Source organism: Amphibalanus amphitrite, unplaced genomic scaffold (genome assembly GCF_019059575.1).
Source record: "Amphibalanus amphitrite isolate SeventyFive unplaced genomic scaffold, NRLGWU_Aamphi_draft 000431F_arrow, whole genome shotgun sequence".
NCBI lineage: Eukaryota > Metazoa > Arthropoda > Thecostraca > Balanomorpha > Balanidae > Amphibalanus > Amphibalanus amphitrite.
In genome coordinates, this window is record NW_024881925.1 from 45,751 (window position 1) to 117,839 (window position 72,089).

At 49.3% G+C, this 72,089-nt stretch overlaps 1 protein-coding gene and 1 long non-coding RNA gene across 2 annotated transcripts; one reads left to right on the plus strand and one right to left on the minus strand.

Moving 5' to 3' along the window:
* Positions 1–8,549: 8,549 nt before the first annotated feature.
* Positions 8,550–17,530, minus strand: LOC122391318. Its single transcript, XR_006258329.1, has 5 exons — positions 17,410–17,530; positions 16,492–16,683; positions 11,582–11,787; positions 9,768–9,892; positions 8,550–8,974 (listed from the first exon to the last, which is right to left on the minus strand). It is a non-coding gene; the product is annotated as an uncharacterized LOC122391318 (long non-coding RNA).
* Positions 17,531–21,953: 4,423 nt separating this feature from the next.
* Positions 21,954–36,074, plus strand: LOC122391308 (histone-lysine N-methyltransferase PRDM9-like). The gene is made up of 11 exons (XM_043385106.1): positions 21,954–22,314; positions 27,785–28,023; positions 29,952–30,112; positions 32,277–32,353; positions 32,570–32,656; positions 32,820–32,896; positions 33,228–33,321; positions 33,613–33,719; positions 34,112–34,254; positions 34,638–34,774; positions 35,063–36,074. The coding sequence occupies exons 1-11, from the start codon at positions 22,182–22,184 to the stop codon at positions 35,758–35,760; spliced, it is 1,953 nt and encodes a 650-aa protein (XP_043241041.1). The 5' UTR covers positions 21,954–22,181; the 3' UTR covers positions 35,761–36,074.
* The last annotated feature ends 36,015 nt before the right edge of the window (positions 36,075–72,089 follow it).

The window sequence follows — 72,089 nt, forward strand, 5'->3', positions numbered from 1 at the left end:
ATCCAAGGCGGCCGGGCTTGGGTCAGGGTGTCATTGAGTTTATAAATGCCTGCATCTCGTGCAGTTCAGCGTGATCACTTTGCAACAATAACGTTCTCGGTAATGCGATTTAATTTAAATAGCTTTTCACAGGCCCATTCATCGCATGTCTCATGTGAAGCCTTTCTATCATGAGCTGTAGCATCGTTGAGTTATGTGCAACCAGCGTTAATCAATATCACAAGTGGCCAGAACATTTCCCCAAGACCAAGAGCGAGTTTGAAAACATGGCTGGATTTCCAGGGGTGGTGGGCTGCATTGATGACAGCCATATACCTATTCCACTGTCATCTGAGCTAGGGGATAGGTATATAAACCGGAAAGGCTTCTCTTCAGTGAATCTGATGGTGGTGTGTGATCCCCTTCACATTGGTGAACGTGGGCTGGCCTGGTTCGGTACGCGATGCACGAGTTCATCGCAGCACTCTCAAGCCCATCGTTGTGGACAATGAAGAGGCGCTATTTGAGGGCGGACATCTGCTCGGAGACGCTACTTTCCCACTGGGCAGCTACCCACAGGTGCCATTTAGGGACAAACCTGACTGTGCAGCAGACTATCCACAAGAATCAGAGGAATAATTCCGAAAGCGGCCAGCGCGGCAGTGGCCAACAGCTTCTCGGAAAGAATTAATATAGCAGTCTCCAGCTCAAGTCCTGACGCTTGGTGGCACCTTTTCTCCTTCGCATATAGTGCTCTGGACGCCAAAAACAAACGTAACTGCTCCTTAACAACACTCATTAAGCGACAGGTCACCGACGGAGCGTTGGTAACGCGAACCGTTGAAATGCAAGAGAGAGGTGAGAGATGAGAGATGAGAGATGATTTATTTGAGCATCCATATTCACACTTGTCGAAACATTACGATTGGCGTAGAAGCGCTATGGCGCTTAAAACGAGACGCCGCTCGAAACACGTAGAAAGCAGACAATAACACTTCTAATCGAACACTACTAATCACTACTGATCTTAATCAAAATGTCAATATTAACATAGCGAAGTCGACCCTGCCTTGGCCGAAGCGCCTGTCCCCGCCCCTACTCGCGCCATTGCTGTGTATTCCGAAATGGAAGTGCTGCTCCTAGTTCTAGCAGGCAAATCTCCGCGTTTTGAGTATATAGCTCTGGACGGCCATGGCGGTGTCATGGCGGGTAGCCTTCATAACTCGCGAAGGCCCATTTAGCAGTGTTTCTATTTTCTTTTTCCGAGGAATGTTTTGAAAGTTCTCACTGAGAATTTCAGTTAACCTTTCGAACAATTCTTCTCGTTCTGTACGAAAGAGTGGACAGATTAGGAGGAAATGCTCGCTGTTTTCTGTAGCAGCACCACAACTGCACTTGGCTGAATCACTTTTCCCTAATTTGAATCTGTGGTCTTTAAGATCTGATGAATTAAGCCTGAGTCGGGTGTGAAGCCGGTTTCCAATTTTGGAACCTGTGCTTAGGTAGGAGCTAGGTGACATGTTTATACCGGCATATGCATACAGCCTCTTTTTGAAGAATTTTTGGCTGTGTTCGGCTCGTAAGTCGTTGGGTAGTTCGTTCCAGATTCTTGTTGTTGTTGGGATGATAGATCTCGCGTAGGAAGCTGAGCGGACTGCTGGGATGGTGCGTTGAGTGGACTGTGTGCATCGCAGATTTCTCTCTATCTCTAGGTTTCTCGTTTTGGGTATGATGTCTTTTATAAAGTCCGGAACACGATCATCTAATGCTATCTTGTGATAGAGTTGCACTTTGTGGGCGCGACGTCTGTCTACTAGTGAGGTCCAGCCCAGCTCTTTTCGGAGGCCCGCTGTAGACGTCCTTCGAGGTGTGTCAGTGATAAGGCGTGCCGCCCTGTTCTGTGCTTTCTCTAGTCGGGACTTGTCAAATGCTGTCAGATGGCAATCAAATATTGAGTCGCAGTAGTCGAGATGGGGCTGGACATACATTTGATAGATTTGAAGTAAGATTTGTCGTGGAAGTACAGATGCTATTGGGAAGAGAGGACTCATCGTGCGGTAAAATTTTGATAGGATGTTGTTGACGTGAGACTTGAATCTCAGATCAGTTGAGATTGTTACTCCAAGATGTTTGTGGGAATCGCGAATGGGAATTGGTGAACCGCCAAATTCCAGGCATGGAATGTGTGTTTTTTTGTTACTAAGCGTTTGTTGGACTGTTTTTGTAGCATTAAATGTTATTATCCAGTCGTCTCCATAGCGTTTGATGCGATTTAAGTCGGTTTGCAGTGATTTTTCAACTTCATGAAAATTATTAACATTGTGACTGGCATGTAAGGAGCTGTCATCCGCAAAAAATAGCATTTCATTGTTGGTAACGCTACTGAGCCCATTTAGATACATTATGGCCAGCAGTGGGCCTAGGATGGATCCCTGTGGCACTCCTGCGGATAACTCACGCTGGGTGGACGTAGTTTGGCCTAGCTGGACTACTTGTCTCCTGTCACTTAGATAAGAGTTTAGCCAATCAAGTTGTGCACCTCTTATACCAAATTCTTTATCACATTTTGCTAGCAGCCCCTCATGCCAAATCTTTTCGAAATATCTTGATATATCCAGGTAAATGATTGTGTAATCCTCACCCGAGTCTATGGCTCTATATAACCTGTGAGTTAGATAAGCAAGTTGGAGCTCTGTGTTGTGACCAGGGCGATAACCACTTTGTTTTTGTGTTAAGAGCGAATGACTGTGAATGTGCTCATATATCTGAGTGAACATTAGTTTTTCGAATATTTTCGATAGACACGGCAGTAAGCTTATTGGTCGATATGATGCAGCCTCAGATGGGGAGCCCTTCCCTTTAAAAATTGGTTTAACTGTGGCTTTCTTCCACTGAGTTGGGTACCTGCCTTTTTGGACTGATTTGTTTAAAATTCTGGATAGAGGCTCAGCAATGTAAGCCGCTGACATTTTGATTAGTTTCGCCGGTACGCCGTCGGAGCCGGTGGCTTTAGACGAATCCAGCCCATTGATGGTCTTCAAAACATCTCGAGGTGTAATGGGAGAAAACTGGAAGGTGTGCTGAGTGCTGTTATATGAAGATTTGTATTCGCGTACGAGCTGTAAGTGTTTATCTGTAATGTTTATTTCTGTCTGGGAGCAAAAGTACGAATTGAGGGCCTCGGCCTTGCGGTGGTCGTCACTTACAAGATCATTTTCGACAATCAGAGGAGCCATAATGGAGTTTTGCTTGAACCCCGTAACGCTTTTCAGGATTTTGTGGTATTTGTAAGGGGTTTTCTTGCTAGTGACAAGTAGATGTACTTTGTGTTGAATGGTTTCATTTTTGAGTTTTCTATTAAGGCTGGTTACAAGGTTGCGCTGAGATCGCCAGATCGACCAATCTCTTTCTGAGTTGTGACGTTGAGCAAGCTTGAATAACCGGTCTCGTTTACGCATTTCGCGCCTCAGCTCTGCTGTTAGCCACGGTTTGTGATTGCGGATCTTTACGGTTTTCTTAGGTATGTGAGCTACTGCAGTATGCAAGATGGCTTCTGTTAACATTTCAATTGCATCATCGGTGTCGGCATTTGTTATGGCGCTCCAGTCTATGTTTCTCAGTGTATTAATGAAACCGTCAACGTTGGTATTTGAGCAGTCCCAGCGGGTTGTTGTTACATGTCGGTCTGCGTCGATTTTCTGAAGGGACAAAGAAATAAGTAGAGGGAAATGGTCGATGTTTGAGAAAGCCGGTAAAACTCCTGAAGATTTAATTAGTTCGGTTCGGTCTACAAAAATCAAATCTCTTAAGTTGTGGGTGTTCCCTTGTACGCGGGTTGCTGTGTTAATAATTTGAGTTAAGTTTGACGCTTCAGTGATATTTTTCAGTTTGTTTTCGAAAGTGGTGATGGGGGAGTGGTTGGGTGAATTACTAGGCAGCCAGCAGTTTCCAGCATTAAAATCGCCAACGAGGACCAGAAGATCGGGACTATGCTGTTTAGCTTCAAGGACACAGTCAGACAAGTAATCTAGGAATTGAGATTGTCGGTCGCTAGTGGTGTTCGGTGGAAGATAAACTGAGCAGAGCAGCAGCGTCGTTTTATGGAATTTGATTTTCACCCATAGGGTTTCAAAGAGCTCACACTCAAGATGTGATATTTGCGAAAAAGGTAGTGTGTCTCTGACATATACTGCAACTCCTCCGCCCATCCTTGTCCTGTTTTTTAGTAATGGTGCATGAAAACCTTTCAGAGAGTAAAGACTGGAATGTATAGTGGTGTCAAGTTTTGTTTCAGATAGTGCTAGTATGCTAATATCGTTAATGTCAACGTAGCTTTGAAGCTCCTGTAGCCTTTCGTTGGCAGTGATGGAGTTGATATTAATTGCGGAGATGTTAACACCATCGCTTCGGAGCGTACTAGTCGCTGGTGGCATTGTGGGCACGGGGAAGGCGCTTCGACTGGCGGCGGGTGGCGAGAGAACAGTTTACATAAAACAATGTGCAATGTGGGCTATGGCTTAACTTTTGGCAAGATGACACTGATTTTGAGAGATGAGCAAGTACATCCGCATACTTTTGTCTCTATGCGTCGAGAAAGCGGAGATGATAGACATTGATAGCTCCGAAACGTTAAAGCAAATAAAAAAATGACATACGACGACTGGGCACAGCTATCGTTAACTCGTGTATCGTTGTCAGGTGGGAAATCATATCACACTGAGCACAAGACAATATATGATGGGCAATATGCAATATACACAAGGTCATGAAAAGTGATTTGGTTATGTTTAACACTGGACGCATGTACGGCCGGCGCTGTACGAACCGGCACCGGAAACCCAGCCTCAGCCGGGAGGGCGGGGGGTGACGGGTGCTGGCCCGTCTGGGAGATGGGGTGTCACTACTCACAGCGTAGGCCCGGCTCGCCTAACGGTCACCGCTCGGGAATCGTTCCCTGTCGACACGCCCACTGTCAGAGACGGCGGGGCGAGCAGCTGATTGATGAGGTGTTGCCTGAGTCCGAGTATTTGCGCAGCTGCGCAGACCGTCCTTATAATGCCTTCGATGGTCGGCTGGTTAGCTCAGCGGCGGGGGCCGTCCCCTCAGTCGCCCCGAACGGCGGGGGACCTCCCGCGGCGGCGCTCGGTCACCCACGCGTTGATGGCGTCAGCGGCCTGCCAGGCGGGCCCCGACCCGCGGCGCGCCGAGCGGGCTGGCTCGGTCTCCCGTGGTCGGAGTTCCCGGAAAGCGTCGGCTCCCACGATATCTTCAAGGTCAGCTGGCTCTCTGATTGAGACTGCAATGTCTCCCTCTGTCTTCTTCACGCGCACACAGCCGTTGGTCGTGTAGGCGGCCCACAGAGACTTTCGTTTCCGGAGCTGCCTAGCCAGGAAGAATAGCTGCTGGTTCTTGGCTGTAAGGCACTCTGACACAAAGATGCGGCTAATTACTGACCGGGTCAGCACCGGATGGCCACCCACCTTTTCAGCCGTCAGCTCCTTTCGCTTGTCGAATAGTTTTTGTCGAGCGTTTGTTGTGGCGAATTTGGCGATGATGGGCCGTACCTTGCCTGGCTGTGGACGTCCAAGGCGGTGGGACCGGTCCAGGTTGTCGGCCGACAGATTGAGACCGGCAGCCCGGCCGACGTCCAGCACCAGGTTGTCTGTCGCCTCACCGCTCGTCTCCGGCACCCCGGTGATCAGCAGGCTGGTGCGACGGTTGTACGCATCCAGATCTTCGATGCGCCGCTCAGCTTCCTCGAGCCTGTTTTTGGTGGAAGACAGCTCAGTCTCGAGCGACGCTATTCGGGCTTCAGCCGCTTCGTTGACCCGGTTGATTGCTTGAGCAACGGCTTCCGTTACCAGGTCCTGGAGTCGTTGGACGAATTCAAATTCACTTAAGATTTTCTTGGCTTCTTCCTTAATATCGATTTCAGCCATGTCAGCCATATTATCTCACCACCCGCCGCCTGGCTCCCTTAGGTAGAACTAATCACTGGAAGGGTCGCGGCGCACTGGGTCCAGGCACGGAGGGGCAGGGGACACGTCCGTTCCGGCCGGCGGTCAGGGGACGACTGATAGGGCTGAGGTAGGTAGGGCTCTTGGCTACAACTCTCCCGAGAATACGGCGCAAGCAGAAATCAAGCGCATCCTTCCGAGGATGATAAAATCGCCCGTCGGGTGTACGCGAAGTGCGCAGACGGAGACGTGGGAGCTGCACTCAGTATACCCACATCTAGCGAGTCCTTAGTGCAGCCCTCCGGAGAGGTCATCAGTTTGCTACGCCTCAAACGCCCCCCAGCACCAGAAGACGAAGACATGCCACCGCCGCCATCTGCTACAGATGCACCGCCGATGACCGTAACGGAGAGCCAGGTCAGACAGTCAGTTCTCTCCATGCCGACGGGATCAGCTGCGGGTCTGGATGGCATCAGGCCCCTTCACTTGCGGCAGCTAATCTCAGCAGAGGCGGGCGAGGACGGTCAGCGCATGCTGACTTCACTTACCGCACTCACCAACCTGGTGTTGGCTGGTCAGTTACCATCATGTGCGCGGGACGCCCTCTACAGTGCATCTCTGTGCGCCTTCCGGAAGAAAGACGGAGGCCTGCGCCCGCTCACCGTCGGCAGGGTCTACCGCGGCGCCTACCAGCACGTATCGCCGCCCGCTTTGCAACTGACCTGCCGGGTCCGGAACTGAGACCCGTTCAACTCGGTGTCGGCACGCCACTCGGCTGTGAGGCCGCGGTACACGCAACAAGAAACCATACAAAAAGCTCACCAGATAAAATAGAAGCAACACGAGTGCTCGACAAGGTAGACGTCAAAAACGCGTTTAATACTGTGAGACGTGACGCCGTGTTTCAGTGCCTGAAGGACTGCTGCCCGGAGGTATATGCGATGGCCCATCAGGCGTATAGCACGCCCACTCCACTTATCTACGCTGGTCACAAAACCATGTCCTCAACGGGTGTCCAGCAAGGTAACCCGCTGGGCCCGCTCGCATTCGCGCTGACAGTCAACACGCGCGCACGCAACCTCCAATCACCATTGAACATATGGTATCTTGACGATGCAACGACTGCAGGCCCAGTTGCTGACGTCATCTCTGTTGGGTTGTGGCTATGCGCCACATACTTCTGATCCGCGCAAGGTTACAATTGTTTAGTTTAGTGATGAGCCGTATTGTTGTTTGAACAGCTATGGCGTGGATCAGCCATGATTTATATACGTTTGATCAGAGACTGAGTTGGTGGAACGCCATTAGTTGTTATTTCATAGTTAGAGCCAAGTGCACGTGTAGCACGAGGACCTGAGTTCGGTGCAGCGCCTTTGGTCCGGCGGTCCCTCACCACTAAGGTCCTCCTGTCCGTAATGGCCGCCGCCATGCGTTCTCGTGTTGTCGTGGAGCAATAAACGTTAGCCTGGAGCCCGCTGTGAGTAGGTAAGCTGGAGCTCGGTGACGCACGGACACAACAATATCTGACCTTCAAACGGTCACCAAGATGCTCCCAGATGTCGGCCTCATTTTAAATCCTGCCAAATGTGAGGTGACAGTTTTAGACGACGCGGACGAAAATTAGCAAAAAATGTTGATCCAGCAAGTAAAGCGGGCTCTTCCCTTCTGGTGTTTCATGATGTCACAAATAAATGAGGTATTTGTCCAACGATACACGCCAACAAATGGGATTATTTAGCTCACCACTGGCTTAGCGCTTCATGATAGCTCACTCCTGCTTCATATAGCTCAAACTAGCTCATCTCTAATAGTCTCCAATTAGCTCAACCTGAGCTCCCAGCTCCGAATTAGCTCACCACTGGCTCATAACTAAATAAATCTCACCACTGGCTCATAGCTCCACGAAGCTTTCAGCCGTAAATTAGCTCACCATTGGCTCATAGCTCCACAATAGTTCACATGATGGCTTTCAAACCGAATCAGTCTGATTCATGATTTCCACTTCCCTGCTCCAAACTCAGTCTAACCGCATCAGTCACCCAGGCACAACATTATTGTGTGTTGACACTGTATGAAAATAGATCTTTATGGTCACCAATCTGTGTTGGTGTGCGCATGAAAACTCTCACTGAACTGACCCCGACTTCGGTGTGTTTTACCCGATCCCCGGACCTAAGTGGTAGATTAGCTGGGCCCTGTTCATGAAGTCTGCGGCCGCTGCGGCCGGCCGCAGGCTCTAAGCTCCGCCCATTTTTGAAACGTCATCACTCACTCGGCCGCAGCAGCGTTCCATGAACAGCGTCTGCTGCCGAAATAGTTTCCGACAATTGTTTACAACTGAAGCACACCGGTAGATAATTTGTTTACAAAATCGTCTCCATGACAACACGGCTTGCGCCTATTTGACTTCAGTGCGCTAAGTTCAGTGCAATTAGTTTTCTTGAGGCTCGGCGGTAGCTGGATTGCGGCCGCAGAGATCGCAGCGGCCGCAGCAAGATGACGTCATACATTCGTCATACTACGTGAGCCCCGCCCCTTTTTGTGACGTAACAACCCGGCTGGCCGCAGCGACCGCAGCGGCCGCAGCGACCGCCGGGGTTCATGAACAGGGCCCTGATCTCGTCAGCCGCGCCGGTGGCATTTTCCGGCGCACTTCCCGCGCCGCCACTGCCTCCAGCGTTGGCGGCGCGGTGATGGGAGAACCATCAGGCTCGCCACTACCACCGCCGAGCGCCGGTCGTCTCTTCACATCCCCCTCGTCCTTTGCTAGTGTGTCACTGAGCGGCCTTTTCAGGGCTGAGCCCAACAACCCACCGTGGCGGGCTCCGACTCCGCATCTTCCGACAAAGGTTTGACACCGTCGGTCTGGCTGAAGTCTCCACTGCAGCAGCCGATGTTGAAGACGCCGCTCCTGATGATGCCGCAGAGAGAGTAACCCGTCCGGGAGGAGTTGGAGGACAGGAGTCGGTGTGTGGAGGCGTGACGGTCGTCTCTGGCGTGTCCGAGGAGTGGTTTAGATGGTCGTCAGCGGTCACAGACTGCAGACAGAGAGAGGGGCGGTGTGTTATTGTCCAGACGTGCCCTGATGTGTCCAGAGATGATGCGCTTCCGAGAGATTATGAGCTCTGATGATGAAGCTACATGATATATTCGTTTTTTTTAAGTTTGAGCCCCACTGTAAACATCTTTTTGAACACGGCACGAGAATTGCTAGCTGAATTACTGAGAAAACTGATTAGCGCACATTGATTTCACAGACGATCAACCTGATCAAAATAAGTTCTACCTGACTCCATTTCTCAGACTCGTAGCTCGTATTTGGCCTTATTTATGACCCCACAGGGATAGAAGACTTGTCAGGAATTATTACTGAACTAATTAAGAAATCGCACGGTGTATAACATAACGATCCACCATCGGTGTTCTAACCATATTTTGAATATATCATTTATATCTTCCATACAATGTGCAGTGTGCACTATCCAGTTTTCTCAGTAATTCAGCTAGCAATTCTCGTGCTGTGTTCAAAAATATGTTAACAGTGAGGGTCAAACTTAGAAAAAACGAACCATAATAAAACGAAAATATTGATAGAAATCCTATAAGCATATGGAATGCGAAAAGATTTATTTCCGTTTTCCAACATAAAAAGTCCCGAACACGAACACGTTTAACGCAACTCAGGAGTTGAAAGTCAGCATTCGATCTGAATGACAGCATTTAACAACCCTGATTCTTTTAACTTGAATAAAAACTGTCGCAATACGAAACAAATCGTACAACACAACATCCTGTGGTTAGAATCGAACCCACTCACTCGCAGTAACTCACCTCATCGTCACTGCCGCGCTCCGAGCCCAGCGAATCTCTGTCACTGCCAGAGTCATCGGGGTCGACCAGCACCTCCGCTCCGGGGAAAATGTACCGGGACGGCGGCTGGTGCAGAAAGGCGCCCTCTGTTGAAGAGAAAAGGCGTCCTCATTGTCAATCATACAATGAGCCAAAGGCTATTACTTCCTTATTTTTTAATCATAATGGGGCTCCACACAATTTTCAAAGAAACCCTCAATATCATTCAACATAAAAGGCGTCCATCAGGAAAACACGTAGCGAGGAAATCACGTACCACCATGTTACACACCCACACACATACAACTTAAAAGATGTTGATAGTGGGAGCCAATAACACCTGCAATCTATTTATTTATTTATTTATTAAACATCATCAGATCGATCCACTATAAGGCAGGGCTTTTCTCCGATCATCGTCATAACAGTACGAAACACATGAAGATGACAAGTAAACTAAGATCACAGTAGCGCGATACAATGACAATGACAGTAGGTAAATATCCTACCCGACGGTACCACTCAGTCGCAGCACGTTCCCGATCTTGGACTTGAACACTGACTTACTAAGGCCAGCAAAGCCATTGTTCAACGCTGTTCGGTTGTACAGGGACGCAGCACGGTACGTAAATCGACGCTTGCCATGGTTGTTTCTTACACGTGACAGAGCTAATAGGTGTGATTGTCTAGTATCCCGACATACGTGTTCGTGGTTGTAAGAGAGATAAGAGCGTAAAAGATGAGGCTTTCCAGATGTAAGAATGCTATGGATCAGTGACAGGTCGGCATGTGCTATAAAATCAGCAGCAGGCAGCCACGCAAGTTCCTCGAGCACATCAGAAATGTGCTCGAATTTCCGTCTCCCGGAAATAACTCGGGCTGAAAAGTTGAAGACCTTCTGCAGCCTGGCTATGGCCGTGCGATTGGCGCTACCGAAGACGGGCGCACAGTAACGTATGTGTGAGAAAACGAGAGAATCGACAAGGCGAGGTAAAACAGAGTGTGGAATGATATGTCTGATGTGCATGAGACCGATAAGAATGCCGAAACAGCGGTTGATGATGGTGTTGATATGTGATTCCCAAGAAAGTTCAGAGTCCATGACAACTCCTAAGTTCTTCACTGTGCTTGACAGAGGAAGTGTTTGACCCATAAACTCGATCTGAGGTGGTTCTCCAATCTGAGTCAGCTGGCGATGGTCGCCACACATGAGCAGCTCCGTCTTCAATGCGGTGAATTTATTTCTGACGGGACGCACCAAGAGCACAGGGGAGCGAGCCGTTAACCACAGCCTTCCACACGCCCGTGCCTCGACCGCCCGCTGCTGACCCCGCCCCGGGACACGCGGCAGGGGCGGCGCCAGGCACGCCCCACCGGGAGGCGCCATAGGCGACGCCAGGCACCCGACTACGGGCGGTTGAAGACGCCCTTAACAGCCATTAATCTGAATAAATCACTCTCGCAAATCACACGTCAATTAAAACGGTTCACTCAAAACACAAACACCAGTAGCATTACGAACAAAAGCTATCAAATATCCACATTGCTGGGAATTCAAACAGTCTTAAGTCTCTTGATTTCAATCGCAATGGTAAAATCTTAGCACAGCGACACATAAAAAACTAATCAAATCCAGGACCATGGTGTGGCCAGTTTCAGTTGATTGAAAATAGACTGCTTTTTCTACCAACACTAACCAGCCGGCCACCTATCTATCTAGACCGGTGGCGAGCTAGCCCTACTCCAAAATCACTCTTAAAAATTCCACTCCTCTCGAGATCCGAACCCGCACTCACCGGGTAGTCTGGCAGCGACACTCTCCTTCAGTTTCCTCTGCCAGCAGTGCCGGAGGGCGTCTGTGTCATTCTCGTTGGTCGGATCGGCCGGCGGTGAGGACGGCGCAGATGGCGCGGGGCGAGAGGGTAGTTCAGTGAGTTCTCGCAGCGGCGAAGAAGACTCTCCTCCGTCAACGGTAAGGAGCCCGGAGCATTAGCCGCCGAGCCTGAGAGGGAAGGGAAATGAGCGTCAGTGTTTTTACGGCTATAGGTACTACTTGATAGAGTATCATTATGGGTGAGCACTGAGCTGCAGGTACAAGACCACTACCTGCAAGAACGTAGGCAGCCACCCAGAGAAGCGTGAAATGACCCTTGCAGACCCGGCACTCTCGGCCCGCCTGACCGCCCACGGAATGAACGTTCGGCTCTCGTTCTACTAAACAAGTGTAATATTTGTTATTTTGACGTCCCAAATCGCTATTTAAGTTATTCAGGATGCCTGTGAAGAAAATGCATTCCTCTGCTAGATTTAAAGCAAGTCTTTTACTCTTTAAAGCAAAACTACAATTACATTTCTTTGTTTGCTGGGGGTTAGGGGCGCAACGACTGCAAGGTAAACTACAATTACACTTCAAAGTTACCTTACCTTACCTTACCTACCTTACCTACACTACTTATCGGGATTTAGAAAGGCACAACGCCTGAAGGTCCCGATCTCGTCGAGTAGGTTCTGGATACACTAGGTTAAATCTTGGGTTGGCACTGAGTAATGGATGGTCTGCCAGTGCTGGTCGAGTCGGGATTTGAACTGGGTTAGGGTCTCAGCGAGGACCACATGACGAGGAAGGGCGTTCCAGTCATTGATGGCTCGTACGCAGAGTGCGTTCCTCCGCACACGAGACGCTGCTTGAGGTTTCGCCAGCTTCCAGCCGTGCCCTCGAGTTGTAGTCATTGAGCTCCTCGCCAAAAAGTCATCAGGGTCCAGGTCGACTCCCGCGTGTAGCAGCTGGTAGATCGTTAGCATGTCTCCGCGCCGTCTTCTGTAGTAGAGCGAAGGTAACTTGAGTTTCTGGAGACGCTGAGGATATGGCAGGTTCCTGATACCTGACACCAGCTTGGTTGCTCGTCTCTGGATGCGTTCTAACAGCCTCTGATCGTGTCTGTTGAACGGTCCCCATGAAACGTTGCCATACTCGAGGAGTGGACGTACAAGAGACTTGTAGAGCAGCGTCAGTGTCTGTTCATCAAGGTGAGCGAACGACCTCCGAATCACGGCCAGGACCTGGGTGGCCTTGGAAGCTGCAGATGCTGCCTGTTTTCTAAACTTGAGGGATGAGTCGATAAAGACACCCAGATCTTTCTCTTCACTGGCAGATTCGAGACGGTTACCTCTGATTGTGTAGTGGTGCTCCTGGTTATTTGGGCCGATGTGCAAACTCTTGCATTTTGCTTCGTTGAATGGCAGTTGCCATCTATCGGACCATTCAACTACTGAGTTGATATCCTGTTGGAGGTCCTGAATCTGGGATGGCTTAGATACACTGCGATAAACCTTTGTATCATCAGCGAATATCTTGATTGATGAGGTCACCACATCTGGAATGTCGTTGATGTACACCAGGAATAACAGTGGGCCAAGGACAGAGCCCTGCGGCACCCCACTAGTGACCGGTGACCACTGTGAGTGGCAGCCCCCCACCAAAACCTGTTGTTTGCGTCCAGAAAGAAAGGCTGCAATCCACCTCAGCAGGTTTCCTTCAACACCGTAGGCCCGGAGCTTTCTAAGCAGGCGCTGGTGAGGCACTGCGTCAAACGCCTTCCTGAAATCCAGGTAAATGGTGTCAAGGGGCTCACCATCCTCAATAAGTCGGCTCCACTCGTCAATCGTCTCCAGTAGCTGGGTGGAACAGGATCGCCTGGGGCGGAAGCCATGCTGGTGTCTGGATAGTTGATCAGTCTCATTTAGAAAGTTGATCATCTGGTCGCGCACAATGGATTCCAGCACCTTGCAGATTATTGATGTCAGGCTGATGGGCCTGTAGTTTTCGGGTAGACTCTTGCATCCTTTCTTGTAGATTGGAATGACTGTCCCGAGCCTCCAGTCCTCAGGGAGACAGCCTGAATCCAGTGACTGCTGGAACAGTGTGGCTAGTGGGGCAGCAATAGCACCAGCAGTCTCAACCAGCACCCGGCTGGGGACACCATCTGGGCCAGGAGAACTGGTTATTTTCAGCTGCTTCAGCTTCTGGTAGACAACGTCAGCTGATATTACAATGTCCTCCAGCTTGGAGCCCTCATACTGCCATGTAGGCTCGGGGATGTGACTGGTGTTCTCCGTGGTGAAAACGCTACTGAAAAATTGGTTCAGTACCGCAGCCTTTTCACTGTCGTCACTCCTCAAGGTCCCATGTGAGTCCTGCAGGTCGTCTACACCCGACCGAGTCTTCAACCTGGACTTCGATTAATTCCAGAAAGCTTTCGGATTGGTCTTTACGTCTGCCGCAAGCTGGCGTTCAAAGTTCTGTCGAAGGTCCCTCGTGAATGCTCGCAGCTCATTCCGGCAACGTTTAAACCGAGCAAGATCAATCGGGTTTTTGGACGCCACGTACTGCCTCCAGAGGAACTCCTTTCTTTTCTTCAATTGCAGGGCTCTCCTGTTGATGTAAATGTTCCTCTTCCTCTTCACTGGACATGACATGGGGATGGTGTCCTGGATACATCTGAGAAGGTTAGCTTTGAAGAACGCATAACCACTCAGGAAATCCATCACCAGTAGCTGGTTCCACTCCACACTGAGGAGCATACTTTTCAATAGCTGGAAGTCAGCACGTGCAAAATCTAACTTTTTACGCCCTTGGTCTTGGTACATGGAGTAGCACATGAGGTCAAATTCCAGAATCACATGATCACTAGCTCCCAGACCAGCTGAGTACCTGAGGTTCCTCACCATGCCCTCTTCATTTGACATCACAAGGTCAAGAACACCTGGGGTTTCACCATGCCGGTACCTGGTTGGCTGTCTGATGTGTTGAAACAGGTAACACTCATTCACCGCATCAACAAATGAGTGTGAATAGTGACCCACTGGAGCCGATGAATACCTTGCATCCCAGTCAATGTTCGGCATATTAAAGTCTCCTGTGATAAGTAGGTGAGATGGGTTCATATGGCATACATGGCGGAGGAGGTCACACAGGTCATCAGTGCTAGCTGCAGGTTCCTTTGATGGACTGCGATAAATGCCACCCACCAGCATGCTGTCAGAGTTCTTAAGCTGTAGTCTCAGCCACAGTTGTTCTTTGAAAACGGTTGCTGGAAATTTCACCTCGGTAGCGTGTAGCTGGTCACAGACATACATACAAATTCCGCGAAGGCCACTTGCGCCCAAATTTGGCAGAGTGCAATCAAAGCTGGTATATAAGAAGTAGCCTGGGATTGCCAACAATGCAGGGGGAATTGGAATGGTCTGCGCTTTTGGGATAACTTCTGTCAGAATGATAAGATGAGGCTCCTTTCCAGCTATTCTCATACATAAGTCATCCCGCTTATTCAGGAACTGGTCGGCGTTAGTATATACACATTTCAAACTATGCTTGCTGGGGACAGCGAGTCATTGATCAGTAGGTCTAACTTGTGAAGCAGTGACCTTGTGTTGTTCGACACCACCAGCTGGTCTTGATTGTCCACCTTGCTCTCTGTCTGTCCTGGGCTGACCATCAGACCTAGCCCCAGCATTCAGCGCGGCACACACAATTTTCCCCCTTCGGATGACAAGATTTTTCTCACCTTTCTGCCTTCGGACTGCAAGCTCCTCACGCAGCTTTCTCCCCTGCTCTCTTTCCTTTGGCGTCAGGTCGGGATTGATGTAGATATTGGCATAGGCCTCGCAGCTCCGAAGTTGAGGTGCCAGTCGCACAACTTCTTGCCGGATACCAACATTTTCCAGGGTCACTATTAGCAGTCGGTCCTTGTCAGGCATCTTTTTACCAGCTCTGAAGGATCTGACACATGTAACTCTCAGGTTGAATGCCTCCCTGATCATCATCTCAAAGGACTCTACATCATGCTTTGTTTGCTCCTCAAACGTGTCACTTGATGATTCCTTCAGGTTGTGGACGACTACGTTCAACTTTCTTTTCTCCTTTTCCTGATAGTCATCAAACATTACTGACAGTTCCTGCGTCGCCTTGGCTGTAACTTTAGAGCTACTCTCCGTAGTGGTAGGAAGGGATGCTATCTGGGCACTGACCTTGCTAAGAACCTCATCACAGGATCCCTTGACCATATCAGCGTACGTAGCCTTCTGCTGATGGATTTCCTTGGTGGAGTTCTTAACGAGCCTTCCGTTTTCCACAGATGCTCTTTCCTGTTCTTTCAGGCATTGCTCTACAGTCCGTATATGCGCAGTGACGGTCCGCATGGACTCAGAGACGGAGTTGGCGAGCTTGTCAACTTTTGCCTCGAGGGCCTGCAGCTTGACCGGGTTTCCTGCATCTTTGTGCTTTGGAACAGCCTTGCACTCGGGGCACAGCCAGCTCAGGACAGGGTGCCACTATTCGATGGCTCGAAGAGCATCCCAGGAGATAGCCTGGCAGCCCGAATGATACCATGCCAAACAGCCGTCGCATCTAACTCCCATCTCTCCATCCAACACTGGATCTCCACGTTCCTTTGCCTGGACCACCCTTGCAAAAATAGGTTTCGCTTCCACTGCTACCAGTGTCACTGGATGACCGAGACAAGAGACAAGTTGGCTTTTAAAAGTTCAAAGCCTTTTAGGTATTTTGTCAGTATTATAACTAAATGCCACTGCTATCATATTCGAATGACAATAATCATTACATTAAAAGTTTTTAAGTCAATTGTCAGTGTCATCAGCCCCATATGACTCTCCAGGACTCTAGTAGGTGCATTGCCCCATCACCCACCTTGAGCAGTTCCCTGAAGTACAGACTGCAGGCAGACAGCATCATCCTGTGGGTCCAGACACGCTGTCCCTCACAGCAGAGCGTGACGTCCAGCAGCTCCCCTCCACAGCAGAGCTGGTCAAACACAGACGTGACGCTGCCCTGGAACCAGTCCCATTTGAGGCAGAACTTCTGAGAGTCCATCCTGGAGGGCTGAAGATCAGGGGCAAGACAGCAATTGGTTAGTTCATGAGAGGTGACTTGTTCCATTCTGGTTTGTTCAGTTTGGTTCCGATTTGGTTCCTTCTGTGATCCTGGTATCCACTCTCAACCAATTCAAGACCAGACTGGATGATCACTGGAACCAAATCAGACACTCTATCCTAATTCCTAGATTAGCTCCCACCAGAGTCCTCAGTTCAGGAGCTCGATGCCATAGGGACCCTACAGGCCTGAGGCCAATGGCCATGGTGGCCATCAAAATTCCTGTACTGGTAAGGTACCTGAAGTAAGAAGTAAAGCAAAAAAAAAGTTTTTATATACTAATACCGTGATCTGGGTGTGCTTCTATTTTTATGTAAAAACTAAAAAGCAAAACAACTGAGCTAGCATAGGTACCCGAGGGGTGTTCACGGGCACCGCAAACTGCTGAGTGCGGTGTGTGCGTTGTGGGCCGCAGGCGTGGGGGTAGGGGATGGCTTGGGGGATGGGTAGGCGGTTCTGACGTCAGGGCTGCGTGCGGTAGACAGTCCGCTGTGGCAGGTCCCGACCGGCCAGAAGCGGTGACGGAAGGCTGACATAGGGACACAGTGGGCGGAGCTTGGAGGCTGTGTACAGTCCGACCGCACACAGGAGCCCGTGAACAGCCCTCAGATATATATGACACAGCCGCGACATTTGCAGCGCAATTTGACGGATGCTCCAGCCTCCATGGGTTACCTTTGAATTTTAGCTGGTAAAAATTAACATACGGCTCGGAAATACGAACTGAGAAATAAAAAGACTCCTGCCATTCACAACAATCATCGAGAAACACCCACTACACCCACATACAACAATACAACAATAACCACCAACACGCGCGCCGAAAACCACTCAAAACGCACGTGAACGTTCAAAACCAAGTTCAAAACACGCGTTATCATCATCAACGTTTTATCATCAACTCCATCAACTTAGCATCAACCTAGCGTGAAATTTGCGTAAAATGCACATTGAATTTGTCAAACATAAATGACGTCATTGAAGACTATGCAAGGTTTCTTTTATGATTTGATGCCATTTGATGCATACTTCAAGTCAATAAGCAGCCATTCAATAAGGGAAAACTATATTAAAGTACATATGCCCTTTTAGAAATTGCAAAAGTTGTAATAGCATGTGCAATTTTGTCGTAAAACTTTTTGATAACTTTATTCATGGCAAATTTACAATCTTTCTTGTGATATTCCTGGTGAATTTTTTCATCCTTATTTTAAATTTTACTACATCATCTTGACAAAATTACAGGATAATAAAGAAAATAGTAACTTAATGGAAGAGAAAGGGAATCTTGCCTCAATAAATATTTGATTTATTTCTGTGAAACCTTGAATGTATCTTCCGGTCCCAAGCAGAAGATGAATTGGAATGTAAAGGGTGAGACTAAATGCTTACTTCGAAATCTAAGCTGCGTTGCGGCATTGGCGGTTATGTGCGGCGTGTATGCCGCATGATTAGTAAGCGGCGACCACTAAATTAAAAATTCAATAGCTTCGACCTGTTTTCAATGGATAACACTGCATACCAAAAATGTCCATCGCTCTCGTCATAGGATATTTAGATTTAAATAACTAATTTATCTACATCATTGTTTTGAACAAAATTAATACTCAGCCGCGAACGTATAAGGTATAACCCCTTGCCGTTTCGCTCCTGATCAAGCTAGAGCTTCGCGGAAAAAACGAGCGTGTTGCCCGTGACGAGAGAAAGCCGATGATACCCAATTTTAAGGTCCTAGGTTATCGGTTGACCTTCCAAGTCAGGTCAATGACCCAAAAGGCGGGAAAATTGGGACCTGTTCGAACGTCGTAGTGTGGCTGCTATGGGGTTTTTCGGGGTGCTGATCACGAATATCATGCTAGTTTTGATCACAGATGATGTCTTCATTCATTTAGGCCAGGTCGGGTTAGGTCAGGTCAGGTCAACCAGTAGAGGTCCTGCCAGGTATTTGTAGTAGGTGTCAACCGCCTCTGACAGCCTCGTAACATGTTACGAAGGCACCAAAACTACTTTGTAAACGTTCATGTGGCTGCTTAATTCGAATTCAGCTCGAAAAAACTGACCTAGAAACATGTCAAACTCGAAAAAGTGAACCGAGGTCACCAAAGGTCAATGACCTGACCTGACCTTCAGGTGACCTTGACACCCACCCTAATGCATGGGGGCAACATCATATCACATGTTTGAACGCTTGAAACCACGAAAAGACTGCAAACGCGCTGCTAATGCGAGCCGACATACGCTGAATCGCGGTTCCGGCCAAACATGGTCTCGAAAAGTAGGTCACAGGTCAAAGGTCATTTGGGCCAATCGGAATTTCTTTTCTTGGAATTCCAATTTTTGTCCAATTCCAATTTGGAATTTGGACGGAATTCTTAACATTTTTTGGAAATTAATCGGAACACAAGGCCTTTAAAATTTAAAATTTTAAAACGGAGGCCTTTAACCTCGCCCATGTAGGGGGGGGGGGTTGGTGCAACCCCCCCCCCCCCCCCTGAGGTTTTTCGGGAATAGTGCAAAAACGGCGGCGCGCAGCGCCGCCAAATTTTGGGTACCTTATGGGGCAAACCTTGCGCATCTTTTGATGAAAAAAATTTGACCGGGTCATGTCAGGTCACGGAGTTATGACGTCACAAAGGGAACAGCCTCCGGCCGGATTTTCACAAACTGAGTGCCAACGCCCGAGGTTTCCTGCCGGTGGTACGGACATCGGTTGATGGATCGTGATGAAACTTCCCATGCATGTTGGGGCAAGTATTGGCTATCATATGGTATAAGAAACTTGACCGGGTCAGGTCAGGTCACGGAGCTATGACGTCAGAAGAGGAACAGCGTCCGGTACTATTTTTGAAAAGCGCCCGAGCCACTATTTTGCTAATTCTTGTCACCTCAATGGGAATATGCAGCAATATTAGCTTCTATAGGGAGCAAATGGACATCCCAAATCCAAAAATACAATCAGATTTCAAAAATTTAAATTTTGATTTTTCGAATTTCTGCCGCCGACTGTGACCTTGCCGACTTCCGGCGCTCCCAACGCGCCATTTTTAGAGCTAGGGAAACGAAATACATACCAAACGATAGAGAATTGATCAAGGAACACGATAGTGAAGGTTTCAAGTAGATATCTCCCACCGTTTTGCCGCAATCGCCGCGGAAAATTTGAAAAAGTATATTTTTCCGAAAATTTGACCTTTGACCGGTCAAAAGTAGGTCAAATGTTGACCTAGGACCAAAAAATATACCACCAATCGCGAGATCTCGGCGAGAGCAATCCGTTGGTTTTTTCCGCTAAGCTCTACGACGCTCCGTTTTCAAACGCCAAGGGGGGGGTCGCACCAACCCCCCCCCCCCCTGCATGGGCGAAGGTGGCAGATCGCCGTTTACGGGCGAGGGTTAAAACGCTTTTAAACACTTTTAAAATGTACGCAAAAAATGCAAAAATCGTTAAAAATTGGAATAGCCCCCGCTTTGGACAAAATTGGAAATTTACTTGGCAATTTCTTGGAATTGGATCGGAATTGGAATTGAAATTTCATGAAATTGGCACCACTAGTTGCATCAACCCCCCCCCCCCCCCTGTGCGGGCGAGGTCATGTTTTGATAGCAAGACTGAAACAGACTTTTTTGGGTAGCCAGGAAATCGCATGCCAGAGCCTATTCAAATTCTTTTATCGGCCTTTATATGCACCAGTCGCATACAGGTACGGGATTTAGCATACGATTTCCAGACAATCGAACGACTGTTTGGAGACAACAAAGGAAGGAATGAGTGAGTTAAGTTGAAAGTATTAACCCGCGCCCTGCTGGGGGTCCTGGATTTCCACGCCCTGCTGGGGGGGGGGGGTGTTTGAACACCCCCCCCCCTTGTAACTCGGCTCCTGGGCCACGTAGCGATACGCGGAAGGCGGCGTTCGAAAGAGCGTAAAAAATAATGACGAAATCACTTCCGTCAATTTTTTGGTCAGGTCAAAGGTCAGGTCACCAGAGGTCATTGAAGGCAAAATTTCGCCGATTTCCAGGTCGAATGTCGAAAATTTCCAAGAAGCCAACGCATAACTCGGGAACCAATAGAGCTACAGCGCCGCGGAAAAGCGCATTCGATAGCCCTATTAACGCCCTTTCTGATTAATTCTCTCAGATTTGACCTAACGTCAACGGTTTTGCCTGCAGGGGGCAAAAACTGCAAAAATAGCCGATTTTTTTGAAAACAGTTTTTCTGCAATAACTTTTGACCCAAGCCTTGTACGAGCTTACTTTTACCGGCATCGTGTTCCTCTCGTCAAGACGCATCGAATGAACTATAACTTGACCTTGAAAGGTCAACTTGAAAATTTGACCTCAGGTCAAGGTCATGACCTGACCGGAAAGGGTCATGTTGCATATCAGTCGATCCGTATCGTCGAGCTGAACACATCTAAGGCGTTTTCATCGCTCTAGCATGCCTCTATCAAAAGTTATTTGCGAAAAACTGTTAGATACCATTCGTGACCTAAGATGACCTCAGGGCATAAACAAGGGTCACGGACACCATTTTTAAGTTCAGTGTGTCTAAACCACTTGTAATTCGGTGTTTGGGAGTGTTTATAATGTCTTTCATCCAAAAGAGGCGCATTTCAATTTTCTCCCATTGACTTATAATGGGGAGGTCGCAAAATTGACCTGACCTTAGGTCATGGATATCAAAATTCTGAGATATACATTTTGTACATGCTATTGCTCATAGCAATCGCTGAAAGTTTCAAAGCGATCGGTCACTCGGTGTAGCTATGACAGACATTGAAAGTTTTTATGAGGTGAGGTCACTTCAAGTGACCTGGTGACCTGACCTTGAATGACCTTGGTCTGAAATTTTCACAACATGTGTAGAATTGATGTATGATAAGGTGTACCAAAAACGGCGGCGCTCCGCGCCGCCGTTTTTGAGATATTCGCGAAAAACCACAAGGGGGGGGTGTTCAAACACCCCCCCCCCAGCAGGGCGCGGGTTAATTTGGTTCAAAATGATGATGTAGATAACCTAGTTATTTAAAGCTGAATATCTTATGACGAGAGCGGTTGGCATTTTTGGTATGCAGTGTTATTCATTGAGAACCGGTCGGAGCGTTTGAGTCTTTAATTTAGTGGTCGCCTCTTACTAATCATGCGGCATACACGCCGCACATAACCGCCAATGCCGCAACGTAGCTTAGATTTCGAAGTAAGCATTTAGTCCCACCCGAATGTAAACAGCAACAAACAAGAAGGAGGAAGTGGCAACTGGCAGCAAATGGAAATATATGGCTTTGGGCAGGAAGCCAAGAAGAGGCTTTTGAAACATAGGGTATAATTAAATTAGATCGCTTGGATCTATATTGGAAAGCAACAGATTGATATTTAAGCTCCTATAATATCGCGATTGTGTTGTTTTTGCCCTTGCTTGCTGCTGCGACCGTTGATTATATCGTAAGATGGAAGTCGAAGATGCAAAGTTTAGAAACATACGACAGTTTTTTGCCGAGGACGCCTGGGAAGCCCTAAGTGATCTCGAGAAGCAAGTTTATTGTAACATGAAGTCCAACTATGACAAGTTATCTGAACTCGGTGAGTCAGAGCTACCCATTTTTTACGTTTTTATATGTTTAACCCTCGCCCGTATTGGTATTGGTGTTTTTCCAGCCGCGAACGTATAAGGGGGGGGGGAAACGGACCCCCCCCCCTTACCGTTTCGCCCCTGATTGAGCTAGAGCTTCGCGGAAAAAACGAGCGTGCTGCCCGTGACGAGAGGAAGCCGATGATACCTAATTTTAAGGTCCTAGGTCATTGGTTGACCTTGCAGGTCAGGTCAATGACCCAAAAGTCGGGAAAATCGGGACCTGTTAGAACGTCGTAAAGTGTGGCTGCTATGGGGTTCCGGATAGGCGTTATCACAAGTGTATTCGCGGCCATTGGGGCGACGTAAGAAAAGAAGAAAACAACTGGTCCCAAGAACTTCAAATTATCAGTTAGCATGCATCTTTTCCTTGATCTGTAGATAATTTACCTACCATTAATTGCTAATGAAAATTGCATTTAAAATCTTCCGTCTATGCTTTTTTCATCGTTTGCACAATATATTATTTTATTAAGCTAGAAATACTAATAAAAATAGTTCCCGCATCATCAAGAACAATAGGGAAGGCTTGAAGTGAATACAATAATCTAAACGGTGTTGTAATCTATGTGAAGACACTTCTAAAATTGCCTGTAGAAATATTAAAGGCAAAAGTTCAACTTTTTCACAAGACGGATGGCTATAAACCTATTCAACGTGTGACAACTCAGCCGGTATTTCGTCGCCTACAGCCCAGCTTTCCCTATTGACCGATAGAGGCGCTGCTATCGATGTCCGCCCGTGCCGCCTAACGGCTTCGGGGTGCTGATCACGAATATCATGTTAGTTTTGATCACAGATGATGTCTTCATGCATTTAGTCCAGGTCGGGTCAGGTCAGGTCAGGTCAACCAGTAGGGGTCCTGCCATGGGTATTCCTAGTAGGTGTCAACCGCCTCTGACAGCTTCGTAGCATGTTACGAAGGCACCAAAACTACTTCGTAAATGTTCATATGGTTGCTAAATTCGAATTCAGCTCCAAAAACTGGCCTAGAAACATGTAAAACTCGAAAAAGTGAACCGAGGTCATCGAAGGTCAATGACCTGACCTGACCTTCAGGTGACCTTGACACCCACCCTTATGCATGGGGGCAACATCATATCACATGTTTGAACGCTTGAAACCACGAAAAGACTGCAAGCGCGCGGCTAATGCGAGCCGACATACGCCGAATCGGGATCCGGCCAAACATGGTCTTGAAAAGTAGGTCACAGGTCAAAGGTCATTGGGGTCAGGGTCATGAAATTTTCAGGGTAGGTGTAAAATTGATTAACGCGAGGGTACTGAAGGTTTCGTCGCGATCGGCCGCTTTTTACGCGAGTTATTAGTTAGTTAATAGTTATTATGCTATGGCCCGGCGAAAAAAGTGGGGGCGTTTAACGCCCCCCCCCCCCCCAGCAACTCGCGGGTTAATAGGGCTATCGAATGCGCTTTTCTGCGGCGCTTTAGCTCTATTGGTTCCCGAGTTATGCGTTGGCTTCCTGGAAATTGTCGACATTCGACCTGAAAATCGGCGAAATTTTGCCTTCAATGACCTCTGGTGACCTGACATTTGACCTGACCAAAAAAGTAACCGAAGTGATTTCGTCATTATCTTTGGCGCTCTTTCGAACGCCGCTTTTCGCGTATCGCTACGTGGCCCAGGAGCCGAGTTAGAGGGGGGGGGGGTGTTCAACCCCCCCCCCCCAGCAGGGCCTCGTTTCATAAAGCGAGTCCGTAACTTACGCCGGTTTTTGGTCTTGTATTGCAAGTGCATGTGAAGCGATGACGATAATTTGAATCGTTGAGTTTATTTATCTTGCAAGCAAGAACAGAAGGGAAAAGGGGAAATAAATTTATCACTTCACATGCACTTGCAATACAAGCCCAAAAACCGGCGTAAGTTACGGACTCGCTTTATGAAACGAGGCCCAGGGCGTGGAAATCCAGGACCCCCAGCCGGGCCCGGGTTAATGAAGGCTGCGTATGCTGTATACGCGCAGCCTTAACCCTATTAGTGGCAGGCTCCTGGCTACCCCTATTAGTGGCAGGGGGGGCTGTTTACGACCCCCCCCCCCTTGATACCTCGAGATCTAACGGGCCGATTTTCAAAATTCAAACGGCATTCGATTTCGCTCAACGTGATCTACATTTCTAAAAAAAAAAAAAAATTAAGAAAATGCCAATAGGGGGGTAGAGGGGGGGGGGGTAAAAACGGGCAAATTGCAGATACATTTTAGACTGTTTATCACGGCCAGTTTTCTGAACCAATCTTAACGCAACTTTTGCCGATCGATAGAGAATGAACCAGGAATTCACATGGATCCTAAAAATATGCATTTTCAAAAATCATAGGCGGATACAGATCATTGAGATTGGGGGTACACAAAAAGTATAGTAAATAAGGTTTTTGTTGGTACTGTTTCTGGAAAGGGTGGTAATGGTCTTGTTATGTTACAATTTTCTTATGAGAGAACGACTACAATTGTATTGGTCATGCATAGGCGGTGTCAGGGCACCTATGTTGGGAGGTAAAACATAACCCCCCTTTTTGGACGCCTGGATCCGCCTATTATAGCAAAAACGTGTCAAAAGAGGATGCACAATAACTTTGTGTATGTTATCACATGATACCTTTCATTCACTGTTCGTAAAACTGGTGCATACAGTGATAATACATCAGCATCGTGATCTTCGCCCAAATGACTCGCTTCACGGAATAGGACTCCCCAATTCACAGTGCTCTGGAGCCGCCCCTGGTAAAGTTATGAACTTGAAATTTTCCAGGAATGTGCCCAATTTAGTTTTAGGAAAAGTCAGAAAATTTCAGCATCGTAGCTTCAGCGGTTTCGGAGTTATTCCCGAAAAACCTGAGGGGTGGATAAAAACAACCCCCCCCCCCCCTGCCACTGATAGGGTTAATGAATGTCTCGTCGAACCTTAACCCTACAAAACAAAACCAATGGCAAACAGCCCGTCAGTTTCTGGCCGAGTAATGTGTACTGTGTAGCTCCATCAACGAGGAATCTTTAAAGGTATCAGTATAGAGGTGTCGTTAACCCTCGCCCGTATCAGTACTTAGGGAGGGGTCGAACGAGGGTCGAACGGACCCCCTCTCGGTTTTTCGCGAATAACTCGCGTAAAAAGCGGCTGACCGCGACGAAACTTTCAGTACCCTCGCGTTAATCAATTTTACACCTACCCTTAAAGTTTCATGACCCTGACCCAAATGACCTTTGACCTGTGACCTACTTTTCGAGACCATGTTTGTCCGGAATCGTGATTTGGCGTATGTCGGGCCGACATACGCCGCATTAGCCGCGCGTTTGCAGTCTTTTCGTGGTTTCAAGCGTTCAAACATGAACATGGGATATGATGTTGCCCCGGCCCCATGCATTAGGGTGGGTGTCAACTACATGCTCGTTTTTACCGCGAAGCTCTAGCTCGATCAGGGGCGAAACGGCAAGTAGGGTCCAACGGCCCCCCCCCCCTTATACGTTACGTTCACGGCTGGAAAAACACCAATACGGGCGAGGGTTAATCCACGGAAAAGGTGTGCTAGGATTACGGAAAAGCAAGCTGTAAACATGTTGCCGGTATTCAGCATGAATTAAATTATGGTATGAATTAAACGTGCATTATTCGGTAGTTTGTATCTCTAGCGGGAGGATGGAGCTGCTTTAAAGTGTAATCCATACGGAACGGCTATTTGGAGAACCTAAGTTTATCCTCGCCCATATATAGGGGGGGGGAGGTCGAACGAACCCTCTCCCCCCCCCCCCTGGTTTGCGCGGATAACTCATGTAAAAAGCGGCCGATTGCCATGAAACTTTCAATACCCTCGCGTTAATCAATTTTGCACTTACCCTTTAAATGTTGTGACCCGGCTGACCACCCTAATGACCTTTGACCTATGACCTATTTTTCGAGACCATGTTTGGCTGGAATCGCGATTCGGTGGATGTCGATTCGCATTAGCCGCGCTTTTGCAGTCTTTTCGTGGTTTCAAGCGTTCAGACATGTGATATGATGCTGTGACATGCATTAATGTGGGTGTCAAGGTCACCTGAAGGTCAGGTCAGGTCACTGATCTTTGATTACCTCGGTTCTTTTTTCCAGTTTGACATGTTTCTAAGCTAGTTTTAGGAGCTGAATTTGAATTAAGCAACCATTTGAATTGAACATTAACGAAGTGACCCAACAGCATGGAAAATCGGGACCTGTTAAAGCGTCGTAAAGTGTGGCTGCTAAGGGTTTTTTCGGGGTGCTAATCACGAATGTCATGTTTGTTTTGATCACAGATGATGTCTTCGTGCATTTAGGCCAAGTCGGGTCAGGTCAGTTCAACTAGGAGGGGTCCTGCCGGGTATTCGTAGTAGGTGTCAGCCGCCTCAGACAGCTTCATAATATATTATGAAGGCACCAAAGTACTTCATATAGTTCAAATGGTTGAATTCGAATTCAGCTCCCAAATCTAGCCTAAAAACATGTAAAACTCGAAAAAGTGGACCTTGGTCATCAAAGGTCAATGACCTGACCTGACCTTCAGGTGACCTTGACACCCACCCTAATGCATGGGAGCAGCATCATATCACATGTTTGAATGCTTAAAACCACGAAAAGACTGCAAACGCTCGGCTAATGCCAGCCCACATACACCGAATCGCGATTCCGGCCAAACATGGTCTCGAAAAGTAGGTCAAAGGTCATTTGGGTCAGGGTCATGAAATTGTCAGGGTAGGTGTGAAATTGTTGAACGCGAGGGTACTAGAAGTTGTGTCGTGATCGGCCGTTTTTACGCGAGTTGTTCGCGAAAACCGAGAGGGGGTCCGTTTGACCCCCCCCCCCCCAATTGGGCAAGGGTTAAATTGCTTTAAGTGAGCTTGGGTGCCGGCGGCCAATCGATCCTATGCGTCAGCGGCTGTGAAAACATCTAAAGCGAGGGTAAGATTATAATCGTCTAATTTATGCAGATCTCAGGTATGAGAGTTTGCTGTTGTGTCGGCCCGGGACTGGCTGTGTAACAGGATTTGGTTTGATTTCCCGGCTCTATTTAGTATTTGACCACCGTGGTGATCTGATTCGGCGTTTGGCTACGCATAGTTACACCACCAAGATAGGCGTGCCTAGGAGCTGATGCCCATTAAGCCCCGTTTTGTGTACGATTAGCCAAACTGTTCATCGGCGTTGCCGCTGGAACGGTACGGCAGTCGTAGCTATGAGAAAGGAAGATATGCAGTATGCACTATGTCCGCCACGCCGTAAAGGTGTTAGCGAGCCCTGCAATTCCCCCCACGCCTATACACACGAATACTGCTGTCATTTGGTTAGAGCACGGCCCCAGCCCTCCATTTGAGAATGGTTGACGGCTCCGCCAGAAATTCAGGAGAAGCAGTTAAGTGTTCCATTGTCGGCTGAGTGCTTGTGTCGGTCCCCACACAGGCATCGCGGGCCAGCCGCCATCGTTCATGCGCGCACCGCCGCCGCCGCCGCCGCCCCGGCCGGCCCGACCGAAGCGTTCTCGACCAGCGAAGTCAGCCGATGACGGCGACGATGACTGGAGTCCGTCGCGATGCGTCCGGCCGGCCCAGCGGCGGTCGCGTTCCACCGTGCGACGTGGCGCCGCCAAGAGCAGGTTCCAGCCGCCGGTGAAGAGGACGGCGACGGTGACATCGGCTGAGGTTGGTGGGAAACTGTTGGACTGGTGGTGGCTATCTTCTCTGCAAAACACGGGACATGTAACATTTTACTCCAGAGAGGTAGAAAAGCATTTTACATGTTTACATTTTACACAGCATTTTGCATTTTAGAGTTGTGTTTATTGTAGGACAAGGAAGTAATTACTTGGTAGTATTTAATTAGGTAGTAATTTACACCCCTGCTTGCTAGTTATCAACAGGGCTGCGGAGTCGATGGATTTTAAGGTGACTCCGACTCCGACTCCAACTCTGACGCCGACTCCGGACGGTTCTATTAACCCGCGCCCCGCTGTGGGGGGGGGGGGGGGCAGAAATAACTTCTAAGCGCGTTACGCCAGCGACGTCAATTTTCAGTACCTTATCCAACATCAATTTAAGACGTTTCCTGAAAATTTGAGCGAAGTCAGTTGGAAAATTTTTTGAGAAAATGACGTTTTAGTGACGTCATGTCCGTCATTTTCGCCTCAAAAACGGCAAAATTCCAAACGCCGCTAACATCTTCATTTGTAAAGGAATGAAGACGTAACAAAAAAGGTTATACGTGATTCTACTTTGTCTATCAAATGGCAATCTCATTTATTTTGGATTTTGACGTAATTTTTTTAACTGACTTTTTTGGGAAAATAGTTATAAAATCCAAAATTTTGAGTGTATCGAAAAAACCGGAATATATGTCAGAGAAGTGGTCTATGTGCACCTACATACCTACCAATTTTTAGAAGAATCGGTTCAAAAATGTGGAAGTTATTCAACATTTTATGACGTCACGACAGAATTTTTTTTTTTGAAAAAAAAAGATTTTTTTTGGAAGTTCTAGACCTCGTACGGAAACAACAATAGCATCATTCGATTCGCCGTGAAAAACTGCATCAGATAGACACCTTTTTAGGCCTTAACAACCAACTTTAAAATTTGACCTCACTTGGCCTGACCTTGACCTGACCTCGACCTGAAATTCATCCAGATGTGGTCCATTTCACTTATTGACTGTGCCTATTGAATTCTATGAATTAAATGACCCATAAAACATGTGTCGCACTCGCCCTTTTCTATATTTCGTTTTTGGTGACCTGACCTGACCTTGAGCTTGACCTTTGCATGATATTGTATGCAACGAATATTGTCTTGGTAGCCTAAGAACATGTTTTGGGCAATCAGTCTCAGTCCCTTATTCGGCAACTACGGTGCAAGGCCGATGCTGTCGAAACTTGCATTTTGTACCCTTGACCTGACCTTGACCTGACCTCTGACCTATTTCAGCAAAAAATGGGCTCTTAAGATCCGCCTTGTTGAGAGCTTTCGATTGCCGTTTTATCCGTCTTTCTACGACCATCGGTTCGGAAGTTAGACTGGGGGGCAGAATCTGCCCCCCCCCCCCGCAGGGCGCGTATGGCTGAATAGCCTAGCAGGGCGCGGGTTAAAATACATACCTATCATGATATTGAAGTTCATAATGGAGATGTTTTTATCTTGCCTGAAACGATCTCTTGTGCTTTCCAAGGCGTTGCGTTGCAAATTTGCATTAAAAATAATATGCAGAATTAAAAAGCAGGTTCTGGGGAATTCACCGTCTTCTGCTTCCTTCGCTGAAAACGTTCGTCCAAAACAGCAAAATGACCTTTCTTCGACAAAATCTAATTTCGAGCGCAGTGTCGTCAATTAAACATGTGCAGTGCATGACGCTGAGCCATGCAGCGTTAACTCCGACTCCGGAGTCGGAGTCGGTAAGCTTTTGGCGACTCCAACTCCGACTCCGACTCCGGGCAGAACGATCGACTCCGACCGACTCCGACTCCGACTCCGCAGCCCTGGTTATCAAGTCTTTTCTCGTTCAATAATATACCCGAGGCTGGAAGGTCATCGCTTGGCTTTCTTGGAGTATCTTATCATCACCTGTCACTATATTTCAGACGGCGCCCGCTGCTTCCTCGGCCGTGTCCGGTGACGTCCAGTCGCAGGAGCGGCGGCGGGTCACCACAGAGGAGGCAGCAAAGGAGGCGGACCGGTCTCCGCACAGGTCACCGTCGCCGCCATACGATTTCATCGGCTTTACGCTCGAGGATCAGTTCAAGTAAGTACCTACCGTAAACGGGGGTGACTTTGCCATGTTTTTAACTTTAGACGACTGTATTCTTTAAAAGCTTGTTAGCTTATTGGGATGACTCTATGTTCAAAACACGGATGAAGATTAGCTCTTTGGGTTTTGCTATTATCGTATTTATATCTTGCCTAAAAATATAAATTTTTAAGGAAAATGAGTCGTGGGCGTGGCAAAGTTAAACTGAAAAAGGGGTCACTTTGCCACTATGCCAAATAATGTTTTTTTTTAACGCTAACAAATACTTTCCAAGCATTTTTGTTCCATTGTATGGGAAAAGACAACCATCCTTAATTGTTGAATAGGAAAAAATAAAGCAATTCTATATTTTTTGCTCTTAAACGATGTACAAAAAAGGAGAGAAACCTTACTTTTTATAATACAGGGTGACACAAAAAAAACGGTCATCACCAAAATTCGAATAACTTCGGAAGTTTTATTCAGATCATCACCAAACTTCGGCCACTTTAGGTCACACCTATGTTAGCAGACATCCACCAAGTTTCAAGTCTTCACTACGAATACTTTTAGTACAGTGTGTGTTTTACGGACGCCCCACAATGTGCTCCAGGTGAGCGCCCCGGCGCTGCAGGGCGTAGGCACACCTGCATCCGGCGGGCAAAGTTGTCGATAACCCGATAAGAATAACGTTTCAGGGGTAGCACACCCCCTGAGCACTGTCTCCAGAGGCCATTGCACTCTGTAAAGTGCACAGCCATCGGGTTATCGACAACTTTGCCCGCCGGATGCAAGTGTGCCTACGCCCTGCAGCGCCGTGGCGCTCACCTGGAGCACATTGTGGAGCGTCAGTAAAACACACACTGTACTAAAAGTATTCGTAGTGAAGACTTGAAACTTGGTGGATGTCTGCTACATAGGTGTGACCTTAACTGGCCGAAGTTTGGTGATGATCTGAATAAAACTTCCGAAGTTATTCGAAATTTGGTGATGACCGTTTTTTTGTGTCACCCTGTACATTATATTTGTTGAAAATAACTGAGATTTGATCGTAAATAGAAACTGAAAATGGTTCAGAATAGATAAATAAGCAAAGATATTATTGTATCGGTACTCTAGGACCTTGCCGCTTTTTTCCAGCGGCATTGAGAGGAACAGAAAGAGGACGTTCTTGCGGGAACTTACCGACACCCTTATTATCAGCGTTTTGATCTATAAAATGATACCGATTTCTTCAGCCAGTCTAATTGGCAAACTCGGAGTTGTAGATGATCATGGCTTTGCTAAAAAGTTGGGCCCAGCTTCATCCATTTTTTATTTTGGTAACATTTGCCTTTTTATACTCCCACTGTGCATTCCTGTGTTAATTTTCAACATAAAAACTTTAACATTTAAAAAAACCAGTTTGGAGATCAAAATGATGACATTTAAAACTTATTTTGAATTGCATCGGATATGTATCTCATTTTTGCATTGATAACATGGTGGCAAAGTCACCCTATGTGGCCTGCAATTTACTTGGAAGAATCGTCACCAAAAATTTTAGCTAAATGAAGTGACAAATGCCAGTTTTGTTGGATATGCTAACTTAACAGCCTTGTCATGATCAACCATACCAAGTTTCAGCATCGCAGTGGGTCTAGAACATGGTTAGATAATAAAAAGTTCGGACCTCTTCAAATTTGACCATTTCAATTACTCCAATAAAATGGAGCCCAGTTCGGTATTTAGTGGTAACTTATCTCTCAGTGTTGGTTATGTTGGAAGGCCCATCAATTATCTTTCATTTGTGCATACAAAAGTATTACATTATTCGTAAAATATCACTGGAGATCACCCTAAAACAATTTTTGAGAAGCATGGCAAAGTCACCCAGCATGGCAAAGTCACCCCCGTTTACGGTAATGACAGCGAGTGTTATTGTGAAAATTTCCAGATATGTACGTACCTATATATATCTAGCGATACCTATAAAACTAGCAATATTTTGCCGTAATTACAGCGACTGGCACTTCAGGTTTGCATTTTAGCGTATTGTTGATGGTCGGATATGTACTGTTTGTTTGGCGGCCTATTTACTTTTCGCACACCTTCTGCAAGGCAAGATTCAAGAATCTTTTTATCGCCAAATAAATGAACATCCAATGCCATTTTATGTATAGTTTGACGCGTCTTTCAGGGCCCGGCACGCTGTGGACACGAAAGCCGAACTTCTGTGGAACCACATCATCGCCGAGTTCAAGGACTTGGGAGAAGGTAAGGATTGTCATCGCCATTGCCATTGGCATGAATAGCATGTCCTAGACACTACTTTACGGTCACGATCGGTTTTTGGCGTTTATCGTGAGACCAAATGCTTTGCCCGCTACTTTACGCGAAAGCAACTGGATGTTATTTCAGCTGGTGCTCTGGTGGCTATGTATGTTACATTGAGTGTGCGGGCATGACGTGATGTAATGTCAAATTCCACAGAGCCTCCCGAGCGGGAGGTGTTCAAACGCCGCCGGAACACAGTCAACTACCGGGAGGAGGAGGATCTGGACGACGACGACTACATCTGTGAGTAACCAGCTACCGTCTCATAAACAAACAACACTCAACCTGTCAGTCTCCACATTCTGCTGTGTATTATACGGTCGTATCGGCCGCAATGCGTGTTCTTGTTTTCCGAGTCTTCAGTCTTTTTACAGATAGAGATAACCTCTTTTTCGTGTTGTTCCAGTCTGTGACGAGTGTGACCGAGAGTGGGAGGGCGATTGTCCTGTGCACGGTCCGCTGGAGGTCGTACCCGACACCAAGGTACGGAACTCGGGAGGGGACCGCTAATTGCCCTCGCTCCGTTTGTACGTCTGATGGCATTGTTTGTGTAGCTTTGAACTCCCGATCACTTCATAAACCATGCGATGTGTTTTTAAGTAAGCTACAGCTCGAGCTACCGTTGTCATTATTTTATATCATCTCGCCGTAAAAGTGGTTGGAGTGGTTGTTACTCTCTTTGTCATGCTACTATGGCCGTTAAAGGATTTCAGTTGAAAAGTGTTCGTTTTTGGTCTTCTAGCAATCATTTGAGTAATTTTTGCGGTTACTTGGTTATTGTGATCACCGCAAATTTACACGCGTGACCGCACAGGTCCCGTTCGACACTGGCGATCCTGAGAGAGACATCAAGACCCGTCCCGAGTTCCTCAACCCGGGCCGGTCCAAAATCCCCGGAGCCAACACCGGTAACATCCTCATTATTTAAACTGCGCATTTAGAGGCCCTGATTTATTGCCCTACGATATTTTACGGCTATTTTGATACATATTGCTCTAATGGAGCGTCAATAAGTCGCTGTTATGCAGTTTCCTTAGTTTCTCAGTCAATTCCATACCACCGTATTGAATTCCTGTTGTGTCGTGTATTCTTATGACGTTCTGACTGCTTTCATTCGGCCCTCACCAGACTGAGCTGCAGCTGTGTTTAGTCTATGACAGTTCACCAACGTTACCCCTGTATTCCCACGGCCCACACAGGCATTTGGACGGAGAAGGACCTGCCGGCGCGGCTGAGGTTCGGTCCCTACGAGGGAATCGTCACCGCCGACCGACGCCAGGCCACCGACTCGGGCTACAGCTGGGAGGTGAGAGCCAGCCGCGGGTCTGGGGCGGGTCTGCGTGGGATGTATTTTGGAAACTAAATATCGATCGCGCTTATCGGGAAACAACAAAAACTAAACCAGTCAGGGAAATTGAGAAAAAATCAATTTTTAGCCAGTTTAGATCTTTGCTTAGGTGTGGTTCATGAACAGAACAAAATGAAACACCAGATCCCCACGTCGTATTACTGGTTTGATGTTAGAAAAGCCGGTGTCCGATTGACATTGCTGTCGTAGATGAGATGTGCAGTCTTCAACATCTCTGTGATGCTGACACCCTCGATAACTAGTGACTCTTAACTTCTTGTGTTGTAAGTACGTAATTAAACGCTAAACGGCCATTGAGTATTGACTGATGCACACTAACGATTTTGCAGATCAAAAAGTGTCGCCGCGTGCACCACTACGTGAACGCCGGCGACTCGAGCTCCAGCAACTGGCTGCGGCTGGTCAACTGTGCCCGCTTCGAGCAGGAGCAGAACCTGATCGCCTTCCAGTACAAGGGCCAGATGTACTACAGGTAACCGGGTGAACGTGTCTAGCACAGACCTTGCCCTATAGAAACTTGTTCAGTGTTCACTGCTTCTCACGGTAGCTGTTCTTTCAGCTATATAGTTATCGGCCTCATTGTTCATTGGATGCTGGGTCTTTGCAGTCAGAAACAACTGTTGAATTATTGGAACATTACTCGGTAACAATAACAGCAGCTGAAATGTACTGCTCTTTCCATTGTGGTCATTCGGATTCGTGTTGTGCCAATTTTATTGCACTGTGACCCTTTTTGGCAGGTGACTTTATTCGGTACGTGATTGTTAGCGTGGGTGTGCACAAGATTCAAAATTCAATGCTCGCTCGTCATTTTCTTTTTCTGACTAATAGCTGCACCTTTCGTCATGGCCACAGGACGTACAAGCCGATTGCGAAGGGCTCCGAGCTGCTGGTCTACTACGGAGACGCCTACGCCCGGGAGCTCAACATCAACGTGCAGACGTTCAGGAAGGCTCCGGCCGCCGCCCCGCCGCCAGCAGCCTTCGTGTCAGGTGAACGACCGAATTTTCGATAGAATAGATATATTACAAAATGCTTAGCAGTTGGCCAATCAGTAAAACACTTGAAAAACGTCATATTTCTGCGAGGCATAACTGAGTGACTACCATCCCCAAAGGCAGACTGACTAGAGTGACATCTATGTTACTGGCCGTCTCATCTAATACATAGATAAGTAGACAAGCGCAACTATGAGCTTCAACAAAATGCACATAAAGTCACATTTTGATATCACGCACATCCATGTATGTTGGTATATGGTAATCAGCGTCATTCGCCAGGTGGCTCCACGGTCCGCTGCGTCCACTGCGACTACGCCTGTCTGGGACAGGAGCGGCTGGACAGGCATGTGAAGAAATGGCACGGTCACATTGGCAGGAACGGACGGCACAAGTGTGAGTGGTGCGAGTACTCGACGAACAATGTGTTTAACTTAGGTCGTCATCGCCTCACCCACACGGGAGAGCGGCCCCACCGCTGTGACGAGTGCGGCAAGACGTTTAATGTGCTCAGTAGTCTGACCACTCACCGCCGTACACACACCGGCCAGAGACCGTACGCGTGTGACGTCTGTGGGAAGGCGTTCACACAGAACGGTGCCCTAACGAGGCACAGACGGATCCACACCGGGGAGAAGGTGCGTCAGTGTGAGCAGTGTGGGGCTGTGTTTGACGATCCGTCCTACTACACCACACATATGCGGTCTCACAGCGGTGTGAAGCCGCACCGGTGCCAGGTGTGCTCGGCCCGGTTCGTTACACGGAGGGAACTCACCAGACACATGCGGACTCACACGGGGGAGCGGCCGTACGGGTGCTCCTTCTGCCCGGCACGGTTCGCGCAGCAGTCGTCCATGAGGAGCCACGTCACCGCCCGGCACACACACGACTACCGACACAGGTGTGAGCGGTGTGGTAAGGGATTTGTGGCGCCCAGTGAACTGAGGAAACACAGTGAGAGGTGCACGGTGACCAGCTGATGTGTGTGTAGCTGTAAAGGCGGGATGGTTGTTACGAATTTGTTGTGATTTTATAATGCATGTAACTGCCTCTGGATCAACTTATTATGACAATGTCACTGTAGGCTGTGATCGTTGATTAGGGATTTTTTGGATTTAATCGCACGCACGCAACTCGATGGCATTGCGCTACGTTATTGAGTTATTTTGTGATTAGTTTTATTCATTATATTACTGGACTCTATCGATAAATGGTTCGCTCATACTGCAAATGCCTCATGGAGCGTTGTGGTGATGTTTCATAGTTTCATCTGTTCAATATATTTGGTGTTAGCACATCTCGGCTGTTTCAAACTCCGTTCACATACCATTTGCTGTGGTAGCACAGTGTGTCCTACACAGTGTCTATACGGCTGGACAGCCGTGGTGCACAGTGCCGGTGCATTACCGTCCGGCCGTTCGTGGTGACCTGTCTCGGTGCACCATGCCGGCGCCATACCGCCCGCGGCACTGCAGTCTGTGTGTCGTCATACCGCCAACTCAGACTGGTCATATCACGAGAGATCTGGGGCCTGACGATGGGCTGTGGTTTACACTGACGAGGAAATGGAACAGTTCAGTAAGACTGTGGTCGTGATTATACCGAGCTCATAATATTGGAGTGAACAGAAAAATCTACCATTGACTTCAGACAATTGTTTTGGCTACATCGCCGCACAACATTACAAGCCTTGAGTGTTCTAAAATGATTAGTTGATAGAAGTCCACCGGTTGACCTTAGTCATAGGTAGTGGTCAGGTCTGGTCAGGGATGGCTAGCTTTATCACCAAGACACTGCGTGGATGGGGCTGGAGGTATGATAAAGATAGCATATGAATCCGCAGGATATATGTATCCATCTGTATCATTGTTCAATGTCCACTGAGTGTTGATAGGGCCTAACGTGCTAAAATGTTAACAAGCGCCAGGCTTCAACCATTCCCTAGATGTCCCCTGTCCACTTTGCGATAGAGGCGTTTTTGGAATTTGAAGTGGGGATATGCCCCTGCAGCGTCCAATAGCGCCTTTCTGGATCCGCCAGTGTGTGCCACTGCGCGATTTAGTCCTTATTTTGTTTTTGTTTTTCCCCTCGACCCCGGTGTGCGTCGAGACATAGCTCGGTCCCTGCAGTACAGCTCTGAGGTAGCAAAGTAATCTTGGCTCGGTCCCGCCCTGGTATGAGCGTTAGCTGACGGCCATATGAGCGGTAGTTGACGTCCAAGACGGCCGTCCGTCCCGCCGGTACTCCTATGGGCTCCGTGGACGTCGGCCGGCGAGACGAGGCGGGTTCACAGAAATAACGGGCATAGTAGTAGGAGGTGCTATGTGTTGTTCGAGTAGTCAATTGAAACAATTTGTTGTTCAAGGGCGCTGTAGTTTCTTGGTTCGGAAAGCCAAAACAATCGGCAGCTTTTTACTTAACTGTTACTTAGCTGTTGTTTTACCATGCTGTTATACCGTACGCGGCGCTCACCAAGATTATTTACACCTCCATCCGCTAGATGGCAGTAGACACGTCGCCTGAATGGTATACTGTACCGCAACGCTCACCAAGAGTATTTACACCTCCGCCCGCTAGATGTCAGTAGACGTCGTCGCCTGAATGGCAAGATTACTTTCAAGATTACTTTCCTGAATGGTATGCAGGCAGGGGCGCAGCCAAGGGGGGGGGGGGCACACTGGGCTTTAGCCCCTCCCAAATCTAGCAGGCGCCCTGGATGATGGCGCTTGAGTACATTTTGTGTACACAAGGGAGTGTACACAAAATGTACAAAACGAGTGTACATTTTGTCGTCCTTGCTCGGCATTGATAGCGTCCTCCTAAGCCGAAATAGGCGCCCTCTTGACCCGATATTGGCGCCCTCCTGAGCTAAAATTGGCGCCCTCACCAATTCTAGCCCCCTCCAAAAAAATTTCCCACCCACCCAGCTCCAAGTACGGCTGGGTGGGTGCCACTGACGAGGTTACAGAGGGTGTTTTTGTTGGTGAAGATGGTCTAGGGGTGATGACTATCCCCACCACCTGGTGGCAGCCGGGTGAGCCAAGTGACGTCACTGGTGGAGAGAATTGCGTCATGACGGGAGGGAGTAGGCCGTGGGCGGATGCGAAGTGCACAAAAACGTATTACTATTTGTGTCAGCTGTCAGCTGTCAGCAGAGGGTGACTTACCATGGACAGTCAGCTGCTACGGTACCTCGGTGCCTCGTTGGTCAGATCATGAACTAAACCACCTGCTGCGCGGTCGGTCCAAACAGCCTCGCGCGGTACGCATGAATACGCCGAGAAAATTCAGCATGACACAATCACCCTTATCAACTAGCTATGCTCGGCTCGCCGTATCCTACGTATATTCACGGGGAGGTGAGTTCGGTGCTCTGTTGGTGCATTGTGCAGTAGCCTGGTGTGTTTATTATCAGCGGTGTAATTTTACATCTTTTTTGTGGGAGCAGATGCACCCTCAATCCTGAATTATGCCTCCACAATTATGAAAATGCGCCCACAAGTCTTCTACAGGCGTCTTTTCGAGAGCACGGCGCCCTTCGGATGCTCTAACGGCGTCCTCCTGACCGTCTCGTGTTCCTGGATAATATAGCGTTTTTAATCACTCGGAGCCCATGGTGTGTGACTTTATTATAAAACTATCTATTGCCAATGTCGGTGCCTGTATCCCGTGCCTAAAGGCTGAAACAGACTCCTGATCGGTAGTGTGATTTCCTGGCTGTTGAATGACTGCTTCAGTCTCAAGTTAAAGAGACGACTTGGCGAACGGGCAATGTGTGATATGAACGAGTAGCATTACAGAATATGCACAGTTTAATAGATCAATTACTAATACGTTAAATAACGATTCGTTTTATTGCTATGAACGGAAAAACTAGGTACGCTTTAACAATCAAAGTTCCTGATAACCTTTATTTCAAGTGTACCTCTGTCATCCTCTGAAGATTTGGCCCGTACAGAACAGCACCTCTGACCAAATAAAGCTGAGCATTCCAGAAGGAAAGAGACGCCGTTGTCCAATGTTCTGAATCATTGTATTAACATCATCAACATACAAATATAGGTAAGTACACAGCATGAGCAATCGACGTCATTAGTACAATACACAGGGCATACCTTGTATTCAACCCACAGTTCAACTATGTAGCATTGTGCAACTTCTATTTCCATCTTGGCGACCGCAAACCAAGCTGTTTATAGACGACCGTGTAAGACATGATCGAGTTTGGTACGATATATCGGTCACAATGTTGAAAACAGGCCATCGATATCAAGCGGCAATACACATTGTTTGTATTGTTCGTCGCCGCCAAGCAAACATTGCCAACAAACACGGACTATGAACAATGCGACTGGCGAGTCTTAAACCCCTTCGGGAAACAAACACACACCAGCAGACACACACACAAACAACACGAACCAGCATCAGGTGCTGGCGTCGATCGCAGAGTGTGACACAAGGTCAGGTCATATTAGGTCAGGTCACATCAGTTCCTCAGACATCAGGTCACCATTACCATCAGGTCATCACCGCATCTCATATCAGCTTCATCTATTTTCTGTCATACAAGAGCAGCCTGTCACCATGGATCCGGTCAACCTTGGTGATACAGCGCAGCAGTGAGCTAACGTGGAGCTATGAGCCATCGGTAAACATTGGCGGAGCTATGAAACAGTAGTGAGCTAATGAGGAGCTCCGAGCCAGCTGTTACTATTACTATTGAGCTATTACTATTAATATTGAGCTATTACTAATTTCCTGAACAGCTATAACACCTTTTGTGTCTTTTGTCCTGGCTTTGCTTAATGGGTTGCCGCTACTCAAGCGCTAACAAGTGCTGTTGATTTATCAAAACTGTGCGGATGAGCACATTTTACTCAGTATTGTCTCCAAACAATTTTGGACAAGGTGCCATACTATATCCTGGGCTGCATGCTGACCAAATTCAGATTCATATACAATCATAAACATCATTTGAGTATGATGCAGTGATATAGGTACCTAGGTGGTATAATTTTGCAAGAAAGCTAAACAAGACGAGCATACATAGTTCATGTTTCTAGCTCTACATATTTCTACTGATGCAATATTTACCTATGCTTCCTGCCCTCAGGTGCTGCTCGACAACCACACCTATATTGAAAAGGCCCAGCCCAAGGCCATCAATATTAACCGACCTATGGAAGAGCAGCATCTGGCGGTGTGTGCTCTGACCACACAAGGCTTGTGGGCAGGAGGTGCTGGCGACCCACACAGTCACCGGCCGTTGTACTAGCCGTGGAGGGTGTTGGAGTGGCTTCGTTGGAGCCCAGTGATATGTGGCAACAAGAGATTGTGCTGCGGTGGGGGGTCGCCTTTAATGTGTTTAACATATGCAACGGAAAGGCTGCCAACAGCCTCGACTGGTTCTTGAGAGAAAAGATGTCTCACTTTCAGCGGGACAGTACCGTAAATGACAAGGTCGTCAAAACGATTACTGACCTGGAGGTGCGGATCTAGGCCTGGGTAAAGGTGGGCAACGGCAAGGACCAAAGAGCAGACGCAACGGTACCCTTTGGTCGATTTGTGAAGCGGTTTCTGTTTTTTTTTCAATAGGTTAAAGGAAACAGTTCACTTTCCTGCAATTAGTATTTTGCTATTGATTAATGATTTTTTATGCTCAAAATGATCATGAAATAAAATAAAACCTTTTTGTAAAAACAATTATTTTCTATATTTTAATGTAGGACGAACTATATTCTATGTAAAATAATGTTTGACGCGGAAGCTTATTACGTGTTGACCAATCATATCGCGTAGTTCAAACCTACGCATACTGCATTGGCTGTAAGCAGCATGCTGATTGGCTGACGATGACGTGGCTGCATTCCTGTGCAAGGCACACATTCCTCTGCAAGGCACTCTTTTCGGAACGAGTAATGGAATATCTTCGTCTAGGGTGATCATTGAGCCGTAAAAGCTCCTGATTTGTGCTAGTCTCAGCTCAAGCTACGAAACTGCTATTCCAGTTCAAAACCCCATGTTAAAAGTGAACTATTTCCTTTAACAGTTGCTGACGACTCTTTTTTTACGGACTTTGAGACAAATGAAGATAGAGTTGTTTGTGAAGAGGAAAAGAGTAGTTGGCTGTTCATTGTCTAAGCAGCAGCCTAGGCTGTCCAATCAACAACCTAGGCTGCCCAACAAGCAGCCTAGGCTACCCAAGCAACTACATAGGCTGCCCAACCAACAACCTAGGCTGCCCAACCAGCGACTTAGGCTGTCCAACCAACAACCTAGGCTGTCTAACCAACAACCTAGGCTGTCCAAACAACAACCTAGGCTGTCCAACCAACAACCTAGGCTCTCTCTCTCTCTCTCTCTCTCTCTCTCTCTCTCTCTCTCTCTCTCTCTCTCTCTCTCAAAGGAATAATACTCAAGCTACCGCAGGTTGAGGCGCAGGCTATATCTAGGTTGATGCAAATCCGTGAAAAGTGCATCCCAGCTGGAAACAAGTATCTACTGGCTTCGCCAAGCAACAAGAGTGGCCACTACGACGGAGGCGTGGTCCTCAAGGCTGTCGTATACTGGCTTCGCCAAACAACAAGAGTGGCCACTACGACGGAGGCGTGGTCCTCAAGGCTGTCGTATACTGGCTTGGCCGAGCAACAAGAGTGGCCACTACGACGGAGGCGTGGTCCTCAAAGCTGTCGTATACTGGCTTCGCCAAGCAACAAGAGTGGTCACTACGACGGAGGCGTGGTCCTCAAGGCTGCCGTATACTGGCTTCGCCAAGCAACAAGAGTGGCCACTACGACGGAGGCATGGTCCTCAAGGCTGTCGTTGAGGAGCTGAAGCTCGATCAGCCCAAACTCTTCAATGCCACGCTCCTCCGTAAATACTGCGGCACGACCTTTCTAGTGCTGGCCCTGTCGGACTCGTACTTCAAGGTTTTGATTAAACACATGGGCCACGATAAAAATGTTCATAGAGAATGTACATAAATCATATTAAAACTTCGTTTAAATATGTCTTACCCCAGCACTGCACAGACTGGTGTCATCCGATCGTTCCTGTGGCCAAGCGGTCGTCAGACGGCACAGTGTCCAACTGCCGGCTGACCGTGGATTTCACGAAACTGAACCGGCTCGTGAAGCGACCGACGTACCCGGTCCGCTCGCCTCAAGATGCAGTGGCCTCCGTCTCACCCGGCGCTGCGTACTTCACAAAGCTGGACAGCAAGGCGGGGTACCACCAGGTCCGATCCGGCCAGAAGACAGGGACCTGACGTGTTTAATCACGCTGTGGGGACGCTATAGGTACAAGAGGACCCCAATCGGAGTCGTCAGCTCCATTGACGTCTACAACCAGCGCAGTGACGCCGCGCTCGGCGACATCCCGCGCACGTGTAAGGCTGTGGATGACGTCCTGGCCTACGATGCTGAATACGCCTCTCATCTGCAGCACGTCCAGCAGATTCTGCGGAGATGTGACCAGCACGGCATCACGCTCAACCCGGACAAATGTAAGTTCGCGGAAGATGAAGTGGAATTTTGCAGCTTCCGCATCAATTCAGCAGGCTACACCGCCGACGGCAAGAAGGTTTGTGCCATCTAGACCTTCCCCAGGCCGGGCAGCATCACCGACCTACGGTCGTTCCTCGGCCTGGTGACCAAGCTCGGCGCATTTCCCCCGGAGGTCGCCGCCGCCGCCGGATCGCTGAGACAGTTGCTGCGGCCTCGGAACGAAGGTTTTCCTTTTCCATTCATTTGGACTCACCCTTCCGGTCATATGGACACACGTAAATAATTAACAGCTCCATAGTCGCCGCCATTGTGTATTCAGGGTCCTCCGCTGCTCCCCATAAATCGCCGTGACAGTGCTGAAATAACCATCGAACCGACCAAAACACGAGCGAAGTCAGCAACCGACGGCACCAGACCTCCAGCAGCGTATCTGGCTACAGCGTCACTAGGAGTGCCATGGTCGGTATGGTTTTGTTTGTTTGTTTGTTAATTGGGGCTTTAGGGCGCGCCGACTACTTAGGTCATTTTGCGCCCATAACGTCGTTTTAATAAAACAAGTGTGTCAAAAGAGAGAACCGTCTAGATACGAAGACTTAAAAGTAAATGACTCGATATAAAAGAGCAAGGTAAGATAAAGCAGCGCAAGAGTGTCGTCCTAGACAACTGACTAGATGTAAGGACTAGAGAGGACTAGTTGGATTTAATGTCAGGTCGAGTAAATCACTTGGAAGTTGATCGAACGGATAAAGGAGAAAATGTTGCCGGATAAAACCCAGGGTGAGTCGTCACCCAGAAGGTGGCGGATAGTGGTATCCGGAGCGATGCGCCCGAGATAGCGTGTCCGGTTCGGTTCAGCGAGAGGACAAGATAAAAGCACGTGAGAGACAGTGAGAGGCACGGCACACCGACTGCATGTGGGTTGTTCCTCTCCACGGAGGAGATAGCCATGAGTCGCGTACGTATGACCAATACGTAATCTGCAGAGGGCCACTTCCTGGTGCCTGTTGCTTTGGAAGCAAGACTGCCAGGGCTCCAAGGTAGGCTTTACGCTCCGCAGCTTCCCAGATCCTTGGAGATGCCACTCTGCCTGCCAGCTTGACATCGTGAAGGTTTGGATGGCTGGGTAAAAATCACGAGCCGGCAGGGGCAAACGCCGAAGGCATGGAGCCGCGGCCGCGCGTCTCGCGGCCGCGTCGGCGAGCTCATTGCCAGTTATACCCACATGGCTTGGAATCCAGCAAAACTTAATAGTTTTGCCTGACTGCTCCACCGACGTGAGCCGAGATAAAATGTCTTGGACTATCGGATTGTCTGGGTTAAACCTCCGTATAGCCAGCAGGCTGCTGAGAGAATCCGATAAAATGAGGTAAGACAAGTTGTCAGACACCTCGATAGTGGTCAGGTCTGGTTAGGGATGATTAGCTTTATCACCAAAATACTGCGTAGATGGGGGGTGGAGGCATGATAAAGATGGTATATGAATCCGCAGGATATCTGTATCCTTGTTCAATGTTCACTGAGTTTTGATAGGGCCTAACGTGCTAAAATGTTAACAAGCGCCAGGCCTTGACCATTCCCTAGATGTCTCTTGTCCACTTTGCGATAGAGGCGTTTTTGGAATTTGAAGTGGGGATATGCCCCTGCAGGCTGCAGCGTCCAGTAGCGCCTGTCTGGATCCGCCAGTGTGTGCCTCTGCGCGATTTAATCCTTATTCTGTTTTGGTTTTTCCCCTCGACCCCGGTCAACGTCGGGACATAGCTCGGTCCCTGCAGTAAAGCTCTGAGGTAGTAAAGTAATCTTGACTCGGCCCTGCCCTGGTATGAGCGGTAGCTGACGTCCATATGAGCGGTAGCTGACGTCCATATGAGCGGTAGCTGACGTCCATATGAGCGGTAGCTGACGTCCATATGAGCGGTAGCTGACGTCCAAGCGTCTTGTCGCTGGTCCTGTGGGGCTCCGTGGACGTCGGCCGGCGAGACGAGGCGGGTCCACAGAAATAACGGGAAGGGTAGTAGGAGGTGCTGTGTGTTATTCGAGTAGTGAATTAAAAGCAATTTGTTCTTCAAGGGCGCTGTAGTTTCTTTCCTAGTTCGGAAAGCCAAAACAATCGGTAACTTTTTGCTGAACTGTCATTTAGTTGTTGTTTTACTACATTATTATACCGTACCGCGGCGCTCAGTATTTTCACCTCCACCCGCTAGATGGCAGGAAACGTCGTCGCCTGAATGGTATACTGTACCGCAGCGCTCACCAAGAGTATTTTCACCTCCACCCGCTAGATGGCAGTAGACGCGTCGCCTGAATGGTATAGGTACTGTACCGCAGTGCTCACCAAGAGTATTTTCACCTCCACCCGCTAGATGGCAGTAGATCTCGTCGCCTGATTAGTAAAAGCCGGTACCGTTAATAATGGTCACACCGAAGCTTGCTGAGCGAATGAGCAAAATCCGGCGGTTACGAAACGTGATATAAATTCATTTTAACCCTTTAAAAAACTTTGGGAACCGCAGAAGATGAAGTTCGGAGCTATCTGTCCTCAAAGCCTTTAGTAACGACTACGACGGCACAACCGACAACTTCTATGGCAGCGGAGTCGACCACCACGACACCCTCGTCTTATCCAGGTAAAGAACAGTTTTTGTTTCAGAGTGCGTATTTATTTCTGTGTGGCTTGTTAACACAGTGAATACAGCATTTATTTGCATGCACAACCGGCTCTGGCTCCCAGCAAAATGTGCCAGACCCCGCCCTGGTTACACTTATGCCATAGCATCCGTGGGATACTTTGGGCTGACGTGACTACCAGCCTTCTCTCTCATGATTTATATCTACGAGTATGATCCCTTCCAGGTTTCCCTCTCGTCCTGTACTGATGTCTCTTCGTCAATGAGATCTCCTGTCGTTCCAGACTCCGTTTTCGACCCGATGTTTTACCATTACCCCATCTTTATCGCGTTTCAGTGTCCCTTTTCGATCCGTGTTCACGTCACGTCTGTTCCTAGCTGTGCTCCTATATCGTCACAGGCCCCCACTTTGACCTCTGCTCACGTCCCCCTCCCATTTCCAAGCACACTCACCGACCCCTGCGCCTGTCCAGACGGCTGGCTCCTCTGTGCCGGCCGCTGTATCTCCTGGCGAACAACATCCACTAGTTTCTCCTCCGCGCGGTCCGGGTGCCAGCAGATGGGCGCTCACCTGGCGACCGCTCGGTCCGAGGCCGAACACCAGTGTACCCTGGGCTCCAAGTACGGCTGGGTGGGTGCCACTGATGAGGCTACAGAGGGTGTTTATGTTGGTGAAGATGGTCTAGGAGTGATGACTATCCCCACCACCTGGTGGCAGCCGGGTGAGCCGGGTGACGTCACTGGTGGAGAGAATTGCGTCATGACGGGAGGGAGTAGGCCGTGGGCGGATGCGGAGTGCCCAGGAACATGTTACTATCTGTGTCAGCTGGCTGGGTGTCATAAGCCGGGGTGTTCGTAGTTGGGGCCCTACGGCCTATACCGACAGGTACCGAGCTTGTGTGCTGGGAATTGGGATATCTGGGCTGGGACGACAGGTATTGGGATGCAAACGGCGAGCGCTGGCGACCCGGTCAGTTTGGTTGAAGACGTCAAGACAGAGCAAGTAAGTGTAAGACTCGGTCGATAGGGGCCAGGAGGCAAATATTCGATATGGGGAGGCCCCAGTCGTTTCCTATGTCATATGACACCTGCTTATAATTTGCACCAAGGAATTTTTGTTGCCAGAGAAATAATCTGTTTATTTGTGTATTTGTTAAAATGCATATTTGCCATTGCATAGAGGCAATAGCAGGTTAATGGAACGCGTATTTGTTTGGCATATTCAACAAAATCTTAGAAAAACGACCTGGACTGTGACATATTGCTACATTATGCAGTCAGATTGAAAAAAAAATATTCGTGGGTTGTGCCACTAAAGGTCTCAAAACTGCCAGACCGGACCAGAACGAAGCATTATTGTTTTTAAAACTACAGCTGGGTGATTTTTTTCACAGGGCAAAAAAGTTTTTTTAGCCTAGGGGTACAAAAACATATAACAAACGCGAAAAAAGTATATCCACGTGAAAGAAAATTGTTTCACATTTTGTTTTCAGGACCTTTTAGAGACTTCTTGGGACTCATTCTGTCATAGTGAGCTTAGCGAGGACGCTGTCATCCAAGCAACGCAACACAAAAAGAACAGCTCAGGCTTGCGTGCATGCAAACGGTGCTCACTTCCAGCACGCTCTATAAGCCTAAACGGAGCTCAAACTAAACGTTTATGTGTGCAGATAAAATGTCAGAATGTGCTTATTACAAAAATATAAATTGCCTAGCAGTTGATAGGTATGTTTTCTGGTACTGCCATTGCTCTTTACTTAATGCCCTGTATAAGAAACCACCCTGTAGATTGCCCGGTGAATAGGTGTAATACGCTGAGTTCAGTAAATAACAGGCAGCAATTGGTGGCAGGAGACAGGAATTCGAAAGGGGCCAACAGATGTATGCAACTGCTGCTAACCCTCTCGAGTATTCTTGAAATATTAATTGCATCAGAAATCTGAAACCACGAAAAAAGCCACAAGACCATGACATTTCACGATCCACCGATGTAAGCATAAATCTGCCAAGCTTGCCGTCACCCATTATTCTATGACATTTAGACTGACCAATCTAACATTGAGAAGCAAAAAAAGCTAAATTTGCTTACGTGCGAAGACTGACAGGTGATTTATAGTTCATTTTTATCCGAGGTGGATACGCTAGCCACGTCAGTGAGCTGGGTTGAACATTCCCAACAAATAGATACCTGTGCCTATGCCTATATGATATGTGTGACAAAATGATACCTGATTTGTATGTGTGCAATGGAGTGCCCAGGGGTGTAGGATCGCAAAATAGGTTGGGGGGGCTGAGCCACGGACGCCGGTGGGGGCGGCGACGAAAGGTGCTGACCGGGGGGGGGGGGGGGGAGGGAAAAACCAGCAGTGGAAAAGGTGTTGACCAATGACCGGGGGGAGCGTGGACCGTGGTGGTGAAAAGCGGGTCTATGACTTGAGTGATATGACTTAATCTCTCCCCCGGGATCCAAGTTCAAGCTTATAAAATAAGGCGTAGGTATATTCCAGCTCAACGTTTTACAACCACATGTCCACATTTATGCAGTGTATGTTCCCGCTCTTTTCAAATGCAAAGTGATGCCACTTAAACAGTATATGTATGCTCTTATACTTAACCCTCGCCCAGCTGGGGGGGTCAATTTGCCCCCCTCCCTGTGGTTATTCCTGAATAGCAAGAAAACGGCGGCGCGCAGCGCCGCCAAATGTTTAGTACCTTACCGGGCATCAATTTGACACCTTCACACAAAATTTCAAGTCTTAGGTCACCTTAGGTCAGGAGTTATTGAGGTCAAACTGAGGTCATGTTCGAGCAAAAATAAGCAAAAAACATGAAATCTTGAAACGCTCACAAAAGCTACAGTTACTAAGCAATTTCAGAGTTCTTTATATGGTCATGTAGAGAAAAGACTGCGCTACAAAACTGCTATCTCGGATTTTAAAAATTGTGGGATTTAGACCCCCAAAATTCAAAAAGTTTATTTTTTTAGAAAACGCAAAAAAATCCCAAAAGTTTTTTGACTTTCGAACTAACCGGAATATATGTGATATTCCCTGCGCTCTTCTATCTACATACCAATTTAAGATCGATACCTCTTTTTTGGTCAAATTATAGCGGAAAAACTGTTCAAAATTGATGACGTCGCATTTTTGAATTTAATTTTTAGCAATTCTAGACCACCTAGCGCAAAACAAAGACCACCATTAGACTCCCCGTGACGTGCTGCATCGAATCAATACCCATTTTATGCAAAAATATCAAGTTTGACATTGGACCTTATTTGACGTGATCTTGAGCTGACCTTCACCAGAACATGACCTAAACTGGCCCCAAAGGCTGCCTGACCCACATAATCGCATTTGTCATGTAAAATGGACCATAAAAGATGCATCACAGGGTATTTTCATATTTTGATCCTCAGTGACCTGACCTCTTTGACCTGACCTGGTATCAGTGACATTAAATAGCAAAATATGTGTTTGACAAACAATACCCCATCGATGACTTGCAATGAAATGCACTTTACTCGATTTTACAACGCATTTCTTGAAATGCCTGCAAACGGTGAAAATTCGACATTTGACCTGACCTGTGACGTCATCGGTTTGACCTAGGTCAACGAAATTTGGTCACAAGGTAGTTCCCTGTTGGGGCTATCCAAAGCCGTTTACTGCTTGTCGCTAGGTTGCGTGGTTCTCGAGATCTTAGGGGGGAGGGGGCCAATTTGCCCTCCCCCCCAGCAGGGCGCGTTGCTCGGCAGACCCCAATGGGGCGCGGGTTAACGCTGATGAGAGATTCCATTTATTGATTGATTCAGTATTTAGATTCCTATCCCCTAGTTTGGCATACTGTTTAACCCGCGCCCCACTGGGGTCTGTGTATAACACGCCCTACTGGGGGGGGGGGGGGGGCTATTCATAGCCCCCCCTCCTAACTCCGAAACTACTGGGCCGATCGTCAAAATTCAAACGACGTCTGATAGCCCCGGAAAAACTGTCGAGCGAAACCTAATTTCATTGACCTCGAGGTCACCGATGACGTCACAGGTCAGGTCAAAGTAAAAATTATTAGCACTTTGGCTTGTTCACATTTTGGGCTCTGGCCGCCGTCTTACAAGTCAGATCAGGCTCATTTTTGGTTTCCACACTCGTGAACAGATGCTCTAGATACCTTGAGGGTACCAAACTTGTACCTTGATTTTCAGGTCAGGGTCAGGTCATCACAGGTCACGAAAATATTATATCATGCGTCGGTCACGTGACACATGTTTTATGGTCCATTTAGGCCATAGATTTCGAATTTGATGTCGTCTGTGTCATTCGAAGTCATCTTGAGTCGAATTTAGCTTAGGTCAGGTCACTTTCAGGTCAAAAAATGTCAAATTTTGAAGTTAAAATTTTTCAACAAAAAAGGTGTCTATTGGATGCAGTTTGAGCTCAGAAACACGATGGTGCCATTTATATTGGTGTACGATGTCAAATACGTACTGAAAAATTGATTTGAAAAATTAATAATTGTGAATTTTTGGCAATAATGCGTATAACTTGGCCATTTTTGAAGATATTTAGCTAAAACTTGCTAGAGTTAGTCATAATCGTGCGTTCTGTCACATATATTCCGGTTTTTTCGAAAAGTCAAAAACTTTTTGAAATAAATATAAAAATACAAATTTTGAATATTATTATATAAAATTTTCAAAATTTTCAAAATTTTGAAAAATCCGAGATAGCAGTTTGATAGCGCGGTCAATTCTGAGTCCTTTCATGCAAAGAAATTGGATCTAGCTTAAAAACTGAGCTCTTGGGAGCGATTGCCGTGGTTCAATGTTTTGCGTCGAAATCGGACGAACATGACGTCACTCTGACGTCATTTCCGGCCGACCTATGGTAGCTACGAAGTTCAAATTTTGACGCAAGGTGTCAAATTGATGCAGCCGAAGGTACTGAAAGTTTGGCGTCGATCCGTCAAGCGGTTTGGAAGTTATTGCAGAAAAACGGGAGGGGGGGCTATAAATAGCCCCCCCCCAGTGGGGCGCGGGTTAACGGGCTCCTTAGAGGGACCCTCACTTTCCTTAAATCTAGGTAGGTACTCATTTTTCACCAATCACCCATGCTTCATTTCGGAAGAGTCAAGTTTTTGTGTACCTAAAGATTGTAGACTGTTTAATGGCTTCCTTTTGGCTGTTTCAGGGATCACCTCGACTACTTTTAGGGCCACGATAGCGGTATCGACAAAGTAGGCGATCGTGATCTGTAAAGCTGCAGGACCGTCACAGAACAATTTCTGTTGTAGTATTTCGCAAAACCCCCGCATTCTGCATATCATTGGAAGCATAATTTTATTTTTAAAGTTGTAGGTCGTGTAGCTACACGAATACTCCCAACAAAATGCAAGAAACAATTGCAGGCACGTACCTAGGATTTGGCCAGGGGGGGGGGCGGAGGATCCCGGGAGACCTACTCTCTACAGGGGGCCTCCTCTCTACAGAGGGCAAGGGAGCATCTAGGCGAACGTTTTTTTTTGTGGTGGGGGGGGGGGGGGGGGGAGGTTACAGGTCGGCCGACATGCCGGGTCTGATGGATGAATTCTGACGACCGGGGGAGGGGGAGCGAGTATGTCGAGATCAAAAGACATTTTGTCTTCGTCGTTTCTAAGATGAAGCTTTATCGTTATAAGTCACTCGGCTTAGTAGGTTTAGTTAAATTCACCTATGCAAGTGCGTCGCCACGGATTTCTCACTGGGGGGGGGGACGTATCGACCGACTTAAAAACCCAGAAGTTGATATTGTTACCGCACTTTTAGCCTAATGCATTAGAAGCATACAGTAGCGATCTCTCTTATGTTTATGAATCAGCGGCGCGAAGCGCGGCGAAAATTTGCAAATCTTTTTTTTTTGTCAAAACATAGCTCAAACACAAATTTTATGACCCTTTCAGCATGCTAGTACAAGCCGGAGTTCCTTAACAGTACACATATGAATTTTGATTCAATTTGACATTGTTGGTGTTATTACAGTCACGACCTTTCTTATTGATTGGTGTAAGAATCGGAGGCACGGAGCGCCGAGAAAATTTGCAAGAGCATTTGTCAAAACAAAGCTCCAAATCACACATTTTACAACTCTTTTAGCATGGTAGTACAAGCCGGAGTTCCTACACTCCACAGTACACATATGAATTCCGATTCAATTTGACACGGTTGGTGTAATTACAGTCACGATCTCGTATTGACCTGTGCGTACAACAATTTGCGAAAAAAAGAGGGGCCTCCTCTCTACAGAGGACCACCGCTGTACTGTGTGCCTCCTCTTTTTACAGGGTCTCTCAACTACAGAAGGCCTCCTCTCTACAGAGGACTTCTCTCTACTGAGGGTCTATCCCTTTCAGAGGGCATCCTTTCTTCAGAGGGCCTCCTCTCTAGTCTTTACAGGGGGGCCTCTCTGCAGAGGACCTCATCTCTGCAAAGGGCCTTCGGCCTCCGGCTTGCTAAAACCATGTGATTTCTTATGTGTGTGTAGTGTACCTTCCTGGTTTTGTTTTCCTAGTATTTTCTTTCTTATGACTCGAAAGTCATTTTATAAATTAAACTTACTCCCTCCATTGCAATGCACATTTTCAAGGCCCCAAGTTAGTCTTAAGGCCAAAATTGGGTGGTCGTAAAGCAGAGAGGCGCTGTACCCAGACTCCAGAGCTGCTTTCTAATCAGACCAAACCAAACCAAACCTAACCAAACCTGGCCTAACTTCACATACAACCTACAACCAAAAACCTGCAACCTACATACAACCTAAAACCTACCACCTAAAACCTAAAGCCTACAACCTACAGCCTAATCTACAGCGTCTTTCCTTGGTTGCAAAAAGAAGTGTGACGCCTGCTTTCTACTCCCCAAAATAGTACCATTTAACCTTGCCAAGTTGAGCTTTCTTTGATTTGGCCATATTTTAAAATGTTGGGGGGGCTGACTGGCAAGTTGGGGGGGCTGACCAGCCAGTTGGGGGGGCTGAAGCCCCCCCAACTGTATAGGATCCTACGCCCCTGGGAGTGCCCATCCGTTTAGCACATACAGATTACAGGTCCCTCCACAGATACCTACGTCCCTGGAAATGGTGACTTACCATGGTGACTTACCATGGACAGTCCGCTACGGTTCGACGGTGCCTCGTTGGTCAGATTATGAACTAAACCATCTGCTGTACGCTCAGTCCAAATGGTATCGCGGGTACGCATGAATACGCCCGGATTCAGCATGACACAATCACCCATTTCAACTAGCTCTGCTCAACACACTGTGTGCTGCGTATATTCACGGGGAGGTGAGTTCGGTGCTCTGTTGGTGCGTTGTGCGGCATCCTGATGTGTTTATTATCAGCGGTGTAATTTTACATCTCTTTGTGGGAGCAGATGCACCACAATCCTGAATTATGCCTCCACAATGACGAAAATGCGCCCACAAGTCTTTTACAGGCGTCCTTTCGAGAGCACGGCGCCCTTCGCATGCTCTAACGGCGTCCTCCTGACCGTCTCGCGTTCCTGGATAATATAGCGTTTTTAATAACTCGGAGCCCATGGTGTGTGATTTTATTATAAAACTATCTATTGCCAATTTCGGTGCATGTAGGGGAGAGAGGTCATATTGCGCCACCTTAAGGATATCGGCCTATTGCGGCTAAAGTTGACCAGCTGTCATGTTTGATGATATCTCAAATTGTACCTCAGTTATTTTGGCATCAAATAACAACTCCCAATTTGTATCACACCCAGACAAATTAACAAGAGAAAAGCTTTCCGGCACATCTGCAAAGGGCGCATTTACGGACTCCCCCATCAAAAAGCGCCCATGCCTCTCATGTAAAAGCGCCCTATTAAAAACAACGGTTTGCCACCTAACTAAGTAGCCTATTTGAACGTGTCAGCCCATTAACCATTTATGCTGTGAAGGCTAAGGTAATGGTAAGGTGAGCGCTTTAATAATCAAAGTGTTCAATGAAATGTGTCCCAACCACCAGATGCTGTTTCTCTGGGTTGAAGAATAGGGCGCAAATAGGGTGGGCGCAATTACGAATGGAACACATTTTTCATGAGCTTCAAATATGGCGACGACAGCGAAGCCACGGTGGTGATAAACTTTCAAAACTACCATTAAACGATCACTGATGTTAGTTGTCGGACTTTCGTCCCCGTCTTGAGTTGAGATGTTAGTTTCACAACGTTTCGGCCAGTTACTTCTCCGGCCGTCGTCAGGTGTTCTTTGGCCCTTAGAAGGACCTGGATGTTGGTGGTGGATGTTGGTCTGTCTCGATAGTGGAGTGGTTAGAACCGTGGACTATCACCGGGGAAACCCGAGTTCGATTCCCGCTGACTACAGGAGCTTTCGAACGGTATGACGCGTACGGCGCAACGCCACCAACATCCAGGTCCTTCTAAGGGCCAAAGAACACCTGACGACGGCCGGAGAAGTAACTGGCCGAAACGTTGTGAACTAACATCTCATCTCAAGACGGGGACGAAAGTCCGACAACTAACATCAGTGATACTAACACCTCGTCTCAAGCATTCAGAAGAACTATACCATTAAACGAGCAATTAATATATATTAACACATGGTTTCCCGTGTGTAAATGGTTTTAACGCACGACGTAGATGGATTGGAGCACGAGTGCGTTAATGCACGAGTGAAACGAGTGCATTAACCCTCGCCCGCATGGAAATTCTTAGAGTAAAGTCAATGACCCTTCCGTAAAACTTCAGTCGAGAAATTCATCACTGCACGCGCGTGCACCAATTTAAATTGGTGAACGGCTACCTTCGAATTAACGCACGGTTAATCTCCAGTGAACGCACCGTAAAGTATGTATTAATCATTGTTATTAGTTGAATCACTATCTCTAAGATAAACCATGACACTAGCAAAGGTCGAAATAGGCTGTTTCGCGTAAGAAAATAGAGGAAATCACAAAAAATGGTCTGCGAGAAAGCTGAGACACCTCACCTGCCCCCGTGGACCGGAATAAGAGCGAGTTATTGGTGGTGAAGTAAATGCACACATTCGAGTATTCGTTCGAATCGAATTTTGGGCAGGAGGAAGGTGTGGCGCATTTAAGAACATGGCGCAATATGACCTCTCTCCCCTATCCCGTGCCTAGAGGCTGAAACAGAATCCTTCAGTAGTCAGGAACTGGGATTGCCTGACTGCCGAATGACTGCTTCAGTCCTAAGTTAAAGAGACGACTTGGCGAACGAGAAGTGTCTGACATGAACGATTGGCATTACAGTTTAAGCTAGGTCGATTATCAACACGTTGAATAAGAAATCGTTTTATTGGTATCAACGGAAAAACTACACTTAAGCAGTCAAAGTTATTGATGACCCTTATTTCAAGTGTAGCTATGTCAGCATCTGAAGATTTGGTCCCTACACGACAGCACGCCTGGCTAAAAAAAAAAAAACTGAGCATTCCAGAAGTAAAAGAGACGCCGTTGTCCAATGTTCTGAGTCATTTTATTGACACCATCATCACGAAAATATAGGTAGTAGGTACACAGCATGAACAATAGACGTCATTAGTACAATACACAGGGCCTACCTTGTATTCAACCCACAGTTCAACTATGTAGCATTGTGCGACTTCTATTTCCATCTTGGCGACCGCAAACCAAGCTGTTTATGGACGACCGTGTACGACATGATCGAGTTTGGTACGACATATCGGTCACAATGTTGAAAACAGGCCATCGATATCAAGCGGTAACAAACATTGTTTGTATTGTTTGTTGCCGCCAATCAAACACTGTCAACACACACGGATATGAACAGTGCGACTGGCTAGTCTACAAACCTTCGGGAAACACAAACACACACCAGCAGACACGCACACAAACAACACGAACCAGCAACCGGTGCTGGCGTCGATCGCATGGTGTGTCAAAAGGTCAGGTCATATCAGGTCAGGTCACATCAGTTCCCCATACATCGGGTCACAATTCCCATCAGGTCATCACTGCATCTCATATCAGCTGCATCTGTATTCTGTCATACAAGAGCAGCTTGTCACAATGGATCCGGTCAACCTTGGTGATACAGCGCAGCAGTGAGCTAACGTGGAGCTATGAGCCATCAGTAACATTGGCGGAGCTATGGAATAGTAGTGAGCTAATGAGGAGCACCGAGCCAGTGATGAGCTATTACTTATTTCCTGAACAGCTAGTTATAACAGGTTTTGTGTCTTTTGTCTTGGCTTTGCTTAATGGGTTGTCGCTACCCAAGTGCTGTTAATGATTTAAAACAAGAGTACTGATGATTGCTGAGTGCCGGAATATTTTACTCAGTATTATCCCCAAACTGTTTTACAACGTGCTATATTGCCCGGGATATAATACTATATCCCGGGCTGCATGCTGACCAAATTCAGATTCATATACAATCATAAACATCATTTGAGTATGATGCAGTGATATAGCTACAGTCCTCAGCAGACTGCGTGGTAGGTATTCTTTTTCCGACAAAACCAGTAATAACTCAAAGACTATGTTGTCAGTCGGTCGGAACTCACTGAAAATAGAGGCGCCATGCTCTACTCCTTCAATTGGGTATATCACTAAACAAAGTATATGCCTTGTGTGGCAGCAAAATGCAAAAGTTTGTTTTGGGGGCAGATAAAAACTTTTGGGTTTTGTTGCCAAACTGGATGGAAAATGAATGCGATGGTTATGCCAATCTAAGGTGCGGAGTCTCGCGCATCTTGCTGTTATGATTTCCGAGCGACCGATAGCATAGTATCCGCGTTATTCTCGGTTTTGTCGAAGACAGAATACCTACCACGCAGTTTGCAGAGGGCTGTACCTAACTACCTAGGTGTCATAATTTTGCAAAAAAGCTTAACAAGACGAGCATAGTTCATGTTTCAAGCTCTACATATTCCTACTGATACAATATTCATGCTTCTTGCCCTCAGGTGCTGCTCGACAACCACACCTATATTGAAAAGGCCCAGCTCAAGGCCATCAATGTTAACCGACCTATGAAAGAACAGCATCTGGCAGTGTGTGCTCTGATCACAAGGCTTGTGGGCAGGAGGTGCTGGCGACCCACACCGTTACCGGCCGTTGTACTAAGCGTGGAGGGTGTGGGAGGTGGTTTCGTTGGAGCCCAGTGATGTGTGGCAACAATAAATTTGGTGCGGTGGGGGTCGGCTTTAATGTGTTTAACATATGCAGCGGAGAGGCTGCCAACAACCTCGACTGGTTCTTGCGAGAAAAGGTGTTTCACCTTCAGCGGGACAGTACCGTAAATGGCAAGGTCGTCAAAACGATTGCTAGCCTGAAGGTGCGGATCTAGGCCTGGGTAACGGTTGGCAACGGCAAGGACCAAAGAACAGATGCAACAGTACCCTTTTGTCGATTCGTGAAGCGGTTAGTTTTTTTTTTCAATAGGTTAACAGTTGCTGGCGACTCTGTTTTTACGGAATTTGAGACAAATGAAGATAGAGTTGTTTGTGAAGAGGAAAATAATTGGCTGTTCATTGTCTAAGCAACAACCTAGGCTGTCCAAACAACAACCTAGGCTGCCCAACCAGCAGCCTAGGCTGCCAAAGCAACTACATAGGCTGCCCATCCAACAGCCTAGGCTGTCCAAGCAACAACCTAGGCTGCCCAACCAACAACCTAGGCTGCCCAACCAGCAGCCTTGGCTGCCCAAGCAACAACCTAAGCTGAAGCAACAACCTAGGCTAACCAACTAACAACTTAGGCTGCTCAACTGACAACCTGGGCTGTCGGAACAACAACAAGGGCTGTTCAACCCAAAACCAATGTTTCTCTCTCTCTCTCTCTCTCTCTCTCTCTCTCTCTCTCTCTCTCTCTCTCTCTCTCTCTCTCTCTCTCTCTCTCTCTCTCTCTCTCTCTCGAAGGAATAATACTCAAGCTACCGCAGGTTGCGGCGCAGGCTATATCGAGGTTGATTCAAGTCCGCGAAAAGCGCATTCCAGCTGGAAACAAGAATCTACTGGCTTCGCCAAGCAACAAGAGTGGCCACTACGACAGAGGCGCGGTCCTCAAGGCTGTCGTATACTGGCTTCGCCAAGCAACAAGAGTGGCCACTACGACAGAGGCGTGGTTCTCAAGGCTGTCGTATACTGGCTTTGCCAAGCAATAAGAGTGGCCACTACGACGGAGGCGTGGTCCTCAAGGCTGTCGTTGAGAAGCTGAAGCTCGATCAGCCCAAGCTCTTCACAGCCACGCGCCTCCGAAAATACTGCGGCACGACCTTTCTAATGCTGGCCCTGTCGGACTCGTACTTCGAGGTTTTGATCAAAAACATGGGCCACGATAAAAATGTTCATAGAGAATGCTCAAACAACCTTGGCTGTCCAAACAATAACCTTGGCTGTCCAACCAACAACCTATCCAACTAACAACCTAGGCTGTCTAAGCAAAAACCTTGGCTGTCCAACCAACAACCTAGGCTGTCCAACCAACAACCTAGGCTGTCTAAGCAAAAACCTTGGCTGTCCAACCAACAACCTAGACTTTTCGCGCGGGGACAAAAAAGTTCGCGTTTCAAGTATGAAGTTGGCGTTCTCAAAGCACAGTCAACCATGCCTACCACCTGAGGCGTGAAAACGAGTCAAGAGCTCCTAAAACATCTTCTGCTGCGCCAAGCTGCTGTCACAAAGCCGTACCTGGACCTGGTCATCCGTATCTGGCTCATCAGTCCGCCCGAAAGTGGAAGCATGGTCAGCGCAGTCAAAGAAGTGTTCGGAATGCGCCGGCAGTTAGAACCCACGCCAATGCAGCCATGGAGCCGGCCATTCGTTGGAACGGCCCTGATCTGTGCAGTGCTGACCAACGTATCGGAGCAGTCGTGGCCAAACTGCAGCTGGGCCGCGCCACGAACAGTGGCAGCCCGGCCCCGCTCGCCGGGAAAGTGCTACGGCGTCATTTGGGGAAAGTGTGCGCGCGGGCGATCGCGGGCGTTTTTCAGAGGAGCGTCCCAAAAAGCCCCCACGCACGGGGACTTAGTTCTGGACCTCATCCTGACCGATCTGGGTGATTATTATCACTAGCCTGTAATGCTGTCGCCCCTCGGGCGCTTCAAGCGCGTCATCGTGCACGCTCGACCACGCACCATCCAGCCGACACCGAGGGAACGAACGACCGTGCCAATGCTGCCGGACTCGGGAGTTAGAGCATTCGGCAGGTGGATTACAGCACATGACTGGACCCCCGTATATGAGGCGTCTTCTCTCGATGAACAGGTGGCGGTGCTGCAGTCAACGCTCTCCACTGCTCTGGACCGGTTTCTGCCTACCAAAACTTTGCCAGTGCGACATCGAGGGAAGCCTCACATCACCGCCACCGTCCGACACGCCATTGCCCAGAAGCACAGAGTTTTCCGACTCGAGGGCATGTCCGACCGGTGGCGACATTTACAAAATAAGGCCACTCATCTGTGCCGCAAAGCCAAGGCGGAATTCTACGACAGGAAAATACGAGGAATGAGGACAGCAAAGCCGGCTACTTGGTACCGTCAAATCAAGAGTCTGACCGGCCGAGTAAAGAACGAACAGCTAAACTTCGCTGAGTAGGAGACTGGTGGGGCGCTGGCGACGTCCCACCAGTGCACAGTGGGGATTTTTCCGATCTAGCGCCTATTAATTCAAAAAATATTTTTTGGATTTTTGTTTATTTTTTGTGTCAGTAGGGCTAAGAAATGTCTGAATTTTTCATATATGGCATTGTTTTATCTGTATGTCCACAGCAGAACTAGGAAAAATGCGCCCAAAGTTCACACTCATGCGTGATTACTCAATGGGCTCAGCAAGGCCCGAAAGTATAGCTCAATTTCATTGTCCTGTCCTGTTGGTTTTAATCTTGCGAGGTCTTAAAGTTGCATATCGTCTGAAAGGCACCTTTATTAGGAATGGAATGGCAAACAGAAAGTATGCCACAACCTTACTAAGGTCACAAAAATGCCCTTTACAAAAAACCCTTACAGACACCATATTGAAGGAATGGTATTCTAAATAAATGTAGGAAATCAACAATGTTCTCCACACTTTTCCACTCCGAAATATATCCTATCGAATTCGCCACTTTCTTCTGCACAAGACAACGCCTAGTTTGGCTGCCGAAACTTGCCTGAACACGGAATATTCACATTAGAGTATCTTAACACCCCACTCGAGGAGCGCTAGGGCAAACAGCACGATATAGGTATGTTCCGGACATAGGCGAATAATTTTACTTCGTGATTTATATGGTGCATATTTTCTGAGACACATTCATTAGGAATAGGATGACAAGCGTAAACTATACATACCGTAACCTTATTAACCATCGCACTTGTGGGGAGGGGGAGGGGGAAGGGGTCGGATAAAACCCCATGGTTTTCCGCAAATTACTCGCGTAAAAAGCGGCCGATCGCGCCGAAACTTTCGGTACTCTCGAGATCATCAATTTTACATCTAACCTAAAAATTTCATGACTCTGACCCAACTGACCTTTGACCTGTGGCATATTTCTCGAGACCATGTTTGGCCGGAATCGCGATTCGGCGTATGCCAGCTCACATTATCCGCGGTTTCCAGTCTTTTTGTGGTTTTAAACGTTCAAATATGTGAAATGATGTTGGTGCCATGCATAATGGTGGGTGTCAAGGTCACGTGAAGGTCAAGTCAAGGTCATTGACCTTTTGATGACCTTGGTTCACTTTTTCGAGTTTTACTTGTTTCTAGGGTAGTTTTTGGTGCTGATTTCGATTTTAGCAGCCATTTGAATATTTACGAAGTAGTTCTAGTGCCTTCGCTCCATGTTACGAAGCTATCAGTAGTAGGTGACACTTCTATGGATGGCCGGCAGGACGCCTACTAATTGATCTAACCTGACCTGACCCGACCTGGCCTAAATGCATAAAGACATCGTCTGTGATCAAAACTAACATGAAATTCGTGATCAGCACCTCAAAATACCCCGTAACACCCTAACTTTGCGCAGTTTCAAGAGGTCTCGATTTCCCAACTTTAGTCGGGTCATTAAACTGACTTGGAAAGTCAGCTTATGACCTTGGACTTTGAAATTGGATATATTCGGCCTAATTTCGTTATAGGCAGCACGCTTGACTTTTCCGCGAAGCTCTAGCTTGATCAGGGGCCAAACGGCTGAGCGGGGGGTCCAATTGAACCCCCTATACTATGTTGATTATGCATATTTACAGGTAAAATTCTCACCAGGACACACCAGCCAACATCTGTGCACAATCTGGCTACAATTCTACCTATGGTTTGCCCTCTACGAATAAATACGTGCTAGATCGGAAAAATCCCCACTGTGCAGTGGGAGCATGGTCAGCGCAGTCAAAGAAGTGTTTGGCATGCGCCGGCAGTTAAAACCCACGCCAATGCAGCCATGGAGCCGGCCATTCGTTGGAACGGCCCTGATCTGTGCAATGCTGACCATCTTATCGGAGCAGTCGTGGCCAGACTGCAGCTGGGCCGCGCCACGAACAGTGGCAGCCCGGCCCCGCTCGCCGGGAAAGTGCTACGGCGTCACTTGGGGGAAGTGTGCGCGCGATCGCAGGCGTTTTTCAGAGGAGCGTCCCAAAAAGCAGTGAGATACGCTCAAAAGAAGATATATCCTTGGAGCACGAGCCCCCGCGGACGCCCAGTCCGCACCCCGCAAGTTGGAGAATCGTCCTAGTGCACGGGGAAGGGAGCAGAGGTCGTTGGCCACTGGCTCATGTACTAGCTCTCATTCGTCGACGGGATGGAATCCCGAGAGCTGCTATCGTATCATTGCGGGGTCGTCAAACAAGGTGACCCGTGACAAACCTATACTACCTGGAGTCATCCCCCGACTTCACCACATACGGCTCACTGACTTCCCGTCCAACATTGAACGACCCAAACAATTGGTGACGCATACTGGAGTACGTATTAGTGTCAGACTCATACAGGGCGGGATTTACCAGTTCGGAATGGGCTCCGACGCGTGCAATTTATACTTATTTGCAATATCACTCTACAACTTCCATAATCATCCTGTTTCTTTTACACCACACCTGTTTTACTTGTCAGGATGCCATTGAAAACCACCCATTTTTGTATTTAGGAACCAATTCTTCGACCCCAGTAATGCGTATATTGATTCGGTAGCTTTCGGAAGCTTCTGCTCCCTTCGTCAGCCGTGCTTTAAAATGCATTAAAATACAAGACAATACGTCTCAAACGTCTCAAACACCTACCAAAATACACACCACCACGAGGAAAAGTTGTAGCCGTACGTCTAAAGCACAGATGCACAAAATAATCATACGAATACACCACAACTGAGCGTGAGCACACATTACATGAAAGAAACCAATATTTGAAAGTTACCTCACACTGACTTCTCTTTCTTTTGACCAACATTCCATAACACATATTAATGAACTAAGACGTAATCGTCCGTAACATTCGTGCCAAACTTTCGGCAGTCATCGTAAGTTCATGATCGTAACAACCGAGATCGAGACAATTAATCGGAGGTAGTCGTAAGTTCGTAATCGTTTTACAATCGCAGACGCACAAGCTCGCATATTCGCTCTAATAATCACATACAACAACCGTACATATTTTTCAACACTTCTAAACTAAGTGTGCCTATAATAGCTCACTCAGACCCCCTGGAATTCGCCCTATACACGCAGTGCCCTGTACATGTCCGGCACCTCCCACCCGGGTAAGATATTGATGCTGTTCTGTCTGTCTACCCTGGAAATATAAAACCCCTCCTTCACCTTTCGTTTACCCCAGTTCGTCTCATAGTCCAAAATTTTAACTTCGTCCCACATGATAGAGTGCCCTGTTTCTAATATATGCCTCGATATCCCTGGACGAGATAAGCTGAGGACGAGGGAGTCAGAACACAAGCGAGCTATAGCAAACGGGAACCGAGACCATTCAGGGATATCGAGGCATATATTAGAAACAGGGCACTCTATCATGTGGGACGAAGTTAAAATTTTGGACTATGAGACGAACTGGGGTAAACGAAAGGTGAAGGAGGGGTTTTATATTTCCAGGGTAGACAGACAGAACAGCATCAATATCTTACCCGGGTGGGAGGTGCCGGACATGTACAGGGCACTGCGTGTATAGGGCGAATTCCAGGGGGTCTGAGTGAGCTATTATAGGCACACTTAGTTTAGAAGTGTTGAAAAATATGTACGGTTGTTGTATGTGATTATTAGAGCGAATATGCGAGCTTGTGCGTCTGCGATTGTAAAACGATTACGAACTTACGACTACCTCCGATTAATTGTCTCGATCTCGGTTGTTACGATCATGAACTTACGATGACTGCCGAAAGTTTGGCACGAATGTTACGGACGATTACATCTTAGTTCATTAATATGTGTTATGGAATGTTGGTCAAAAGAAAGAGAAGTCAGTGTGAGGTAACTTTCAAATATTGGTTTCTTTCATGTAATGTGTGCTCACGCTCAGTTGTGGTGTATTCGTATGATTATTTTGTGCATCTGTGCTTTAGACGTACGGCTACAACTTTTCCTCGTGGTGGTGTGTATTTTGGTAGGTGTTTGAGACGTTTGAGACGTATTGTCTTGTATTTTAATGCATTTTAAAGCACGGCTGACGAAGGGAGCAGAAGCTTCCGAAAGCTACCGAATCAATATACGCATTACTGGGGTCGAAGAATTGGTTCCTAAATACTTATAATGTCCCAGTACAATAATTCCATATTTAAAACACCCATTTTTGTTGTGTTTGCTGATGCCTTCTCATTTCAGAGAACGAGATGGACGTCATATGCCTTCAGAACGACGAGGCGGACCAGTGGTTCGCGGAGCAGGCGGAGCCGCTGGAGCCAGTTCGAGACCCCAGGAGGCATCTGGTCTTGGGTGGCTCGGTCGTGGAAAGATCCAGACTGGGGCTCCGTCACGGATTTGACCTGCAACCGTGCGTGCGAGGGCGCAACGTGGCTGACGGTCCTCAACAACATCGAGACCGACATCAGCGCCTGGCAGGTGACGGCCGCCGCAAGCGGTGAGCGCCTCGGCAGCGCGCTCCTCTGGCTGAACGGAGCTGAGCTGTACACCCGGTACACGCAGATGTCCTCCTTCAGCGCAGAGGATTTGAGCAGTATCGGGGAGCGCGCTACCCGCGTCATCAGGCGCCTCCTGGACATGGCCGAAAACGTGTGCGTCCTCGGGCCCCCTGCCGAGGCCGGCATAATACGTGAGTGCCGAAATATCAAGTTTGAGAGATGCGCAGCGAGCAAGAAATCCGCTACGAGACAACTTTAGAGGCAACAAACTGTTGCAGAAAAGCACAGGCGTTCACCGCTGTCATTCATGAAGAAGCCGACCGGTTCTGGCTACATGGTGCCCACTGGACGACCCGACAACGCAGCTTCCAACCGATCTACCCGAACGTCCTCCTCAGTCCAGTCCAATCAGCCGCCTCTCGGAGTGATGGCCTTCAGTGACGGACAACGTCCCAAGGTACGCCGTGCACGTATTTACTTCGGACTTGCCGCCAGACCGTACCGCCCGTGGCCAAACAAGCCAGCACACCTCTGCATGGGGTCCAGCTCTCTGTAACGTGCATGCGCGGTCAATGATTTTTGAAACAGCCATCCGAGAGCGGTTGGTTCGCTGCATGTTGTCGAGCGAGCCGGCGGTTCTCAGGTCCCCGCTGCTCTGACACACTGCACAGGCGTGCTAGCCGACATCGCAGGTAGGTAACCGCAGGTTGTTTCTTCATTAGATTGGTTCGCTGCATGTTGGCGAGCGATCCGGCGGCGGTGCGCCGGTCCCAGCTGCACTGACACGCAGGAGTGCTAGCCGAGGTATGTATCGCAGGTAGGTATGCCCGGCTGACGCTGCAATCGATGTGTCGTGAGATGATAAGTGCGTCAACAGCAGGCCTGAAAAAGCAGGGCCGATAGCTAGTCCAGGTCCGAGAAAGCAGGTCCGAAGCTACAGCGTCGATAGTGTGACCTCATACGGGCGAATGTTGGCCGATGAGATGGAAGTCAGGGTACCGGGGAAGGCAGAACACACGCGTGTTGCTGGGGTTATATGCTGTGTACGTAGGTATGTAGTGCTAGTCAGACACACGTGTGTGTTTTTATGGTTTTGCTCCTTGACCTAGGGTACTGCAAGCGATCGACTGTGCTCCGTTGGGCGCCTACACGACGGAGGCGAAGTGAACAATACGTTTTCGACTGTCGTGCGAAGTGTGCTATACGAACTCTCCACCGGGTGATAGACCTCCGGCACAAGGTGGTGTGGATGTGGGCGAAGAGTGCATTACCCCTGGTGGGTAAATAAACATAAACTTTGAGTTATAACTGACAGAATGATCAGATAGTATTGTTGGCTGCTAAGTGACCTTGCCATTAACCCTCGCCCGCACATGGGGGGGGGGGGCGAGGGGAGCAGGAGTCTCAGGAGCAGTCTGACAGTGGACGTCTCTCAGGACAGTGGACGTGGACGTCGGACTCGGGAGCAGTCCGACGTCTCAGGAGCAGTCTGCTGGAGACAATGTTTCTGATGGATCTGACAGTGAAGAAGACAATCGAGAACATGACAGAGGTGACGGTGACGATTTCGTGCACGTACACCAGGAACCACTTATGCCTAGATTGTTTCATTTCTAGTACCGTTTCGCCCTTCATCTCGCCGGTGGCGGTCCGGCCGTCGTCTTTACCAGCACTGGCCTCGGTTACCGACGTGGTGGTTTCTCGGACAGGCGTTCCAACCATCTTCTGGGTGGACAGTTTGGTCGAAGAACGAAACTGGGGCGATCGAACGGCAAATGGGGTCGAGCATCTGGACAATGAAATGTGCAGTCAGCGCAGTCCCAGTCAGTGCAGCGCTCATGCAGCTACTAATCGGCGGCAGCTTCGCCTTCTGGGCGGCGCAGCGCTGCGCTCTCGGACCAACGGCGGACCATCACCGGCTCCCTCCGACTGGTGAGGGAGCACCTAACATCCCTCCTGATGGCCTCCAGTGAGGAGCTTTGGGACCTGGACATCCTGCTGGAAGGCGAGACGGAGCCGTTCTCAGAGCGCCAGCTGCGGCTCCGTCTGGGACGGCTGCTGCTCCGGCTGGCCGTATTTGAAGGTATCCGCTGGGACCCCATAGCTCCCTGCTGGGAGAGCTGGTGGAGTTGGCCCGCCTGGCCCGCGCGTCCCCCACCTGCTCCAGTGGTACCACCACATGTACTCGGGGACACACCAACAGCAGTGTTACCTGTACATGGCCTGGAGCGTGGTGAACCCGGCGGATCTGGCGGGCGGCGAACCGATGATGTCACCGGTCGGTGACGCCGTCACGCTCGACGTGACGCCGCTCACTCGGCTCCTCACCGAATCTGACCTGGAGTCCCTGCTGGGTGACCCGGCTGCGGTGGCCGCCTAGTGGTGCCGGCAGCTGCTGCCGCCGCCGGCGGAGTCGCGGGCCGAGCCGAGCTACTGCTGCGGCACGAGCTGCTACTGCGGGCCCTCAGTGAGGCCGTGCCACGGAAGATGGACTGGTGGCGAGAGAGGGACCGGAAGGAGAAGCAGAACTGAAACGGGAACTTCGGACCAATGCGCACCTCCCAGCGGTGCCGGGAGGGGTCAACAAAACTGTCGAGGGGTTGTACCGCGGAGGTTGTACTGCATTAAGAGCTGACCATGGGCATGCTGGCAGCCGGTGCTGGCCGAGTGGTCGTGATGCCGCTTCCGCCGCGTTCTCGCCTCCGGGCCCGTGATGTGTCGGTTGCGGTGTACCGGCGCAGGCGGCGACTGTCGAACCAGGTGCTGCGACGGCTGTTCTGCCGCCCCAGCGCCAACCCTGAAGTCACGTTCGGACAGTTCACGTTTGCAGATGACTTCCTCTCGGATGAAAAACGACGTGGTAATGAACCGATGACGGGGTGGTGCCACCGTCCAGAGCACCTTCTCCGGACTGGAGCCGGATCTCCACCACCGGGAGATGACGGCGACCTCGCATCAGCTCCCGCGAGAATAGCTGCATAGTGTATACTGGGTTAGCGACAACAACGTTCACAGTCGCTTCACCGGTGGCAGCAATCTCCATCCGGGCTTAATGTCCACCTGCAGCATAAACATTCAACGAACCGTGGAGATGCTGCTGACGCGAACGCGTCGGATCCTGGTCCTGGGACCGCTACTGCTCCTGGATGGCGACTTGGCCGGGCTGGCCTGGGAAAAAAAACAACCGCTTATCATCTGGAGCGCGCCGCTAAGAGGTCGGTGATCGGTGGCGGCGACCCACACTGAGGCCAGTATGCAGTTCGTCCCTGGGGCGCTGCCTCACCAAGAAGCAGTGGGATGTCACTGGATCCGTGCCGAGTGCGCGGACTGGTTCCCAGGGGATCCTGTTCACCCCAGTCCCAGTGTGTAGTGTCTCAGTGGTATTAAGTCCCGTGCCGAGTGCGCGGACTGGTTCCCAGGGGATCTTGTTCACCCCAGTCCCAGTGTGTAGTGTCTGAGTGGTATTAAGTCCCGTGCCGAGTGCGCGGACTAGTTCCCAGGGGATCTTGTTCACCCCAGTCCCAGTGTGTAGTGTCTCAGTGGTATTAAGTCCCGTGCCGAGTGCGCGGGATGGTTCCGGGGGGGATTTAGTCTACCTCAGCCTCAGCGGATATGAGAAGCTGGCAGATGTGAAGCATCTGCCCATCTGACTGAGGTTCAGCGGTTCGATGTAGGTGACTGTAATGCCTACCAGGTCCATGTCTCCTGACACGTGTTTGATTGCGAACAATGGTTAACAGTGCACGTGTTATACGGTGAATATTTTGTTTCGTGTTTATCGAGTAAGGTTTATGTTGTGGGAATAAAAAATGCGTTTTTCGGGTGCGGAGAAGGATGCGATAATGTAACACTGTTCATTCGGCGGTTGCGGCTTCATTCGGAACTGCGGCTAGGTGCACCGGTATTTTTAGCGCAGCTCGCGCGGCCGCTCCGCTCGGCCGCCAGTGCCGGTGTCCTTATATGTCAAACGGGTGTTCTGTCGCGTGATGGCCCGAGCCGAGGTCAGGGTCTCCCGCCGGACGGTGCGTCAGTTCGTATTCAGTACTGACTCGAAGACCACCTAACGCCGACCTCCGACCGCCGCCCACCCGATAACAAATTCGCCGTCGCTGCTATGAACCTCTTTCCCTATACGGTGATCACTGGCGTGGTGGCAGCGTCTCTATCCGTGTCCCCCTTTATGTTCATTTACGTCAGAAATGGCACAGTGACCCTGGTCGTATTGCGCATTGGAGCGGTTTATTCGGACCCTTGAAATATGGCCGTCGGCTTTACCAGCACTGGCCTCGGTTACCGACGTGGTGGCTTCTCGGACAGGCGTCCAAACCGTCTTCCGGGTGAACAGCTTGGTCGAAGAACGAACCTGGGGCGATCGAACGGCAAATGGGGTCGAGCATCTGGACAATGAAATGTGCAGTCAGCGCAGTCCCCGTCAGTGCAGCGCTCATGCAGCTACTAATCGGCGGCAGCTTCGCCTTCTGGGCGGCGCAGCGCTGCACTCTCGGACAAACGGCGGACCATCACCGGCTCCCTCCGACTGGTGAGGGAGCACCTAACATCCCTCCTGATGGCCTACTGTGAGGAGCTTTGGGATCTGGACATCCTGCTGGAAGGCGAGACGGAGCCGCTCCCAGAGCGCCAGCTGCGGCTCCGTCTGGGACGGCTGCTCCTCCGCCTGGCCGTGCTTGAAGGTATCCGCTGGGACCCCATAGCTCCCTGCTGGGAGGGCTGGTGGAGTTACGCCATCCCCCTCCTAGCCCGAGCGGCCCCCACCTGCTCCAGTGGTACCACCACATGTACTCGGGGACACACCGCCAGCAGTGTTACCTGTACATGGCCTGGAGCGTGGTAAACCCGGCGGATCTGGCGGGCGGCGAACCTATGATGTCACCGGTCGGTGACGCCGTCACGCTCGACGTGACGCCGCTCACCCGGCTCCTCACCGAATCTGACATGGAGTCCCTGCTGGGTGACCCAGCTGCGGTGGCCGCCTGGTAGTGCCGGCAGCTGCGGCGGCTGCCGGCGGAGCGGCCGGCCGAGCTACTGCTGCGGCCCGAGCTGCTGCTGCAGGCCCTCAATGAGGCCGTGCCGCGGAAGATGGACTGGTGGCGAGAGAGGGACCGGAAGGAGAAGTAGAACTGAAAGGGGCACTACGGACCAATGCTGGCCGAGTGGTCGTGATGCCGCTTCCGCCGCGTTCTCGCCTTCGGGCCCGTGATGTGACGGTTGCGGTGTACCGGCGCAGGCGGCGACTGTCGAACCAGGTGCTGCGACGACAGTTCTCCCGCCCCAGCGCCGACCCCGAAGTCACGTTCGGACAGTCCACGTTTGCAGATGACTTCCTTGGCCCCGACGGCGTGCAGCCGCCAGCTGCGGGATGGCAGGCCCTGGCGGAGGCAATGACCAACATGTCCCACAACGCGCAAATCGCCGGGCTTTCTCACATGTCCGTCCCCAGGACCGGAAGACGTGATGTTTTTTGTGTGTGTCCCGCTGCACCTGCGTGTCGCTCGCAGCTCTTGTTGATTCCTAATGGCATATCCCACATATGTTACTTTGTGTTCTCGTCTGGCAATACGGGATACGGCGATCCCCCTTTGACGTTGAAAATCGGTCACACAGTCAGCAAGACCCCGGACAGAGGCTCCCTATCGCCCTAGACAAACGTCAGTCAGAGCACAACGCCCAGACCATCGAATCTTGTGGAAATCGCCAATGCAGCCGAGGATCCTGCTTCGGACCAAGAGGAAGAACTGTCTGCGGCATCTGACGACCAGGCATTATTTGGCCAGACCTTTCAGATACACCGTCCTATTCTAAATGCAGCCGATGCTCCTGCTTCGGACCAAGAGGAAGAACTCTATGCGGTATCAGACGATCAGGTCCAACAGACCTCTCAGATGCACTGTCCTTTCCCAAATGCAGCCGATGATCCTGCTTCGGACCAAGAGGAAGAACTGTCTGAGGTTTATTGTAACTGTGAGATTGTCTCCGATGCCACGCGCTGCTTCCGTTGCCAAATGTTCGGCCACACCTTGGGCAACAGCCAAGGTGAGCTAGTGTGCTCCTAGTGTGCGTCCCGGAATGACGCCCAACCAGGCCAGTCCCTCGAAGAACCCTCGATGCATCAACTGCAGAAAGGGGGAGACGCCTAGCTCCGCGAATGATAGGTCCTTCCCCTACATAAGCCGAGGAGAAAGAGATGAGCATCATCAATAGCACCAGAAATCTGTCGTTCAAAGATACACGGGAGATGCAGAGCCAAAGCCACCCAAACATTGTATGCCCAGAAGGTGAAAGAAAGAAACTCCTCAGACCCTCCTCCCAAACAGGTGCGCACCAGCTGGAAGAAGGTCCAGGGAACCGCAGGGACATCTCTGTTCTGTTCTGCGCCCGCCGGATCCTCAGTCCGCACTGACACGACACGCACCGCTCTGCACGTATATTGCCGGCTCGGACGGCACGCACACCTTGACGGCTCGCTCGACACTGCCCGCTCTCCGCCGGCGCCGGCCGGCGGCCGCTCGGCGGGCCAAGGCCGGGCCCTTCTCATAACGGGGGGTGCGGGCCCGTATCATAACACCTCCCCCCAAGACCTTCGCTCTAACAAAAGCATACCTTGATATGTTAGACGAATGTCTTCAAACAAAAGTAATCTCCGTTAAGCGAAGCATCCATCGAGGAAGACGAGAACTATCGCGCGATACAACGAAATGCAGTTACAGTAACAAAACACATGTCGGGGCATTTGTAGCGTGCACACGCTATCAGTCATATGTGTTGGTGTCCCAGCGGACTTGCAGTCGCTGCGGCTCACGACGTTGGCGACCACTTTGACGGGGCTCCGCCGCTCGCGTCGCCGCCGTTCGGCGGGTGGGCGGTTGCTGCAGCGCCTCCCGCCGGGTCGGCGGCGCCCGCGCCGCGCCGGGAACCTCCGGTGGCTGCGGCTCCGCGCCGCTGGCCAACATCGGGCGGTGTGGTCTCAGGAAACGCCTGTTTCTCCAATATATGCGTCCGCTTGGCATCTTTACAAGGTAGGTGCGGCGCTGTCCCACGCCGACGATCACACCCGTACGGTCCCAGCGGCCGTTCTCGGTGCTCTGCACGTCGACGCGGCAGCCGACGCGCAGTCCAGAGAGGGGGCGCGCTGTGGCGTCGTGACGGCGCTGTACGTCGTCTCGGAGGTCGGCCGCCCTCGCGTCGCACGCGTCGGCGGCGCGCTGCCATTCAGGTGCGTATGCTCGGTGATGGGTCGGCACGCCTGACCGCAGCGGATGACCAAACAGCGTCTGGGCTGGTGACCTGCCGTCGGCCCGTGGCGTGTTTCGCAGCTCGAGGAGACCTCGGTCGAGCTGATCGTCGTCCAGCCGTCCGCTCGCCGAGGCAGCCACGATTATTTTCTTCACCGTTTTCACGGCAGCCTCGGCGTGACCGTTGGATCTCGGGTACCGTGGGGATGACATCTCGTGGCGGACTCCCCACCGGTCCAGAAATCGCCGGAGCGTGGAGGAGGCGAACTGCGGTCCGCCATCTGTCCGCAGTACGGTGGGAACACCCGTCTGAGAGAACAGCCGCCGCAGCTGCTTCACCAGGTGGTCCGCCGAGGCTGTCCTGGGGCAGACCGTTACATACGGCCAGCCTGACAGTCTGTCCACGTACACGAGGTAGGTCCGGCCGGCGACATAAAAATAATCTGCCGATACCGATTCGAAAACGCGGCTGGGGAGATCGTCTTCCATCCATAAGGGCTCATTGCTGTGACTGGCAGCGAGCTGCCTGCAGCTCTGGCATGCAGAGACGGTGTTGCATATGTCCCGGTCAATCCCCGGCCAATACACGGACAGCCGTGCGCGGCGTTTGGTTTTCTCCATTCCTTGGTGAGAATCATGTAGTCGGTCGAGAACGTTGCGGCGTAGACTGGCCGGAATCACGAGCCTCGCTCCGTAGACGATGAGCCCGTCGTCGACCGCCAGCATTGAGCGGACACCCCAGTACGGCCGCAGAGCCGGTGCCACTTCGTGTCGGTGGTCGGGAAATCCTGCCAGGATGACGTCACGGAGGGCTCGGTACTCGGGATCGCGGGCGGCTGCCGCCCGAACCGAGTCCAGAGTCCGGTCTTGGAGCGGAGCGACTAGGACACCGTCCTCGGAGGTCGCGCTCAGAGTAGCGACCACGGCGTCGTGCAGTGCCTCCGTCACCTCCGCGACCTCGTCTCCCGTTGCTGGATCGGAGACTGGAGCGCGTGACAGGGCGTCCGGGATGCAGTGTGAGGCCCCCTTTTGCCACACAGCAGTGAAGCTGTAGATCGACATTTTCTCCCGCATCCGCTGGAGGCGAGGGTTGTCGATCTCTGATAACCTCTTGGAGTTGAGGATCGGGACGAGAGGGCGGTGATCCACGATGAGGTCGAACTGTGGAAGTCCTGCCAGAAAGATGTGGCACTTGCGGAGGGCCCACAGGCAGGCCAGGCACTCCAGCTCCACTACCGCGTATCTTGACTCTGTATCTGTAAGGAAGCGGGAGCCGCACTGCACCATCTTCCATGTGTCTCCGTGGCGCTGCTGGAGAACGAAACCCAGACCGCGGGTTCGTGCAGAGTCCGTTTGAAGCTTGGTAGGCAGCTGCGGGTCGAAGAAGGCCAGAACGGGTGGCGACACCAGCGCTCTCTTGACGTCCTTGAATGCCTCTTCATGTTGCTCAGTCCATCTCCAGACGGTGTGCTGCTTGAGCAGGTCTCTGAGGGGCTGAGCTGCACTGGCGATGTCCGCTGAGAAGTCGGCCAACTGATTGGTGAGTCCCAGGAACGATCTGAGATCGATCACTGTCTTCAGGTCGGCTTCCGAAGGGATCTGGAGGCTATATCGCAGCGTTCGCGTCCACTTGTCGTCGAGCAGTGACATCAGGGCCGCCTTCTGCTCCGCGATAGGCAACGTCTCCAGGTGAGTGAGGAGCCTGAAGTCGTCGAACTTCTGGCGCCACGTGCCGAACTCCTTGAGGGACGCGGAGGAGGTCAGGTGCGGCGTCGAGATAGCGCTCGACGGGAGTTTCGCTGGCGTTGCAGCGGGCTGTCTGCTCTCGGTGACGGCCGTCTCGCTCCGTGCGATCGGCTGTTGCACCTGGTTCGCCAGCGCCCGCTCCAGCA

Coding starts and splice junctions, on each gene's coding strand:
- LOC122391308 (XM_043385106.1), top strand. CDS start 22,182: ATGGAAGTCGAAGATGCAAAGTTTAGAAACATACGACAGTTTTTTGCC. Junction 30,113..32,276: donor ACGCTCGAGGATCAGTTCAA/GTAAGTACCTAC, acceptor CGCGTCTTTCAG/GGCCCGGCACGCTGTGGACA. Junction 33,720..34,111: donor ACTCGGGCTACAGCTGGGAG/GTGAGAGCCAGC, acceptor ACGATTTTGCAG/ATCAAAAAGTGTCGCCGCGT.